Source organism: Manacus candei, unplaced genomic scaffold, assembly GCF_025592945.1.
Source record: "Manacus candei isolate 608988 ecotype Guabito, Panama unplaced genomic scaffold, ASM2559294v1 h1tg000017l, whole genome shotgun sequence".
NCBI lineage: Eukaryota > Metazoa > Chordata > Aves > Passeriformes > Pipridae > Manacus > Manacus candei.
In genome coordinates, this window is record NW_026138065.1 from 23,332,811 (window position 1) to 23,404,899 (window position 72,089).

Genomic DNA, 72,089 nt, shown 5'->3' on the forward strand with positions numbered 1-72,089 from the left:
TTAAGGATCTCATAATTCCTGTTCCAAACTTCTACATACAGATTAACACATTTGAAAATATACAGAAAATTAGTCTTGGCTTTGGTCAAAGCCCAGGTAGCAAAAAGTAGGAAATATCACTCTTGACGCATAGAAAATTTTCAGATGGAAGAAACATAAAATACGGGTGCCTGTTCACCTTTCAAATAGTTGATGCAGTTCTACAGTATTTTCTGCTATTTCTGGCTCAAAAAGAAAGCACACATTAGAATCGGACTTATTTTTAATATATTTAAAATGGAAAAAGTAAAAAAAAAACCAAGAAAAAGAAAAATGCAACCATTCAAAAAGAAAAAGACAATCAAATGCTATTACAATAGGAATCAGACAGAAGCTCTGATCTCCTTGTCCATGTTATTAACACATGTCCCAGTCTAAGTGTTGTCTTATTCCCTTTGCTTCAGTGCTATTTATGTGGCAAGAATCTTGTACAGCATGAAATAAGGTAACAACCAACGTCCCAGTGAAGTTATAACTTAATGATAAAGCAAGAAACAAAAAGCTGAATGAAAATTTTCACTTACATATGTATATTTTCTCGAGTGTTTTCCTCACAGAAATCACTTGAGTCAAACCTCTCTTCCTCAGATGTCCTTTGTGAAATTTCAGGGTGGTGCTCTGTAATTTCAGCCCAGTCCCTTATTTAACACAACGAGATTTTTGTTCTGTTATGTATGTGCTCTGACATACATTTATGTTCACAAGAAATATGAAGCCTTTCCCTAAACCCTAGGGAAGACACAAACTGAAAAATAAGGGATGGATTGCAACATTCCTGAATGAGAATCCAGACTGTTAACTCAGGCCTACACATCACATGCAATGCATACATTAGCAAATAAAGGAGACAAAAGGAATTTGCAGAAACAACATGCTACAGTGCTGTTTTATTCAGGAGTTTCCCCTTCTAAGACTTAACCTTGAAAAAAAATAAAAATTAAGAAATAATAATTATCTGCAATAGTTTTAACAGTATTACCTTATCCCCTTGTCTGCAAAGTGTAGAACAATATGAGGTCTTTTTTCTCAATGTATCAGAGATGAGAAGATGCAGCAAAGCACCTCTACTGCTGCTAAGCAATCTGGATAATTTCTCTGAGTAACCAGCAGGGACTGAGTCAAGCCTCAGCTACCTGAAAACCTTCCTCCCAGGTCAGCTTTCTGAGAATTAAAGTGCAGAACAAGGAAAAGAGACAAGATTCGGGATGGGCACTGTGAAGCTTGAAAGAGAAATTTCTGTCAGGATAAGCAGGCAATGGAAAAGCTGGCCTCCCAAAACCATGACAAAGCCATCATATCTGCAAGTGACACAATTGCAGTGAGTCCACACACCAGAAGAGCCTCTGGGTTAACTGCGATGGGCAAGTGCCAAGGGCAAATGGGACCCAGGACTCATGCCAACAAGCCCAACAAGATGGTTGCTAAGAACTGAGGAGTCATGCGGGGAAGGGGTACTTTGGCATTTTTGGTGCCTTTAAGATGGTGTCATTTACATGCTAATAGGTAACAGGACAGAATCTTTCATTCTCAATGATCCAGAGTCTCAGGTCACCTTCCAAGGTGATCACTGAAACTTATATCCATTTAACACTACTTACAGAGTAACCAGTTGCTGTATACATTACGAGTTATCACTAAATCTAAACTCTGTGTGAACTGTGGAAGTGAGATGTGCCAGACTCTGAAAAGGATTAATCCAGTTCATTACACAAATGCCTATCCATCATGTTTACCAATAACATGTACGAAAAATATCAAGTACCTTGCCTGAGCTGAGATTTTTTTCCTTTCAGACATGCCTTAGTGTTTGTTTTGTTTCTGAAGCTGTAGTAGCCAAGAAAATCCCGACAATGGTCAACTATCATTGCTGTGTAGCTGAACTGAGGATTAAAAACACATTTAGCCAAAAGCAGATGGTTTAAGGATGTTTCCCAGCTGAAATATTTTTCAGGTATAAAACTCTGCTATAGAACTTCACACACAGAAGGACTGTGCATCACTCACTAGGAAAAATCCCATCATCAAGAAGATTCCTTGGAGATGACTGAAAACCACATAGATAGCCTGACCAATTACTCAGCTCTAGCTACTAGTAAAAATCTATTTAAGAGGAAGATGTGTTTTGGGGACCTTTGCACTGGACGATACACCCTCGGTTGGGGTTCTTGAGTGTGAGACTCTTGGAATCATTGGTTATCTGAAAAATCATAGATACTGACCAAGACTCCAACTGTGACCCCTTAGGGAGACTGGGAGAAACAAATGCTGTGGAAGTGGGTGCTCCATCCCAGAGTACACCTTAGCCTCCTGGAATTAGTGGGATTTTTTCACCAGGGAAGGTTATACATTTTTGACAACAGAAGCCAGCTCAGCTTCAAAAGCCATGGCTAGCTAGCACTGAGTAGGGCACTATTTACCTACAGTCAGCTAAGAAGTTTCTTGAGTTCACAGGTTTGTAAAGCACTGTAAATGACAGTCTTTGCTTCAAAATGTAGGCTAAAGTTGATCACAGAAAAATAAGGATGCCTTGTTTTGATGTACATAGGCAGCAAACATTTTCCGACTCTTGAGTCCAGTTTAATACATATCCTTGCAAGAAAATTATTAGGTTGTTAAGTGTGAGTCAAATGTCACTTACATTATGAATAGTGCATGTCTGCGTGATGAAGAAATGCTGACTACATATGAGTTCAACCTCTTAACTAAATTTTTAGCCAAAACTTCTAGAAGTTACTTAATATGTGTCAACAACATAAACTGTAAACAAAATTAAAGAGGGAAATTTGGTCCCTGAAATACACCCTTTTAGGTCCCAGAGATTATTAAATCAGAAAGTTAGATCTATGATTAATCTATTTTGAATTAAAGTAGTTTGTTTTTGGCCAAGTACATGTGACAATGTAGAACAATGTAATAAACAAAGTTGTAGGGTTCCAGGCAACACGGCAAAGGTATGATAAAGGGTTCACTGCTGTTCTTCAACTCCTATCCAGAAACAATGAATCCTAAAAAGATTTATTTTGGAAGCACTGTGTGAGATATTTAACAAAATGGAAAGCTAAATGAGGTAAAATTACAAGGTTGGTACGAGACAAGATGAAAAATGCCTTCTTTTATCCAGTTCCTTATAAATGTCCATAAATCTTGTTAATTTACCTTTAGAAATTCAAAAATGCCCTTGATGTGCCACAGTACTTTGTCGCTATGACAGTGTACAGACTGGGAAACAAGACACTTTTCTGTAAGCACCCTTCTGAAAGCACACCCATGCTTCTCTTCCAAATTCTCATCCAGGACAATATCTCATTGCAAAGAGCTGTCATGATCTTCCTGCTGTCCTTCGTTTTTCAAAAGAAAATGCAAAGAAAATTTCACATAAGATGACAAGTCTGCTTTACGATAACTCTGCTAGAGAACTACTAGTAAGGACTTTTGCAAGCACTTAGTTCCCAAAAATATTATTCTGATCATCTGGCTCACCATCAGAAAGGGCTAAACCAAACCTGATTGCAATTCATATGTTGTCATTATTTTGGTAACATGAACATTTTGTTGCAATATGACCCTCTTCTATGCACATCAAACCATCAACTTGTTTGGGTTGCTTTTAGTCTAAGCATTTCACTAAAATTCATACAACCCATATTACATCTTCTGAATAATCTGCTGTTTTAATGGCATATACAAAACTCCCAATCTCATATATGCTTAAAGTGATAAAGGAAAATGTGACAATTAATGTCACCAGGATAATCGAAAGTGAAAGAACTTTAGCCTGCCAACATTACCTTATCAGGAACCTTACACTTCTTTATACTTTTAATATAAGTTTGCTGTCTTTCCTTCCTATTCTTATAGCTTACAGCCAAAATTCTGGGATGGCAGCATCAGGAGCTACACTGTAAAGCATATTTGAGGACAGAAATCCATTATAAATGTGTTTGAACTTTGTAAGTAACCAATAATCTAAAACATAGAACACTTTCAGACAAAGAAAAGCTATTTGTTATTCATATTTACCACTCCAAAGTAAAGTGAAAAAGTAACCTATTCTCCATATGAAAATGCAGTGACAAATCTTATGTGCAAAGATTGTATCAGCATAATCTTTGAAGATCCTGTATGAGACAAAGAATAATCACTAATAAGCAAGTGTTCAATACTTAATGTTACCTTTTGGTGCTGTTTTAAAATGAAATTTTAATTGAATTTTTTTGTATCAGATATACTCAACACAAACAGAATGGAAAAGCAAACCCAGTGGTGTTAAGGTAATCATTTTCTTGAGTGCCACAATCCATATGCTTCAGTAATCAGCATTTCTAACTTTCATCCTTGAGTGGAACACTGAAGTACTTCACAAATATATAAAGTATCCATATATTACCAACAGTCAGGTATGTCCACAATATCATTTGCATTGACGTGTCACCTGTCAGTGCCCATCAAAGCCAGACATCATACAAGGCACTATTGAAAGGAGAGAGAAAAATCTAGCAGGAAGAGAACAATGCAGCAAAGATGAGAGAAGCAGTATGAGAATCTGCTTTTAAGAAATCACTGAATGTCTGCAGTTAAAGAAGGTCAATCTATACCATCCTCTGCTACTACAACTTCATACTGGAGCCTGATGTCTAGAAAGGGAGATAGACAGTTCTTTTTTTAAACTAAGTGACTTTTCTTAGGGGAAAAGCAGTGACTTCTGTATTCCACTATATTAATTTTTTGTCTCTGACAAAATAAGGTATATTGATGATGAAAAAATTCTGTGGGCATTTATATTGTGAATCAGAATGGTAGAGTACACTTTGAGACAATTCACAGAGCCCTGCAGTCCTTTAAGAAACTAATCTTGAGCTTAAAGCCCTTATTATCTCTTGCATAAGTTACCTGTTCCATAGAACTGGAATTATTCCATAGACTTATGCCCTGTAATTGCCATGAGTCATATGCAAATTTTGCTCACAGAGAGCCCAAATGCTCTTTAGCTTCTGTTGTACTCTCCAGCCTTCTTTAATGTGAAAGCATCATGATCTATTATGTTTCTAAGACAAGGCAAACATCTTTGCACTATCTGAATATGACCATCTGAATATGGCTGCTCCATCCCTGAAATGGTTATTTTAGGTCATTGAGCAGAACTGATCTGGATCATATTATTCAGAGCTCATGCAGACTTTCTCCTTGAGGTCCCTCCCGATTTACATCTGATCCAGGAAGATCCTGATATTTGAAAGCATAATGCAAAGTGAGCATCTGACACAGGATCTTCAAAGAACTCATAAAGGCAATACAACTCACCAATTTAACATTGGCTACAAGGTAGTTCTGTTACTTTAGGATATCTGCTTCCATATATCATACTCGACCTGCTCAAAACATGGACACAGGGATTATCAGTCAATTTGCATTTCTGCTATGTTGTCCTAAATCATGTGGGGATGTCTAGAATGGTTTGAGAATGTCATCCAAATATCCCATTCCAGGAAACATGGAATAATTTTGTAAGTATCATAATGCAAAATGAATGTAGTTTTACTAGTCATCCCCTTCTATTTGGCTTTCTTGAGGGTGCATTTGGAGTACTCTGTCTAATTTTGTCCCTTACTCCATTCAAGAAAGATACTGACAAACTGGAATCAGTGCAATGGAGAGACACCAAAATGTTTAGCCTGGAGCTAAACAGAAGTAAAAGGAGAAACTGAGAGGGTCAGAAGAAAAAGAGGCTAAGGATGGAATTTAACTCCTGCCTGCTACTCCTTGTGAAAGGGTGATCATAGAAGAGTCAGAGCCAGACTCCTCTCAAGGAACACAGCAAAAGGAAAAGAGGTAACAGTTGCTGGTCATAGGAAATAAAATTGTCCCTGAACATTAGGGAAATAAAAATCACAGAGAAGGTGGCACAGCACTGGAAGAGTCCACAGGTGTAAAATTAGACACCTTCACTACTATGAAAGGAGCCCAGTCACAGTTCACCAGAAGAGATCCTGATCTGCAGGGTCTGATTTTCTCAGAGGGAGTAAATATCAGCTGTTTCTACTGAAGTCTGTAATACATGTCAACCTTTATTACTATGAGGAAATTAAAGGTAGGTCACTAATGATTCAAGGACCAGATTTTTAAAACTCCTTTATGTAAGGTACTGGACATTGAAGACAACTGCAGACACATCTATCTGTTTAGGTACCCTAAAATTGTTACTAAAACACCATGGAAAATCAGGCCTCCATTGTTATATGTGTCTTTTGTTAGTTAGGTCAGATTTCTTTTGCTATCCCACAGTGCTGTATATGGTACTGTGTTTATTTTCCAGGTCAAGTAGTTTCATGCACTGGAAATTTAACTTTGAAGAAATAATATGAGAAAAAAAAAAGATAATCTTAAATCTACCAAGTTTAAAGGGAAGAGAAAAAAAGTTCAGTTCACATGATTAACTGTCATAAGCACAGTACATACCATCAGAGGTGCCAAAGCCTGACTTGAAAGGTTTTAAATGTTTCAAGCTGTGCAAGCATGCGTTTCTTCAAACAGGCAGAACTGATTATGATGATCACAGGCAAAACCTTAGTTAAACAGAGGATGTGCAATTTTTGTAAATCGTTATACAGCGATTACTAACTATTGAAATAAATGGCTTGTGTGTTTATTAGTATTAGTCTTTTTTCTCTCCTCTGTATCCCTGTGAAGAATAAGAAATGTTGCAGGTGATAAAGACAATTTTCATCATCAATACAGGACAGGCAATGAGTCTGGAGAAAATCAAACTTGACCAAGTGGTTTTCTTTAGATTTCAAAAAGTTTAGTAAACTTTCGGATAGTTTTAAATTCTGAATAACTTTTTTCCAACAGGTAAGGTCAAAATGCCACAAAAATGCTATTTTTTCATTTTTGTTCACCTCTTTATTACCTAAAATACATACATTCTGGTCATACCAAGAAGATGAATGAACATCTGTTCTTTAACGTGTCAGGAGCTGTACACACTCCTGTACACTCAGTATTCTAGATAAATGAAGGTAAAGAAGCACAGAAATGTTGAAAATACGGATAAGGGCATGCAATCCATATTATATTTTACTGTTAGTGTTCTTAACTCTAAACAAAACGTTACTCAGCTGAGGTACATATATGTTTTAACAATTTATTTAAACTGGCACAGCCCATTGTTTGGACACTCCTAAATCTTATTTAACTTGCACAAGATACTGAATTGACAAAAAGGTATGAAGCAAGATAAGAGTTTAAACAGAGCTTTGTAAGGGGTCAGTTTTGTCTGTTCAAAACTTAAGCTGAACTGGCATCGCTTTAAGACTGTAAAGTATTACTCAAGCCACTTATACCTTCAGAACAGCTAAATGCTCATAGCCCACCTCCAAAACAGCATCTTCACCAACCACCAGCAGATCAGAGAGATGGAAGCATCTGGAGGCAGAAAAGGAAAACATCTGAAGATGGAAAACCTCTTTACCTAGAAGATGATGAGAGTTTAGATCTTCAGTTTAGGTGAAGGTTAGTTCTCTTCCTCACTGGCAGTCTCCATCACATTATATGGCCAAAGGAAATAGTAGTTCCCAGGAACAGAAGGTCTGCATGGGCAGATCAGGTTGCAAACTGTCTTAAAACATGTGCTTGGTGTGTTATGTCAGAGACAGAAAATTTAGGAACAATATTGTGAACTTGAACGTATGAAAACAACAAAGAATCACTTTAACTTACTTTCCACAGAGAGACAGATTTTTGTTGTATTGTGTTATCATTTGCTCTCCCAGCTATGAGAAAGAGGACTAATATTTAATAACTGGTGTCCATTTTTTTAATTTTTAATGCTGCAGCCAAATTACAATGCAGCACTCAGCTTGTGATTCACAGAACCATCCCATGTTAGGCCGGTCTACGCTTAGGTCTACTGAAATAAGGAGGTGTTCAAACTCTATGCTCATTAAGATATGTTTAGTGCTTTCCTGAGGCAATTCCTGACCAGTTGTGTTAGAGCACCTTGAATAAGTTGGAATTATTGTTCTATTTCTTTCGGAATATGAGAAAATTTGATTTGTTCAGGGTGACAAAACAGCCTGATTCCAGTGCCTGGCTCTTAGTCATAGTTTCTCCTTTCTTCCATTTGATGATTTATTACATGAAATAGGTTCTGTAACCAGCAATTAATTTTTTTTTCTGTAGACTGAGCATCTCATAATAAACTGATCCATCAGTTTGCCAGTATCTGACCTCCTCTCCAAATACAGAGGCATACACTTCCATCTATCTATACTTAGCTCTTTCTCATACACGTAGTCTTTAACATATGTATCAATTTCTGCATGTGTTAGTCAGAAGAATAATATACAACCTACAGTATATTGAAGTTGTCATTATACAGTATTCTTAGATTTGTAATGGAAAAAGCCAGATCCAAAGGGTAATCTAAGAGGTTGATTAATACCAGAAAAGGAATAAATAAGATTGGAAACAGTGGATGCTTGAAAATCTTACTTGCTTTTACCTAGGGTCACTAACTTAATTTTCTCCTACCGTCCATGTGGTTTTTGTTTTTTAATTTCCAGGAATTCCTGACTGTTTATTCTATAGTGAACCAATGGGATTTTGAGGCCATGGTATGTTGTGGGAAATGTCTCAGTAGTATGTGTTCTTTGTTAAAAGTTGCTGAGAAGCTGTGTTGCTGTAATTGAACAAACACTAACTATCTCACTTTTAAAAGGGAGCATAATCTGCACATCAATTAAAGACAAATGTCTGCTTAATGATTAAGACACTGCTGTGTGTCATCCTCCCAGTATTCAGCAGTGTTCCATAAGTGCCCCGAAATCTAATTGCCAGTGTTAAGAAAAAATCTTCAAATAGATTTGTGAAGGTAGATGGCTAATTTATATACAATTTTAATAAGAACAATGTTTTTCTAATAAAATCTTGTTTGATTTATCCAACTTGTACAGCACGAAAAAGGAAAACAAGGAGCGGGCTATGTGCACACATATACGAGGTTCTGATTCCACAAAGTGCTCCATTGCCTGCCTGAAGCCTGTCCAGCAATGCACTCCCTCCCTCCCATCCCAGCACCAGGGCTGCCTGGATAAGGGTTCGGAGCTGGGACTTCAGCTTTGCACCTGGTAAGATGATGGCCACCCTACTCAGTTTTCCCCTTGCCACATCCCTCCCTGCTTCTAACAAAATCATAATGTTAGATATAGATGAAAACATGAAAGAAATAACAGAGCTGCTGCCAGTTGGTAGATGTCTGTCCCTGATCTAGGTCCAACCTCACTTGTCCTTCCTTGCCTCCTCCCATTGCTAATATTCCTCCCAGTGCTTCACAGATGTTTTCTTATCGTGCTACTGAGTGGTAATTTTTAAGTGGTTTCTCAGAGCAGATGTTCTACAGTCACGTGCTGTTTAGCCTTCTGTTGACGTGACTTCTCTTATAAAAGAAGCGTTACTGCCACATTGTTTAAAAAAAAAAAAAAAAGAAAAGGCAAAATAAACCCCAGAACTTCAAATAAACAACAAAATCATTGGGGTTTTTAAAGACCTGCTGATAATCTGATAATATTGCAAGAGAACTTTGATCAGCCTGCAGTTATTATTGTATATTTCACGAAGCAGCTCCTTCAAAATGTCTTTTGCTCAGAAAGCTCTAGTTCCTATGCAGTTGCGGGACAATTCATTTAACATTTAGCAATAAAGGGCACATCAGAAACAAAATGTGGCACATATACGTTTGGACATACACTATTTCACAACTATATTTTGAATATTTGCCTTAAACAAACAAAATAAAAAGTTCCAAAATAAAATATGCATCATTTAATTTTATGCCAGCAGGTGAATCCATCCACACAGTGAATTCTGACTCTGCTCCTTCCACAAAGTTCATATACTGGGACATGTTCTTCTACTTACTTGGTTTTAGCATCTTTCTATTCCACTTTTTATACTGTATTTCCTTCCAGTTACTATTGCAGATATATTACTTGGTGCAGTTTTGCTCAGGTTTTCACAGGGTGTTTGGAAGTGCTGCACTTACACCCAGTTAGTTCTCAGGTCAACACTCAAAAATTAGCAAGGGAGAACTCACTGCAGTGAAGTATCATTGGAGGCTGACTTTCAAAGCAGCTAGCAGTCATGTGGCAACAAAACTAGGTTGGAGGCACTATCTGGGTGGAGAAAAAACCCAAATATCATACAAGTTTGGGAACTACAACCAGTGGCCAGATTTCCCCCAATGAGTATAACACTGAAATTTTTCCATGAATTAAAACTTGGTTCCACAGGAGCTGTGCCAGTTAAAAGCAGCTGAAAAGCTAGCCCACAGCCCACAGCTTTTAGTTTTGACCAAACTGCACTACATGCCCTTGATGTGGAAGTACAGTCTTGAAGAATGAGCACAAGAGCAGAAAATGTTGACTCAAGCCACCTCATGCCTCTGCTCCAGTTGGCCTTTTTATACAACCAGTTCATTAAAGAATACTTCAAGTGACTGATTCATCCTCTTTTATGCCAGTGAAATTGTTGAATCTAAACCAGCATAAAACTGGAGCCACGCAGAGCTCAATTAAGCCCAAGGATTTTGAAAGGGTTGATTAGCTAATGCTTTTACAATTCCTGTTAATATAAAGCACCAAATGTGTTCCTCTTGCAGAGACTTTTTTGACTTGCAGAGACTTTTCTGACATTCAGAAATTTGGGATGTGGGGCTGGGGGAATGTGGCAGTGTGACAAGGGCAAGTAATCAGGGAATGGGTTTTGAGATAGTCTATCCACCAGGTAGCCTTCTGTAACTCTCTCAGACTTCAGCTCTTGAAGAGCACCTTCAGTTCTGCACTCATCAGTTTAGGAAAAACAAATCCAAGATTTTCTGTTTACAGTTTCTCCCTCCTTAGCTCAACATCACTCCTTTCTCACTGTCCTACATACCACCAAAACATCTGGGGTGGTGGCCCATGCCAGAACTCACACCAAGCTGTCCAATTACTCCGATATCCCCAGGGACTGGACAAATGCCTTGTATCAGATGTCTCTCCATCCTTCTAATAGTCTTGCTACACTAAAAAAAAAAAAAATCCACCCCAAAACACAATATTGGGATATAAGCAGCTTGGAAGCTGAGGTAAGGCAAGAAAGAAAATAAAGGTCTAAACATAGTTGCCTGCGTGCATGCATGTGCATATTCACTCTCACACACACATACACACACAATATAACATTCTCCCAAAACACATATGATGACCGAGAAATTTCAAGGGTAAGCATAGAACATTACCAAACAGCATAAGAGAAATAAAGTAGCTGACTTTGAAAAGAGTGGAAAGTACTTTTGATTGGACTTAGACTAACTGTGGGAAAGCTACTAGGGGAAAAGTGGGAAATGTTTAAGCAACTGTTGGAAAGAGTGCAGTTGAAATTCTTCCCACTTCAATCTAAACAGGGAAAAGTGCAACATAGACCATTGTGGTTAGGTAAGGAATGAAATGCAAAGAGTTTTACAAGCAAAAAGCTGAAAGCTTTTAAAAAAGATAAACAAATCTGGTGCAGAGGATTTGGAGGCACTGTATGTAAAAATAAGCAGAAGTAAGTTAAAGGATCAAATTAAAGGAGCAAATGGAATTACTGAATGCTAAACTACATAAATATTTCAACTGACAACAATGGGCTCTTTAGACATACTCACATTAAAGAAAAAGGAAAATATAATAGTGGTCTCCTAAAAATGTACAAAAAATGAGAAACAGGGACAAAGGAAATGGTCTAATAATAGCAGAGAAAAAGAAGGGAAAAAACAAGAATTATATTACTGTTCCTGATTCAGAGCCTAGTCCTACAGGATTTGAAATGCACTTCTTTACTTTTTTATGAGCATAGATATTCATCAGGTAGAGGACAAGACAGAAAAGGCAAAATAAAGCATGCCAATTTTTCCACCTTTTCTCTCAATCGGACCACGGGGCTGGTTCAAGCTCCTGTGCTTGTAAGAGAAGGCATTAAATTCCTGCAGATTTCACCTGGCCACAGTGAAACTAAAGGTATTTGTGAATCACTGGGACTCAGCTCTTTTCTGATCACTTATTAAATTCAGCCCAACTTGATGCCAGGTAGCAGGGCACTATACAGCCATTACAACATGATCTAACACCCTGCACTCCAGAGAAATCCCAAGGTAGCTCAGCAACATTTAGGTAACTCTCTACTTATTTTGTTTACACTTTGTGACCATGAAAGGAAAAAATGAACCTAAGGAATAAGACAATATTAAATAGAATTATAACATGAAGAGCTATGGATGATAGTCAGATAGTCAGTGACCTACAATTTTTGGACCTAGAAGACTTTCTTGCTTTACATGACTCTCTTCTGTCATATGGACATTCAAAGCAAAGCACACAGAGGACTTACAGAGGTAGTGGGCTATGAAGGCTATGCCCCCCTTTTCATCAATATATGCTCATATATGTTTATATATGTTATATATATCTATATTACATACCACCTCCCTAAGATCCTGCTTTATGGTGAACTCGCCACCGCCTGCCACAAGAGAGGAGCCCCGAACAAAAGATTCAAGGACTCCCTGAAGCAACATCTCAGCCTTGGCTATATTGATCAGCATAACTGGTCTACTCTGGCCTCCAATCGGGAGGTCTGGAGACACACCATCTATAATGCTGCTGATGCCTTTGAGAATGCACATGGGATCACTCTCGAGGAGAAAAGACAACGCAGAAAGAATCGTGTCTTGCAGAATATACCACCTAAGGAGTCTTTCTGCTGTGCCTTTTGCAATCGGATATGTCTGTCTTGTATTGGCCTTTTTAGCCACCAGTGTGCTTGTAACAAGTGTGGATAGAGCCTTTCCCAAATCTTTGTTTGTGAAGCCCAGCCATGATGATGATACATATATATATATTAAATATATATCTGATGGAGAGACACTGCACTGCAGTGGATAAACTAGTATTTTTCTTTCAAGCTTTCTTTCCCCATCTGGCTCCACATCTGTTATATGTTAAGCATATTTTCAGTGACGATGAAAAACATTTAGGATGACCTAATAGATGTGTACAAAATAATGAAGGAAGTGATAATGATGCACATGGTAAAACATCCTCCCATCCAAGAGGCCCAGTAGCCATGAAATGTGGTAGAAGCATTTTAAACACAAACATGAATAAAATCCGGTAAGAACCTCGTTCTCAAAGATAAACAAACACCTGGATTAAGTAGTGGCACTGGACAATAAAAACAAATTGCAACAGTGTTTTAAGTATTTTTGTATTATAAATAAAAATATAAATGCCTGGAAAGCAGGAATGAGATAAATGCAACAAGAAAATAAAAAGAAGATACTTGAACACATCCATGAGCAATCTCCATGAAAAAGTAACTGTTCATTATTATTAGAGATGTCACTACTATATTCATTCTTCTGACACCAAAAGTATATGAAGCCAAAGCCAGACACTTAGAGTGGAATTAAGTACATACATGGTTTGCAAGAACAAGTCCTGATTTCTTATTATGAGTTACCACTGCTGAAGATGTTGGTACTGACATATTATGCTTGACCACTCTTGAAGGATGTTAAACTTTCAGAAGTAAGACTATTGTCACCAAGAATATTTCCTGCTTTCAAAAACTGACCTGACCTCTCAAAACTAATTTGCTCTATTTAAAGTTAGCCCTGAACCCCAGATCCAAAACATAAAAGAATGGTTCTGTCCCTAATTTTGAAACTTAGCCCCTTCTCTGCACCTGGTTCTCAATTGCTTTATTGGAGCCACATTGGTTTACACTTGCTGACTGTGTTTCTCTAAAGACGAGCTGAAAAAGTACATATACCCTGGTCCCAAAACACATACATTTTGACACAGCCTTTGAAGGTAGTGTTAAATCCTTAATATCACTAAAATATGGAAGTACCTTTGATTTTCTTTTTTTTTTTTTTAAACAGCTCTTCTCTCTCTCAGTTCTGTAATTTTTGCCCTGAGGCGCAATGTTCACATGTTCAGATACTGCCCAAACATGCTGGACGACAGCCCTCTGTTTACACACAGGTCCATTCTCGGTCCAAGCTTTTGTTCTCAGTCTTCAGAAGATGTTTTCATGTTGTTTTCAACAGACTGTGTCTCGGGGCAAGAAGCAACATGGTTTCATGATTGCTCTGCTTGGAAGGCTGCTGATTACCGCCCACTATGGATGTGGGGGGTTGTGATGCGCTTTGGCCCAAGTGTGCTACAGCTCTCTCCCTGTGTCCAACAGCCAAACCAGCAGAAGATGATGATGGCTGTCACTCCCCATTGCCCTCTGCCAGCTTGGAAACCATCCACTGAGAAGCTGCATCTCATTACTGCCGCTGGACAGCGCTGAGCCGCGTTTGCATTCGGTGATTAATTCAATGAATTTGGCATGCAGAAAAGAAATGTCTCAAAATTGCATTATTCCGGTGAAAACACCTGGATACCCTTAGGAAACAAATATAACAACACTAGTATTGAGAAAATATAATCACTAGGAATTTTAAAAGGGGGAAATAATTTGCAGTCACAGCTTTTATGGATCAGAACCAGGTTGGTAAAACAGATCCCTTTGTAGTGTTATCAAATGCTCTGGTACATGGTGACATGCAAACCGCAGGTTTCCTGTTCCACTAAAATATTAGGACAGGGCTTCATTTACTAAAGGCTTTATTTTAATATTAAAAACGTTGACAGGTATTCTCTATGCTACTATGAAGCAAAACCGTACCAAAAACAACTATACTTTTATGTTCCATAAATTAGACCAAAATCTACAATTTTGGCTCATAGTCCATTATGCCTCTTTCCTCCTCTCTACTTCAGCTTTTTAACAAGAGAAGAAATCAGATAATTTAAGCATCACTCGGTTTTCTTGCTTCTCCCTGAATAAAATATAGTAAAATTCAAAGTTTTTGTAAATCTACACATCCCATCCTCATGTATCAAAAGGCTGAAAGGTACTGGCAAAACTTGGAAACTAGGGTGTCTAAAACAGTAACTCTCCCATATCATTATTGCAAAGGTTCTAATATTAAACACTTCAGATGATTCAAAAGTGTAATAGTGGCCCAGATTTTTGGAGCCTTTCTAAAGCTGAAGTTCGGAATTATAAAGGGTCATACAATCAGCAAAAAAAATTTGCCTAACAGTCCCATTTACATTTTCAAATAGTTACCATATGGAATGGCAGGGACCAGGACAGAGAGGAGTAGAAGAGAATTTCACCCCAAAATCTATCCAACAGAATTTCACTTGTTGTTTCAATTAAAAGGAAAAACACATAACAGTTGCATGCACTCTGAGATCCCTACTATGTATCTCTCAGTTACCAATTTGAGGACAATACAATCTAATTTCAGCATTCTCAGCTGATTAAATCAGTATGAGAGAGGCAAGTGTTTCCAGTACTTTTCTGTGGAAACCTCTTGTAGCCCATTCTATTTAAAAAAAAAAAAGTGAGATTACATTTAAATATTTAATTTCTGTATTCAGTCAGTAGAGTTAAGTTCACATATGACCTCATGGAATAAAAGTAAGCAAAAGGGATGATTTCAGAAAGGTATTTATTTTCCATGCTTGTATAGCTCGACTGCTATGAAATCCTATCTTCTCAAGTTCACTGCCTATAATAGCACTTTAAATGAGATATAAAAGGATAATTCATTCTCATTCTGCAGCTTTCACCCAACTGGTAAAATCCTTTCAGTACATACAATTCCATATTTACTTTTCTGAAGTCTTTTTTTCAATTCACTGCTTTGATGAGAAGAGCATCTTCTTCACGTCAAAAGTCTCTAGACCGTTTCTCTACTCATAAATTAATTAGGACCAATGATAAAAATACAAGGGTTCAAAACCCACAGTGTTTCTTTATTAGAAGTACAAGAACAATTTGCACTCACAGTCACTGTGTTAAGTGTACATATAAAATGCACCAGGATCTGAGTTGCACCAATCTTGTCTACACAATTGTACCTCTGTGTATAGATGATAAATGCTTTACCATCTTATGCACCTCAGGACTTTCTCATTCTTTGTATTGGAATAGCAAAACATGTGAGATAAAAGTCACATCATGATTAGTAACCTAAGCTATACTCAAATCCTTACACATTCAAAACAATATTTAAGCACATATAAATTAGTATTTGCTTGTTCAAGATCTTACTGCAATTTTGGATTAGACTCTTCATAAAATACTGATTTTGTTCATTATAAAACAAGACCATGACAGAAATTTCTTACCTGATTCTGTACTGAATTTTTGCTTAACTTAAAATTTGACAGCAGCCACTTTTGCTTTCACAATATTTCTAATAAATAGATACACTCCTTTAAAAAACTTCACCTCAAGTTCATCTTGGTCCTCTTCTTAAAAAAAAAAAAAGGCATATTTTTTCTTCCTGACCTCTTTCCTAGAAAAGACATATAGATTGTGTGCAGAGTTTATTATGAGATGGATCAAGGTAATTGAGGTATAATTTTCTCAGCTATTTCTGTCATCATTTTTAAAGGCAGAGATGATTATGTTTCGTTCTCACCCATCTGGGAAAGCACACTGTGTTCTCATGTAATTTGAACATTTCAGCAAGGATGTGAGACCATCTTTTTGGATGTAGCTAATAACTCTGTCATTAGGCCATCCTCTCTTGAGACATCATTTTTCTCATTAATAATTGTCAACACTATCTCTTTTTCAGAAAAAAAACAACCACACCTAAGTCTTCTCTTCCTCTCTGGCACAACACCAGCCAATATTAAGTTAAAAATGTGGCTACAGTTCTGAGGCTCCTTAAAGATTCACTTGCTCCTTATGAAAATCTTCATAGACTTTTCTACAGCACAATTTTTTTTTTCTTTTTAAGAATGATTGTTGAGCATTTATGTGATAACAAGCTTATTTTTTAAGATCACCTCAAAATTTAACTCCAAGTCCCGTATTTTTGCTGGAGTGCCTGTACACAAAATCCTCTTCTCATTTATGCCAATCTTCCAGTGCCATAATTTAGGTGAATTACTTTTAATTGCATCTAACCTTTCAGAAAACAAGATCCTGTCTGTCCGCTATGCTAGTTTTCATTCCACCTTTTTTTTTTTCCCTGTGTGCTATTCCATTCTGGGTAACTGTGATATCAGTTACCACAAGAAACATTCCTGTTCTGAAATACATTTTTTGTATCCAATATTAGATAATTCTTCAAATCTGTAATGAGAACACACTGTTTCACTGTGACCCCTTACATTTCAGTCTGCTTTAACCATCAGTTTTCTACCCTGTATTTCTACATGAATTTTGCATCAGTCACCTCCAGTCATTAATGCTTGAAAAGTTAAGACTTCAAGTCAAAGTTTTTGCCTTTGTTTACCATTAAGGTAAAACCAAGACACCAAATAGGTTAACACATGCACAAGTGTATATTATTGTGTATATAGTTTCCATTAGTGGTTTGAACCCTGACTTTGTTGTTTTTCTAGAACTGGCAGAGATAAAATACTCTTACTGGATTTAAACCCAGTGATTTCCAAGTATGTTCATAACATAAGCATATCTAAGCTTCAGTGTCCACACCATATCTAAGCATCTGTGTCCACATTAAACTTTCTTGTTTATATATATATATACAGAATGTTTGATGTACCTTGCACATCAAATCCAGTCATTTTATAAACATAAGCAAATATAGCTGCTTGCTCTGCATTTGACTTAGAGTAATAATATTAATAAATATATACTGTTCCAGCTTACTCTTTCACAAGTTTTTTTTCCTCTACCACCAAAAATAAGGCATTTGAGCTGGATTTTTTAATCAAAATAATTACAAAACTGAAGAATAAAATAAAATTAAGTAGTAAGCTTTGAAAATTTGGATCATAATGGTGGTTTTTAGTCAAGCAGGGCATTTTTCAGGACTGTCAAAATCTCTTTGAATACGAACCACAAATTATTCAGTATCTATCTGGAAAGTTCAAAGAACTTCGATATTTTACCCAAGAGTTTGCCTGTTCTGACTGGCAGCAAAGTAAATATGATGGGTGGTCTGTTTAAGGCACCTGTCCAAGCTCAATCACATTACATTTTCATAGTATCAACATTTGAAAACAGCATAGCTGTTGCATCAACAAAAGTGCATGGGAATATCTCCAAAGCAGATGGCAACTAGCACATCACAAAAACATGTAGATTCCTGAGCCAACTTATATAGCAAAACAGTATCTACCACAGAGAAAAGGGAAGTATAATTAGCATATTCAAATACTCAGAACTTCCCAATTTGACATGGTTGAGGCTAAGTACAATGAAAAGTAATTGTTCTCCCATAACACTGGCTTTAATTTGGACAGGACCTACTTACAGCAGGATTTATTCAACTGAGTAATTCCTTTTGAATCTGAAAGGATATACAATTAATTTGAAAATATTGGCTAAATTTTGCACGATGGAAAACACAGAAATCCAGACAAGGAACTTCTTTACAAGAACACTTCAGTATTTCTTTTAAACCAATATGATTGCAATGTCATGTATATATCAAATTTTATTGTAATTCACAGATATCTAACACAGTTAAAGACAGTCCACAGTTAAAGACAACAGTGAACAATCTGCACCCATATAACACAGATTTGTTATTTGTCCAGATTTGTTCCCAGTCTGCATGCCTAGCTCTCTTTGCAATTGTTTCTGATACCACTGATTATGTTATGCAAACATAACCTACAATGTTTCCCACTGTCTGAAAATCTAATTATTTAATTTTCTACATAATTCTCTCTATGTTAATTGTCTCAGAATGGAGTCATCCAGTAATCCACAGGTGGCCAATTTTGCAGCTTTCACATGTGTGAGAATTCATTTAGATAAGTAACAGAAAACCTGCTCTACAGCTCAGCTTAGAGCAAATCCAACACTCAGTGGATAACCTTTCTACAGTGACCTGTTCATATTTTTCATACTATAATTCCATAGTTCCTCTACTGCAGGAAACAAAACAAATCCTTATTATTGCTAGCTTGATGGTGCTGATTTTAAAAATGTAGGTATAACTCCGATATGACAGAACTGGGTCTTTACTATTTTGTGGTCACTGTCATCACACTCCAACTATGAGAGTTTACAGATCCAAACTAGGACCCAATTAGACTTCTGAGTGACATAATTTTCAGTGGCCTGCTAATAATGCTTTGGCCATGACCTGGAATCCAACAATACAAAAACCAAAGTAGAAACTTAGAATGCACTTAATCTCACCTAACTTGAGATGTCCAGATGAATACAGCTGAGCTCATGGCCATCAGCATCCTCTACAGATCATTGAGAGGACTCATTGCCTCTACTGACTTCAGAAAAAGGCCAATGTTACAGACTCAGAAAAAGATATCTGTGTCCTTGAAGTCCAGCTAAACAAAACAGTTAGGACTGACCATAGATTTTACCCTCAGCACACAAAAAAATAGTACACCCAGAACTTGTTATCAGGGGTTACAGAACTACTCTTTTGAAACATATTTAATTTTACAAAAATAGTTAAAACATAACAAATGTATATATGATAGTCACTCTGCACACTGCTCTTATATTCAAGCATAAAGTCATATGTAGGAAGAGTGTACTGATGCATATTGCATGTCTTTCTACCACCTCCAATCTATGATGAAAATGACACACCACAGTGTTTTATTCTAAGGCATCATAAATGTTACCTTAAAAACTTGGAGTACTGTATTGCACTGTTCATCTTACCTTAATATTAATATTATATACGTGTTTATGTATAGACAAGTTTCATACTGTTTTGGAAGAATTTGGTGTAGGGACACTAAAGTAATTTAAAATACAGTGCATTAAATTTAAAGAATTGAATTAATGCACTGTCTGAAAATGGAACTATATTTCTTTAGGACACCCTCTGATTTCCAGTTTTCCAAAGGTCTTGGATCCTGTCAAATAGTCACAATATTGTACTGGAAATGTGAACAAAATATTAATTTTCCCAAATGAAATGCTTTAAATTCAGGCCAATATAAACCTTTCAGAATTATCCCTCTATAAGTTTCACCCCAGGGTGTGGTGTTGCACAGCTGAGGAGCTGAGCTAATAAGTGTTGAAAAAAGGAAAACACTGCTTTATGGCATCATGTAAATCAGCACACAAAAAAAAAAAAATGCTTGCTCCTACACCCCAGTCTTGACAAATAAATGCCAAAATGTGGAAGCCATAGAAACAAAGTCCAATTGGTATGAAAGTAAGAAGAAAACAACAAATAGTTCTGTCAGGGAGTTCTGTATTACACATTTCTAGTGTCAATATAAATTTGACCTGCTCAGGCTCAGAAGAGGTAAATTAACCAAAACCAACGTGAATACAGATAATTATCACTTGCAGATTAAAAAAGGTGGCTTCTGCCATTTCCATGTTGCAGTGGCATTACACGACTGTGAGTCCAAAAAACTCCTTGGTTGCATTCAAGTTACCTTTGGGTCAACCAGAGAATTACTCTAGACTGACAGTAATGTGACCAATACCAGATTTTAGCATTAGGAAAGCAAATTTACATTTTGTTGTGACTGTATTAAGTCTTGCCAATATATTTATATGAGCAAAGCCTTCTTTCAGACTTCCAATTTATACTGGCAAAAGTACTCCACATTGGCACAAATACTTTGGTTGGATAGAATGCATTTCTATGGAGAAAACGAGAGAGCTTGTTAGCACAGCTATGTTATTTGAGAGTGTGATGTATTTAATATGCTCAATTCACATATACATGAAGTCAGAATGGGGTAGCACAGCTCTGGTCACCCTCATTTATGAATTCCAGTGCTGTAATCTCACTAGAATGCTCCTATTAATTTCAAGAATTTCTATTTCATAAATCAGAACTTAAAAAAACCAGTAAAAATTGTAAGAGTTTTAAAATATGAATCTTGGGAGTTTTTTCATGCATGTCTGGATTTTAAGGTTTCTGTTTTCATAGACTTTTTTCTCCATTCATAGTGCTTTATGTCCTCTTAAAGCAACAAGAACCTGAGATTTGTATTCAGTAACATATATGCAAGAACACTGGTCCTCGAGAGAAATACCAAAAACCACAATAAAATCACGAGGTGTAACAAACTTACCAGATAAACATATTAAATCAATGAGAGATCTTTCATTCCCAGTCCAAAAATTTTACTGAACACTCTAATAATATTGTGGTCCCGGTACCAACATATTCCCACAAACCTCCACTGGAGCCAAACACTTCCACAGCATTTTCATCTTCTGCAAAAGTCCTGAACTCAATCTCCCACACCCAGGTGAGTTCACTGCCCAGGAATCTTCGAAATATTGACTGGTACATAGACCAGCTCTGCTAGCAACTGTCAAACCCATGTAAAACCAGTCACACCAGTTAGCAGCTGTAGCTCTAATCACCAACATTAAATAAAAGGCAGACACCACTAGTCCACATAATAATAGAAAGCAGCTTCTCTATTTGCTGAGAATATTGTTAATATGATTTTGGTAAGCCCCAAGCATGTCTGTGAGATTCCTTGGGGAATTCTGGTTGAGGAATATCCCTCCAGGCTTCAGCAGGCTATAAGCTGAACAAGACAAGCCAAGGAGCTTGCCTGGGGATGCCTGCAGATGCGGCGGCTGAGTGGACATCCAAATGACTCAGAAATAGCGAACCTGCTGCAAAGAACAAGCAGAAGAAACACACATGCACAAGTAAGGTAGCCAAGCCTGGATTTGTTTTGGCAGGGTGTTGGCTAGGTGCAGGCTCTGATTTCTGAAGAAGGGAACTGCCTCCTGTGTCCCTGGGACAGAGCCTTCTTTAAGCAAATTGTATGGCATGAAGTAAATATCTGGCTCCTCCTAGCAAAATTATCTCACAAGACTCTAAATAATGATTTCCACTTGGGCCAAAAAGAATATGATCTGTTTATTTATTACTTGTTTACTTTGTTCTGGTAACTAGAAACATTGGGTCAAGATCCCATAGTGCCAGACAGTATTCAGATGCAGAACGCAACTTGCTTTTCTCTGGTGGACTGATTTCCCTTACCCAACTGCACAGTAAATCATAGCTGAGATGCACAATATTCTGCATACAGCCTAGCCAGGGGGCTTTTTTTTTTTTTTTTTCTCATAAGGAACAAGACAAAACAGTACCAAAACATACTTCTTGCTGGATAGGAAAACAACTTTTCAAAGCTACATATTTTGAACATTGATCATTTGCTAAAGACTCAATTTTTTTGTTAAATTAAAAAGTATGAATGGAAACACACTTTTGGTTGGCTTGGTAAGGATAGGAGTAGTTTAGCATGATAAATGGACAACTGGGTTCTGTGCCTGAATGTGGCACTTCCTACCTCTCCTGTGGCAGTTGTGCAGAGCTCTTTACAAGAACTTTTTACAATAAACTATGCCAAGATGTACTCTGAAAGGGGGGACCTAAAATAACCCCATGTCAAGTAAATTCTATGTCAAAGCACTGCCACTGAGTTCCAATGAGTGAAACCACCTGAAAATTAGAGAAGAGTTTTTAATTTTTATCAGACCACAGGAGCTGGCATGATGGTCTTAAAAATAGGGGACAGACCCTTGAGCCTGTAAAACACTGGGAGAAAGGTAGGAGATGGAAGACAACTACAAAAGAGTCAAAGAAATTCAAGACTTAATTTTAAAGCCGTAATAATGAAGAAAACAAGTATGGTATAGCTTCACTCAATTATGTGATGATAATGTCATCATGCTGAGGAAGAAATAAAGGGGGGGGTGGAAAATTTCAAATACTCAGTATTTTTATCCCCACATCCATATCAAAATCCCTACTTCTGTCAAAATCACCTAAATATATAATAATATAATCAATTAGAAATCAGATATACTTCTTTGTAATCATCAATGAAGTACCTGTGGATTAACTCACCTACTATAAAAAAGAACAGTAAGTGTACAATACCTACAACCTATTTTTCAGTATGGGGTGCAAGAGCCTTAGTTCTGCATATACAGTTGTAGCAGCATTTCTGGATGTTATATATGTACACATGCTGAACATAAAAATCACTTTGCAACATACTGCTTTCAGCTAGAGTCAATTTTTAAGTGCAAAGCCATTTTAAATGGGAAAAAGTATCAAAATGGTTGAAAGTAAATTAAAGTCTTCTCAGGTTTTTTTCTGAATAGAGGAAGTGTGAAAGAACAGAACCCAGTCAGCAAGCACTTTGAGCAAGGGCCTATCCCAAGGAACAAAACACAGCACACACTTAACATTTACTTTCTTTAGAAAACTTAAATATCGCCACTTATTTACATTTCAATATTTATTTCACATTTAAGTCAATTTAGGTCATTTATTTCATTAAGCTCAGGAAAAAAAAATAAAAAGAGAAGCAATTACAACAGAATATGTTTTTAAGGGTGTGGAATCACATTTTATTAATGTTGTGAAATCTAATAAATTCCTTTTGAAGATGTTACATGTCAGCAGTGAAAGACTTGTAAAACACCATAAGCATGAGAACTTAAGCACATGTTAGTTTAACAAAATTTGCAAGGTATTTCCATATTGCCCATAATTTTCTACAGTTATTAACATACTGGCAATTCATTCAGAATAGTCCTTTCAGTTAATAAGGCTAGGTTTTAGCAGCAGCCATGGTTTTCATGGATTACAACTCTTTGCTTCATAGGCTTCACAGATCTGGCCCAGGAAAACGGTTATAACGTTTTTCTAGTTCTAACTCCAAGTATGTTTCCTCCTTCCCCTACTTATTTAGGTAGAAGGCAAAACTGGCAGGGAAGGGGACTCTTATTCCTCTAACAACAGAAAACTCCTAGAAACAATAGAATGATCTACTGGCCATTTCTGAGCACTTGATTCAGACCTATCATAGTACTAAGGGGTTTTTTGCCATGGGTTTTTTTTTCTGTTTGTTTTGTTGGTTTTTGGTGTTTTTTTAAAATGTAATTAAAATTCATTAATCATTAAATGTCATTTAATGTCATTAACATTCAATATAATTAATATACTTCAAAAACGTCCCAAGAAAATATTTTCCTTGGGTATAAATAACGAGTAAATTTGTTGGCATCTGAATAGTATTACAGCTCTTTTCTGTTTATGTTTTTTGAGAGCTCCTATTCTCTCACAAGTTTCTATGCAGTTGTCTATTTTGTCTTTAGCTTTTTTGAAATTTTAGTGTTTCTCCTGAAGCCAGCCCCAGAGTCCTCTCCACTCGGGAAAAGACAAAGTTAGCCCTCTGTTTTCTGACAGAAAAAAAAAAAAAGAATAATCTTATGCCTTGACTGTTTCTCTTTTCAAAAACCCAACACACAAAATCCTCCAAACCTTGAGTACTACTTTTGCATGGTGTGATATTTTATCCTTTGGCATCAAGCTTTATGTGTTGGCACAAAGAAATCTTGTACCTCCAATCTTGTAACTCGGAGGCAGGGAATGATAATCCACAAGCTTTAAAAAAGCTTGATCATGGTTTGTTGCCATAACTGTGCAGAAGAGTTTGTCCAAAGCCACACATCACTGATGTACCTTTGTTCAGTAACTCTTCATATATAACAGCCCTCAAAAATTACGATGCCATGAAAGATGGCAAGATAAAATATTATAAATAAGCATAATTAAAGGAGTGAATATGTCCAACAATAATAACTAAACTTTCCTTCTAAGCTAATTAAAAATAAAAACATAGCCTTAAAATCTCAAATATCACAATTATTTTTGTATACTGCAAGTCAAAGGAAAAGTAAGGTGTGTCTCAGCTGCTAAGCACTGGCAATAGTAATTTGTTCATGGTAGTACTACTTTGCTGAAATTTTGTGTTCTTTATTTGGGAAACTGACACTGTAGAAAATTTTAGATATATCTTTCATCCCTTCCCACCATGCAATTCATTCATTTCCTCAACTATCAGACTATTTTTCCTTCTCTTTACTTCTTGGCCCCACTGCAGAATGCTTTTAGATATATTAAAAACACAGCTGCATACATTCTAAAGGAGCATCACAACATGCCATTTGTCAGTCTATGTTTAGCCAGTGCCCTAGGATTTCATGGCCTAAATATATAGGAAAATAGTAGTCAGGACAGTAATTTGAAAAGAAATACAAGCACAGCATGCTCCTCATACTGCACACACACTGATGTTTCATCTACTTAACCCATAGGCCATTCTGAAGGTAATAACATGCTACCTCAAGAGGCTAAGGTTTCATTACATTTTTAAGAACTAACAGGTGCGGCTCTACGGCTTGCCAAAATACTTTGTGATGAACTGCAAAACTAATCTGTAAACTTGCTGCTCACCCCTGGGTCGCACTGCACCTGGCTAGTGAAATGGCAATAGTGGAGTTTATGACTGGTCATCCTTGTTCCACTGCCGCAGACCTCAAAGTACTAAGGCAGGTGGTTAATCTGCACAGCACTAGGGAAAAAAAAAATAAAAATTGTGATTTTGAGCCTGCATGAGTTACGTAAGAGTGCAAAAGTAAGCTCCTGCTCCTCATCCTCTTCTACCAGCTCAGTAGAAACCAGCAAGAGCATCAGAATAGTTGTGCTAAAACATGGATTAGACAAGGTCAGACTTTCGAATGTCTACCAGACTTTTTTTCATAGCGGTCCTTGTAAACCCTTCCCTTTCTGAAGTGCCCCCAAGGAGACCGCAGAGCCCCGGGCCTCCTGCCTCCCCTCCGCCCTCCTGCCAGCCAGGCCTTTGCCCTTGTAGGGGCAACCCTGGCGAGGCCGCAGAACCTACACCCGACACCTCCCCAGCACGCCTGACAACAGGGAAGGGGCGGCCCCCTCTTTACTGCTGGAGCCCCAGCTTGTCTGCCACAAGGCACTGCTAAATATTCGGTGTTTACTATAAATAACGGAGCACGGCATTGAAAGCGAAACTCGTTTTGGTTCGCTGCCAGAAGGGCCGTGGGCTCCTGAGGAGAGGGGCGGAGACAGGGCGGCGGGAGGCCCGGAACCGGCAGGGCCGGCCCGGAGGAGGAGCGGGGAGGAGAGCGCTGGGATGGCGGCTCCCGCCGCGCTGCAGAGGAGCGTGGTGTCCCCCGCGGGCAGGCACACCGCCTCCCTCATCTTCCTGCACGGCTCAGGTGGCTGCTTTCCCCTCTTCCTTGCCCCGCGGCTGGGGCAGGGGGCAGGGTGCTGCCCGGCGGGGCGCTCCCGGGAGCGGGGCTGGGGTGTCCCTCCCGGGGCTGCGGGAAGGGGGCGGCGGGACGGGGTGGCCGCCAGGCTCGGGGGAGGGGTGTGAGGTGTCGCTGTCCCTGCAGCGCTGGCCGGGAAGGAGGAGGCGGCTGTGGGCACAGAGCGGCGTGTCTGTGCCCGGAGGGCTGTGCCGCAGGGACGGCGCCGGCACACACCGCCCTGGCCTCCTGTGCCATGAGAACACACGCGTTCTGGATCATGTAGTCACAGAACGTGCCGGGTCTGGGGGGTCGCTCATCAGCATCATAGGGTCCAACTTCTGCACAGGATACCCCAAGAATCACACCATGTACTTGAGAGCATTGTCCAGTCAGAGCATTCCTGAAGTCAGGCTTGGTGCTGTGCCCACTTCCCTGGGGAGCCTGTTTCAGTGCCCAACCACCCTCTGGGTGAAAAACCTTTTCCTGATATCCGACCTAAACCTACCCCGATTCAGTCCCACGCTGTTTCCCCGAGTCCCGTTGCTCTCTTAATTGCCCCACTCAGAGGGTAGCCACTGGCAAAGGATGATTTTCACAGTTAAAGTGGCTCTTGGTGGTTTTGGATCGGGTTGAGAGTATTGTTGTCACCTGTTAAAAACCCGTGTTGATAGACTGACTTCTCTCTGTTAGAAGGGTCCTGGCCATATCCAGACAGGCTATGTGGCCACCACTTAGAGAGGGGAGAGTTACCTGCATCAATGACCAGTCTGAGGGCAGGAGGGGAGTGTGCGTTTTGTTGGTTTTTTTCCTTAAAAGTTATTTCTAACCTGCTGAATAGCAACACACGAGTTTTAAAAAAACCCAAACACAGTAATCATAGATCTTTATTAGATCAAGGCCTTGGGAATCCATTCTCTTGAGCTGCCCATGTGCATATGGCAATGTGTTCAAATCTTTCAGTGTCTTTCTCTTAGTTTCGCTTTTTGCTGATGCTTCTGTTTAGTTTAACAAAGCTGTATGTGCTTATTAAATTAGTTTTGTTTTTATAACCTAGTTTAATTTTGCTTTTTTAAAATTCTGTGAGTAAAAGAATGAAAGTGAAAGAGTTTATAAGATGTGTTCAGCCCCCTTGTTAACACTAATGCTTTAATACTTGAGGAAATAATTTTCTCTAATGTTGGAGGAGTAAGGGAAGATTATGGTTAGAGGTTGATTCCACATGTGGTTAAAGTACTCTACAATTTTTCATTTTTTTATATGATTTTGTTCATCATGTTTGCAATGGGGAAGTACTAGGGTGCTTTTATTTGGTTTTTAGCAGTTCCGCAGAATAGAATTTAAAACAGAAGTGCTATTGCTGTGGGCTGGCCTCTAAACCTGAATTGTAAACCTTCTGTACAGCACTTGTGATGGAAAGTGGCAGTCAAGTGGCATGAATCCATTTTGTTCATAATGCTTACTCTAGACAAATTATAATAAGTGCAGAATAATATAGAAAAGTGTTAGAAAATTCCCAGTACTGTACATCCAATTTAGGTAGAGGATCCATTTGATAGTTTTGCAGGGAAGGCAAATGAATATAACAAATACTTAATAATTTTTTAGGCTTAGGATTGCAAATTTGTATGTTGTAACAGGCACAGAATCATAGGCTGGGAAAGACCTTTAAGATGATCAGTTCCAACCATTGATCAAATGCTGCCAAGTCCACCACTAAACCATGTCCTTAATTGCCACATCTACACATCTTTTAAGTACCTTCAGGGATGGTGATTCAATTACTTCCCTGGGCAGCCTGTTTCAGTGCTTGAAAGCCCTTTTGGTGATGAAATTTTTCTTAATATCCAACCTAAATGTTACATTTTGTTCAACTTTGCGGAGAAAGAAAATTTGGAAGTTCAAGCTATATGTGAAAGGAAAATAATTCATATTTTACTTGAGGAGGGGAAAAAGATAATACTGTTGCCATCAGTCAAAGCAGAATCATCCATTGTTTGCTTCTTTTTGTAGTGTTCAGAAAAACATATGGCGCTGAAATGTAACAATAGCTTGAAAGACAAACCTTTCAGAAGGTTGTTGGCTTTTGTTTGATGTCACAGTCTTCTCTCTTTCTCCCTCCCATGCAAATTCTATTCTTAGCAAATCAAAATGCATTATCTGTGCATGCAAGTGCTTGCTGCATTTGGGGAGTATTTGGGCCATGATGACTCCTCATACACAGAAAATTTAACAGAAGTTAAATTTTCTCTTACTGAGCTTTTTGTGAACTTTAATGGACAAACTAGCTTCCTTAACTTTAAATGTTTCTGGAGATCTTTGCAAAGTTTAAGTGTGAATAAATAGTAAAATGCTATATTCTACATCGTTAGGGCATTTGTAAAGACCTAATGAAGTCCTAATTCTGTAAGCATTCAGATACTTGCTTAGGTTGACTTACCTGAGGGTGGGTCCTGTGCAAGTATTTGCAGAGCCTAGACCTTGGCTTTCTAACTAAAAAAAGAGGAGTGTATAGGGGGGAAAAAAAAGTTTATTCAAAACATATCCCAAAGATATGTTACTTGTGAGGTGGCAAGAACCATGAGGAAACCTTTGTACATCAAGAGTGTCTGTGAAGAAACAGAGGTGTGTTTGGACTTAGACCATACTACTTGCATAAGCAAAGTGCTTGTGGGAGTGTGTCCTGAAGCATGAAGGATGTAACTGTGATTTCACTGTTTGACTTCCCACAGAATAACTTTTGTAATGGAATTAGCTTTGCAACCCTGTTGTTTATTTGTCACATGGACCATTTAGGACAACAGAGAACAGTTCTAGTTATGCCAGTTGTGCTTGAACAGGAAAAAAAAAATGCTGGCTTTGAATCCTTCATACCTTCTGTTTTAATTCTGAAGATGTGTGTGTGTGTGAAGATGTGTGTGTGTGTGTGTGTGTGTGTGTGTGTGTAAATAAGCATCACTGAATTTTGTTTGAGTGATAAAGAGCAAATTTTCTCCATTGAGGACTTTGTAACATTGTAACAATGAACTGGTATATTTATGCAACAGTGTTCAGATGAGCCCATGTAAGGTGGCAGTAAACCTGGCTTAAAGGCAGTGATGTTTTTTCCTCATGGTTTGAGAAAAATGATGTTTTTGAAAAGAATAGGGTGAGTTCTCAAGTCAAGCCAGGCACCTTGAGATAAAGTAGTAGAAAGTACTGTTAACTCGGATTAGCAGTTTGAGTGGATAATATGTGGGAACCTCAGCTTCAGACAAGACTGAAGACCTGTGGCATGAGTGGCAGTAGTGAAATTCCAGTTTGCTGAACCCCCACCCCATTTTTTAGGTTGAAAGTATTGCCTGCTATAAACTATATTCCTTGACAGACTGGTTTTCTCAAGCTTGATGTATTGTTTAACACTGGAGACTCGTGTGTGTGTGCTCGTCAGAGGGGTGGCAGTGGAGTTATGGTGGAAGATAACAGCGATGCAAAGACAAGTTTGAGAAACTGTCTGGTCTGTACATGTATACTTGTTTGAAATGAGCATGTGCTGTCTGCAGAAGAGTTCATCCTGCTTATCTGTTCATAGCACTTCAGTCTGTAGAAGTTTTGGCCATAGTTTGGGTAGCTAAGATTAGGAAAAAAACATGTTGAGAGTCAGATCTTAAGTAGTTTTCAAACAGAACCATGGGATTATAGTTTCTTTAAGAGCCTGCTAGATACTTTAACCTGAACTCATCTCTTGAGTGCTTTTACAAAACACGTTTTTCCCTTAAAGTCCATGTGCAATATTAGCATAATTAAGTGTGGAGATCCTTTTCACTACTCTTGAGTAGGTTTTAAAGTGGGTTAATATTAAATTCTCTAGTATAAGTAATCTTTTGTAAGGGGAGCAGCAGGTATTTTATTTCACTTTTTAAAAATATTCATCAAGATTTTTTGTTTATCACTTATCAGTAAACAAGGCAAGTAACAGGTAGAATCTTGTGTCTACCTGGGAGATCCTTAAGCCATAGGATTTAGGGAAGTATTTATTAAACTTATGCTGTGGTACCTCTCAAGTAGTCTTTTTTAGAAAATTTTGAGTCCATTTTCATTGGAAAGGGGACTAAGATTCTAGAAAGTTCTTTTTTAGCATTTTGATGTATTGACTTTGTGATTTGAAATTAGGTCAATCTGGAATAAATGTATTTGACATTGTATAATTTTCTTGTGAAATGCACAGAATAATTCTTCTTGTCACCTTCTGTGTGATACAGGTGATACTGGCCAAGGAGCAAGAGCATGGATAAAACAAATTTTGAATCAAGACATGGCTTTCCAGCATATAAAAGTAATTTACCCAACGGCTCCTGCCAGGTATCATTTAATATATTATTACTGTAGGATTAAATTACTCTGTTCCTCTACTGTAAAATACGCTTCTGAATATTGGTACAGACTATTGTAACACTTCCTTCTTCTCTCTCGTATGTTTGTTGGCAAAACTGGAGCTCAACGGTGCATTGTTGTCCAGCAACTGCGATTTTAGTGGTTAAGTCTCTAAATGGATAAGACTTTACAAAAGTCACAGCCTCTAGTTGAAACTCAGGTGTTGTCCTCATAATATCTTTCCATCTCTTTGATATAGACAATGATGTTCCGATGTGTGTTGTAGTGCCCTTGTAGAGCTATGTTCTGAATCCTAATCCTCCTGTATTAACTCCCATATATTAACCCTTAAAATATTCTGTTGTATTTAATGCCAGGTTGACCGGTCTATTTGATTAGTAGGATTTGACAGATCTTCAACAGCTGGAGAAAGGACTCGGAATTTGAAAACACACATTGCTTCTCATATGAATCCTCATCCAACATTTTCAAAGAGAATTGGGTTCAACATTTACTTTAAGCAAGAATCTTGTTGTTAAATGACACTGTGTGTTCGGTGGTAGACTGGAAATACAGATAAAAAAATTTACCTACAGGAATTTGAAAGTTTATGAGGTCAAACCAAAAGGCTAAAAGTTGGGCACCTACCTCCATATTTAGCCATCCAAAGATAATATTAAATATATAATACATAATTATAATATTATATATGTAACATATATTAAATGTATAATATTAAATTTCAGAGTTGCTTAATTTTTCATAATATAAATTCATTTTTAAGGTGTCTGTGACTCTAAGTTAGGAAAATGTTTCCTTAAAGGGTAATAGGGCTTGAGTTTCTTTCTGAATTTGTGCATAAGTGTGGATGAATGCTGAACGGAAAAGGAAATTGTGACAGTCTACACAGACCTTCAAGGTACAGAGGTTTGAAAATTAGAAAAAAATTCTTGGAGGGTATGAACAAGTATAATAGCAGATTTTGTCTGGCAGTCGCTAATACGTGAAAAAACCCCCCTTTCCTTGACCATGTATTTTTTATGGTCCACTTAGGCAGGAAAAAGCAATTGAGAGATTGCAATGTGAATGTACTCACTGTGTTACAGAAAAATCAAGACCGTGAGTGGAAGTCTTTGAAGCAGTGTGTTTTGGTTTGGTAGGAAGTGAACACGATTTTCTGTAAATAATGTACTCATTACTTCATTGATGGCAGGCTAAAGTGATGCCAGAGTTATAAGTGGCACATCACACATGCTGATGGGCTCCATACCTTCCCTATCAACACAGCAGGTACTGGAGAAATGTAGGAGATTTTGCTTTTCTGTGAAATGATTTTTCTTTGCATGTTACATGCAGCCAGGGCACCTCAGATCACATCTGTTAGGCCACTGCTTTGCTTTTCTGTCCCACAGCACTTCTGAGGTCAATCCTTTTCTCATTTTTTCTGGTTTCTTTGGGTAACTATGGATGTAAACTATGTATAAATGATTAACCAGCAAGATCTTCTGACTCAAGGGAATTTGTTTTTATCTGAAGACTTTTGATTTCAGGACTTTGGTAAACAGATGGGAAGAAAGGCACTGTTTTAATTAAAAGATGTGAATAAACAGTTTATTTCACTCTCTTTTTCTTTTTTAAGTTGAGGTAACTCTTGTTCCTGTCTACAGCAGATGGAAGTCACATGTGAGTTGATTCAGAAGCATCTTTTAGCAAAACTGTAAAAAGGTGTATGTTCAACAAATATAAAACACACTGTGACTGGCAATATGAAGTACACTTGTGCACAGCCTTCTGTTGCTGATAGGCAACATTATGTGACACAGTGAAATAAAGCAGGTGCTCTTAAGTACAGTAATGTTTGCCACTGTTTGCAGCAATGCTGAAGTGAAGTTTGTGATGATACATGTTACTGTTTGAAAACAGAAATAACAGGAGCCCTTACAGTGTTCAAGAACAAATCACACTATGCTTTTTGAAATGGTTTTGTATTAGATGCTCTCCATTCTCTCAGAGAAAATAAAAGCAAGGCCTAGAATATCCAAGCCTGAATGGCAGACATTAAAATAATTATATCTGCATTAGGAGCTTGAATATATGTGGTGATTTCATGTGTGTGTATATATTTATATGTTTTGATAAGAATTCAAAATGTTTCTGCCACCAATGGGGGAATTCAGAATCCTTGATAATGAGACCTATAGCCAGACGGTTGTGGGCTTGCAGATATGCTGAAGAAGATTTTGATCCAAGTTCTTTGATCATGTAGAGAAAGAAGGATGTGCTGGCCAAAAGTTAAGCTGATGTGAGAGCCTCTGTGGGTCTCTATAAATTGCCACTGTGCTATCAGGTTATAGGGGCAAAGTGCAAACCTTGGCTGCAGGGTCTTCAAAGAAAAGCTTGAAGTTTGGCAAGACCGGATTAGGATTGCTTGGCTAATGTGCTTCTCTGGCAAAATCCTGTTAATGTGGATGTACTTCATGCTCTATAAACTCTTGTCTTTCCCAGCATAACTTTGCACATACACATTGAGCGTTCTCTGTCAGTTTTGCCAGTAAAAGCAGGTTTGATGATATAACCGCAAAGCTTGGGGCTTTGGCAGGATAAACTGCAGGTCAGGAATACCTCTTCACATTTCTGATGGATATTATTCTACTGCTAGATCTGTAGATATGATCTTACACATTCTTGACCTCTATTAGACAGAGTTTTGAAAAGCAGTGGAATTCACATTTTTCAACAAAACATTGAATTCTTTTTTTTCTTTGTGGAGGATCGATGGGGTTTATATTTATGTTTTATTTAGATTTTATCCCCGGCACTGAAACATGCATATTTTTGATTTGTACAGCATCAGAGATTCAGACATATTTTGATTCAAGACTCAGTGTATTTGAAAGTTATTTTGGAAAACCAGTCCAACATATAATCGAGAAGAATTCTGAAATACGTCCTTTGGCTTCACTAGCATTGATGTCGGCAAACACTAGAGAGGATTATAGGTAAAAGCAATAGAACATTACAGGACTACATTTTATAAAACTGTTTTTAACTGTTGTCTATAGATCTCAGTAAAAAGTCACACATTTTTTAAGAAGGCATTTACTTTAATCATTTTTATAATGTGCAGGGTCTGTATAGAGAATGATCGCTGGATATGCCCTGGACAGGTAAAGTGTTTGCAGCATTTTGTCTCACTCATCCCCCGTCACTTTGGAAACTGCAATGAGTCTCATATTTGTTTGCTTCCTGAGCAAAAATAGAAGAATGTAGATAGTGAATTTTACTATTAAAGAAGAAAGTCCTGCAAAAATACTAAGTAAAATGCATATGGTAAAAAGCATACTTAGATAAAAATGGGAAAAATATGTGGATTTGAAGCCTCAGTGTGATGTAATGAGAGTGATGACACCTGAATTTTGAATATGTTTGTAAATTAAATGCATGTACCTGGGGCATGCAAATTTTGCTTTACAAATTAAAAATTTTATACACTGCTTTGAGGTTCTGGTTTTTTTTCTCTTTAAAGTAGTCTACTGGGATACTTAAAAATTAGTAGAGAACTTGTTTTAACTGTTTGATTTAGCTTTCTTTCAAGATCAGTGCTTCTGTACATAGATTAAACTTGTTAAACACAACAGAATTCTATATTTTCTCCATCGTAATGCTAATATACATCTTTAAAAAAACCAAACTCCAGTTGTAGCCCTAGCAGCTGATGCAATCCCTAAAGCCACGTCTACACTAATAGTTTTAAAGGAAAGGGTTTCCTTTTTCCTTTTTATTTGGGTCAGGGTGGCTACAACTGAAATACTGTTTCAGCTGCTACAACTGTGACTTAAACGTTAGGTTTCTATTGAGTTTCTAAATCAGAACTGAATACCACCCAATTTAACCTTTTTTTTTTTTAATAGAAAGTGATAGTTTAAATTGGCATTGCAGGAGCTAACGTGGTAAATTTAAAACCATTTAGGCTCCACTTGTTTTAATACATATACCTTACCTTCTTTAATTCCCTGAAAAAATCTAGGCCAAAGATTCTTTGTGTTGTCTTGCATTCCGTTCTGACAGTCCTTCTCTTTTGCAAGTCAGAAAATAAACTATAAATACTACTTTGCCTATTTTATGGATCTTTTTGACATTCACTCAACAAACCTTTCTGTGGCACATAATTCTCTGTGCAGAGCTTGTTGTCTGGTTGGGTTTTTTCCCCCCAATTTGTTCTAACTTCCCATATCTTTATGTGGCTGATAAGGACTACTCAGCATTATATGGCATAGTACTCCATCCTTTCACCTAAGTTCACATCTTTGCTCAGCTCATGGTGGAAATGAGTTTCATCTCATCACAGTCCCCATTTGGCTGTATCGCAAAACCACCAGACAGTTTGGCACCATTCAGCTCCATTGGCAGTCTCTGCCTGTGAGAGGCCTAGGACTGGAAAAGCAGCAGGGGTGTACTGCAGGTCGGACTTGAGATGGATTGGCGGAGCTGTGGAGGGGAGTGTGCACAGGGCCTATCATACTGTTTTTGGCTCAGGCAAATGCTATTAATCCTTGACTTTTGTAAGCCCTAACCTCATTCATAAATTTAACACAAAGAAGTCTTTTTAAAGGTGGAAACTTAAGGGAGAAATGGAAAAGGTTTGGGTTGGTGTCATGGGGTGGTTCTTTCATCTCCTTTAAGTGGAAATTTAACATGTTCTGCATAATAATGCTGGAAGCATGGTTAGATAAACTTTGTATTTTCCTTTTTATTTCTGCTCTTGAATTAGGTGAAGAAAACTTAACAAATATGTGTACATCTAATGCTTACATCAGATGCTAAATACCATGTGGAATGCAGATACTGTAGTCATGCTTGGGGAAAACAAATTAGAACATGATGGAAATAATCTTGGATTTCTAATCCCTTTAACTACATTGTGCTCTTAGGCATTCTTCCTCTTGTGTTGATTCTCTCAATGCTTTTCCTATACAGAAGAATTGGAGACAGAGGTTTTTATATCACCCTTCTAGCGAGCAGTTGTGGGTTTGTAAATTATGTGTCATTCTTGCTTTATAGTCTTTTCAAGGGTTTCTGTGCTTAACTAGTGTCATTCATCCATCCTTGGTGGTGTTTGCCACCAGCTTGTGAAAGATATCACTTTGAATCCCAGAGTGTCTTTCAGACTCCACAATGGAGAACTGATGCAGATTGGGCCCTGGTTTCCCTCTTACCACTTTCTTTCTGTGAATTTATAAAGCAGGCAATATTTGTTGGTTGCTGAGGAACTGGCAGTGTGTATGAAAAGTCTTTTATGGCCTTTTCAACCATAACATTGTTGCTGTTTTCTGATTAGTACAAATCCCCATAATTTACGCCACCCACTCGAAAAAAAACCCCCAAAACAACCAACAAAACCAATCCAGCAAACCAGTAGAAACAAAGAAACAGAGACAAACTCTTAATTTTTCCCACTGAGTTTTATGCCAGCTTCTATTGTGACTTCCTTTGTCTTAAATGATTAAGATTTGTCTCAAGTAACAAAAGCTGTCAGCGTAGTATTTCTTCAGGTAACCATTATGTACTGGTTCAGTCAGCTCTCATTTCAGGCAGTATACATCCAGAACAACTCTATCAAAAACATTTGCATGTGGTTGAGTGAACAGGCACAGCCTTTACTGAAGAACAGCCAAAATTGGTCCTCATGGAGATGACTCTTGTCTTACCTTTTGCAATTTATTTTTTTTAAAGTATAGCTCCAAGTCGAAACTGTTTGAATTTTGGACATGTCTTATGCTCTGTTTCCATACCACAAGGCTTCATTGTTAAGATATGTTAAACCTCAGTTTTAACATAAGATATACCTTGGACTAGAGATTTGATTTATACTTCTCATTTGACTAGCTGGATTCTCTGCTTTCTTCCCCATTTCTTTTCAAATTTGCTTTCTGCTTCAAGAAGACAGTGGGAATTAAAAAACAGAATTATGTACTAAATTTTCTATTGTGATGTGGTATTGAAATTCAGCAGTGAGATTATGCTATGAGAGAATTTGGGACTAGGGAGTAACCTTGCTTTCATTTGAAAAACCTGCCATCACTTTTAAGAGAGTCAAGACTTACTTCTAGAATCAGTCAATATTTTGGGTTGAAAGGGATCTTTAAAGGTCACCTAGTCAAATACCCCTGCAATGGGCAGGGACATCTTCAACTAGATCAGGTTGCTTGGAATCCCATCCAGCCTGACTTTGAATGTTTCTAGGGATGGGGCATCTGCCACCTCTCTGGGCAGCCTGTGCTGGTATTTCAGCAGCCTCATTGTAAATAAAGTCTTCCTCATATCTAGTCTAAATGTACCTCCACTTAGTTTAAAATCATTCCCATTGTTCTATCACAACACTAAGAGGATTGTTCCCATCTTGCGTATAGGCCCCTTTAAGTACTGGAAGACTTCACTAAGTTCGCTCTGGAGCCTCTCTTCTCCAGACTGAACAAATCCAACTCTCTCACCTTTCTGCATGGGAGAGATGCTCTATCCCTCTGATCATTTTTGTGGCCCTCCTCTGGACTTGCTCCAACAGATCCATATCTTTCCTGTTCTGAGGGTTCCATAACTGGATGCAGTACTCCAGGTGGAGTCTCATCAGAGCAAAGTAGAACCTACAGTGTGGCAGTGTACTCTGTAGATTTTCTTGAAGGGGTGTGCAGTCTTCCAAAAGACAACATTACAATGTCTCTGTGCCTCCCAACTGAGAGAAGATGAGTTTGGGAAGGAAGAAAAATTGAGGATTTTATTAGTTTTGATCTTTCTCTGTCCTTATTTGAATCTCAAAGCCTAACTTCACTATAAATTTCCAGTTCTGTCTGACATTTCAGGAAATTCTGTCTGGAACCCTGAAAGCCAGCACCAGTGGTCTGGGTTTTATGTGACTGCTAATGCAGGGTGATCATAGCACTGAGCGTGAGGGCAATGATAAAATTGTGCATCAGGAGAAAGAGTCGGGGGAAGAATATTTACTATTTATCAACGTGCTGTCTGCTACTCTTATATTTCTTATTTAAAGGAACTAGCACTGCTGGCTTGTCTTTTAACTTAATATCTTGGACAGGCACAGTGACTTACTGGATGATGAACAAAAACACCTGTAACTTTATGTGAATCACTTTGCTAATAGCCTCATTTTGGAGATAGAATTTACCATCGGTTTAGATCTGAATTTGAACCCCATGTAGCATCATTTGGTTGTTCTCCACTTCTTTTAATTTAGGATAATTTCAGACTAGTTAGCACATTTCTAAGTGTGATTAAGCAGGTCTAGAGTTCATGCTTCAGGAAGGTGGAAAAACATGGTGTTACTGCTGCCTACTTTATATTTTCCTCATTACTACAGAACTCACATTAGCAGAAGCTAATTGAAATTACGTGTATTGCTTTGAAACTTTGAAGTCAAATCAACAGTGAAAATTACTTCCATTTGAATACACATTTGAAAAAGACTGAAAGGATGATAAGTACTTTCAGAGATAGTATAGGATATATTTTGCTTTTAAGATGTTGAAGTATTGTGTAGGATCTTCTTGAAATCGCAGTGTCATGCAAGAGGTGTACATGTGAGAAAACAATACTAGGTCAATGGACACCCTTAAAAATAAGACCTATAAAGTAGTCAGAAAACATGATCTAGAGTGATTTGAGGATATTGGGAAGCATTAAAAAGACTCCAATCCTAATAGTGCCTGCAGTTTCTTAAATGATGTTTGATACTAGCCATGTCTCCTTTACGTCATCTTTCCTCCATACTTTTAAATGTTAAGAGATAAGTTCATATCAACTTTTCCTTCAGTTGTCTCTTAAAAATTGATACAAGTTTGGAAGCTGGATTTACCCAGAGAGGGTTCTTGATTCTTGTTTTCATATATGGATTTGAATCTTTCATGTGCTCCAGAACCAAATAAATTAAAAAAAAGAAGGCTTAGGGGACTATATTTTTTCATTACCAGTTTCAACAGCACACAGTTTTAGAGACACAGAGCTTTATTTTTAGTATAATTTTTAGGAGAGGATAAAGAAAGTGAGGCACAGAGGGACTAATGTTATGAGTTGCGATTAAACTTAAGAAAGCAAAAAAATCCAAACTTAAAGTACACAATTTGTTCTGTCACTGTCCTTAACTGACCACGTTGATCTTATCAGATGGAGTTTTCACTCACTCTGTATTTCTTTTCTTTTGCATATTTCAATCCAGCTTCTCGTGTCACTGTAACATAGGGATTTTTTTTTTTTTGTGGTTTAATTGTATGAAAAAATTTGGTGCTGTATTCTTGGAGCTATACAGATGGTTCCATGCCAAACATATTTGTTTACCGTGGTAATGTCTGAGTTGTAGTGTGCCAACTAATAAAGGGATTATTTAAGGAACAAGGTGAATGACTAAAACAGATGTGCCAGTTGGGTGAACCATTAAAAGAATCTTACTTCTCAGCTTTATGTAAAGGTTATTTTTAATGCATTTCTGAGAAATCAAGAGTGGTTGCAAGGATGTTTTTGAGGCAGCTGAAAGTCACTTGCCTGTTTGCTTGGGAGTCTTTTCCTGTGGGCTTAAAGCACATTAGTCTTTCAACTATCTTACTGAAGAATTTACAAAGACAGCAGGTAGAAGTCCTGAATTTCGTCTTCTCATAAAGTATAACAATCTCGTAGTGCAATTTGTCCTGTTTATAAATGGCATGATTTTGTCTTTTAGTTGTGGGGAAACCTGCTTTAATATTCTTGTAATGTAAAAGTAAATAGCTGTAATGCAATACATATATATATCTTTGTTTCATGGAAATCTTGGGTCAGTCTGCTGTAATAATACCAAAACCTTTCACATCTTTTCTCACAAAAGTATTAGGTACTCTGACTTTACCAGAAAATGAAGCCCTTTGGCTGCTAAGCATTTAACCAGGATTGATGTACAAGTGTTTTAGAGAGAACCATGAATCAAATACTGTTTGCCCAGGCATTTAGTCTACTGTACATCACATTGACCAAGTGACTTCCAGAAACTCGAGTAATTCAGTTCTTCATAGGTTTGACTGAAATGTCTTCTGCTTATAGAAATTGACTTTTGTGAATTAGAGATTTGTAATCTTGTTTCTTAGATGTTGAAAAATTCATTTGGCAAGAATCCTGGAGACAAGATTCTAAAGAGAATAAAAAAAAAAAGGCAAAAGCATTTGAATAATATTTTTTAAACTTAGCCTTAGCTTGCTGGGTGTACAAAATATTTCCACTGAATTTCCTTTAATTTAGGTGCTTAAGTATATGGTTTGTTTTGAATTAAGCAAATGAGGGGTTATTTAAGGCACACTCTGTACTAAACTTGACCACATATTGTATGCCATTTTGAATAACAGTACATTTCAGATACTTGGTCCCAAAGCTCTGCTCAGAAAGATGAAACTGTAGTGTATCTGTTTGTTGCCTCTTTCAATATATATGTCTTACCAACTTTAAAGTCATGGACTTTTTTTTCATGTTCATTGCAACAGGCAGAAGAAAATTTATGTTCTCTCATGTTTTACTTTTAAGACTGAATAATGAAATATCTTGAACTCTCATCTTCATGGCAGTACTGCTTTAGAAATAGCTGGTTACTATGTGAAGCCTCTCTGGTATTAATAAAGGCAGAATTTGTTCCTTCATTAAGAATAATTGAAATAATGCCGTTCTCTTTTTAGGTTAGTTGCATTTTGGTTCAATGCTAGTACTGAAAAACATCCAGGGAGAGCACAGAAGTGAACTTTAGCATTTTCAGTGTGTTCCCATCCAGACATTTATCAAAGGCTGTCTATTTGTGGATGACAATTGTAATCTGATCTGAGCTTAAGTAAAATGAAGAATTTGCCCCCTGATTAAACATAGCAAATAAGGATTTCTAGTGGCTTTGTTTGAGGTGAAGGATCAATCTCCTAGCAGTATGTTTTGCAATATATTGTAGAGCCATTGCAAGGCAATTAGATCACCTTCCTTGGGATTTCAGGGCTCTATTAATAATTTTTATTTAAAAACAGAAAAGGCTGCTTTGTATTGTAGGTTTCTTGATTATCTGAGGTTTGGGCAGCATGTTGAAGCACTTAAAAATACTAATCTGACAACACAGTATTATGGTGCGGAATATCATGTCTCTTGTTCGTGATTGTGTACCAGTCCAGTGAACACATGGCATTTCTTTCAGTAATTTTTATAAGGTACCTGCCACATTAAAATGAGGATGGCTGTGTTTATTTAACAAAAAGAAAAATTGGCAGAATACCTAGAGGTTCATAATACCCATCTCCTGTCGATTTTGTCAAGAGTTAGACAGTTTAATTCCATAAAGTTAGTTCCTGCAAAGCTGACTTTTTTAGCTGTTACTTCAGTTTGTTGTATTCCAGTGTGGATTTCAACCCTAGCTTTGTTTAGGATTAAGAAGCTCTCGGCAGGCCTGAGATTTAAAATTTTTGGCTGACCTGACCAACCTTAACATTGAACTGACTGAAAATTGCTTTTTACGTAGCTTCCAAATGTTGACTTCATTCTTGAAGGACCGTGATTTGAATGCAGTGAAAGGCAATGTAACTGGATGTAAATTGCATTAGCCCTAAAGGAAGTTTATTCTCTTCTTTGCTGGAAAGATACTGAATTGTTTTTATTTGTCATGTATGCTGAAGGCTTTTGATCTTATGCTTGGTTAATCATTTCTTTTCTTCCCTTCTACCACTCCAGGCCATACACACCTCTGAAGGGAGCCTTTTCCACTGTGTGGTTTGACAGGTATAAGATTTCTAATGACTGTCCTGAACACATTGAAACTATTGATTCCATGTGCCGGCAGCTTACAGACTTGATCAATGATGAGATTAAGAATGGCATTGCAAAGAACAGGATACTGATAGGTAAGAGAGATTTATTTATAATGTGTTACTTTAATGGGTTTTTTTAATTGTTAAGATATCATCTACTTTGATTCACTTTAAAAAGTACATATTTTTACTATTTTCTTTTAGCCCTTTTCAAGGATGGAAAAGTATACTTTCCCAATATGAATTGCATTTTGGCGAGTGGAGATGTAGCATGTAAATAATCAGGAGCTTTTCCTTACTGCTCTAATAATTTTGTGTTAAATTAATTAATGGGGAAAAAATGTGCATGTTACATATCACTAAAGGTTAACACTTGATAACAAGTGAAGTATTAGCTGTCATAGTTCATATATGTCCATCTTTGTTTGTCTTAATTTCCACAATTTTCCAGTAACTTTCACAGTATTGAGAAATAGATAGTGGGATATTGAGTCATAGGAGCTGAGGGTGATGAAGTAGCCTATGTCAGAGGGGGAATGAGAATTCACAAGTCCTTGGCTCCCTGTCCCATCTCTAGACCACAAACTATTTCAGGTTGGGGAAAAAACTCTTAATGTGGGAACTTATAAATTTATGGCCAGCTGAGTCATGCCATCAAAATCATGTGTGGTGGAACCACTACCATTCAGCCTACATGTTTTCTTGGTGCAGCCCCATGTTACTCTTTGAAGGCCTGTGCTTACTTTCCCTTTCTGGCTCATTGCCCTGGCTGCAGAATGCATTGTTTTGGATGGCTGTCAGCACAGCCTCTTTGATCTGTCTTTCCCATGTTATACCTGATAACTTGGAAGCAGCGGAAGAAGTGCAGGTGCATTGCTGTACACTGAGCTGGCAGATTTTCTGTGTACAGATGCAGTGCAGTGTGCTACTGGGCTTTTCTCTTTTTTCTGTAGCCTTCAAAATTAGAAATAGAGAGACTGTATGAAAGTTGTTCTTCAAGTCATAAGCAGAGTAAGGAAGTTGGTATGCACTGATTGTTTCAGTCCGTAGATTCTTTGGAAGTCCCCGTCTCTGTGTGTTTGCATTCCTCATATATAAATCAGAAATAATTATACTTGTTTTGTCAAACACTTGGGAGCTTTGTTTCCTCACCTGACAGAGACTACATGCAAACATCCTCACAGTTGAGTCCAATATTTGTGCAAGAAGCAAAATAAGACAGTCCTGAATTAGCTTTGTCCAAAGTACAGAAGGAGACCCATGTGGTTGGGTAAGAAACTTGCTAGAGGAAAATTAATTCTGTCACTTATGACTGTACAAGATTAAGTGTTCTTCCATAAGAACTTTGTGCCTTTTCTTCACTGGTATTAATGTGTAATGCAATGGACAGTGAAGCTTAGAGGTCCTGTAAGGTCTCTATGCATAAAGGTGACATTAATCATCTTAATATGTGCAAATAATTGTCCATCTTCTGGCATTGTTTCTTACAGGAAATTAGGAGTTATGTAAGGGCACTGTGCAGCTTTATAATATTCAGCCTGGAGAAGTCTCCAGAGAGACCTTATAGCACCTTCCAGTACCTAAAGGGGCCTAAAAGAAAGCTGGGGAGGGACTTTTTACCAGGGCATGTAATGATCATCATGACTGGGCTTCGCGAACAAAGATTTAGGAAGGCTCTATCCACATGTGTTGCAAGCACGCTGGTGGCTAATGAGGCCAATACAAGATAGACATATCCGATTGCAAAAGGCACAGCAGAAAGACTCAGGTTGTAGCATGTAATGATAGGACAAGGGGGAATAGCTTTAAACTGAAATAGGGTAGGTTTAGATTAGAAATTAGAAAGAAGTTCTTACTGTAGGGGGAGGTGAGACACTGGAACAGGTTAACAGAAAAGTTGTAGATGCTCCATCCCTGGAAGTGTTGAAGACCAGGTTGGATGGGGCCCTGAGCAACCTGCTCTAGTGGAAGGTGACCCTGCCCATGACAGGGGGTTTGGAAACATGATCTTTAAGGTCCCTTCCCAGGCCATTCTGTGATTCTATATTCTTTTGATCAAAAGAGAATATGAGGCCAAGTCAGTATGTCTGCACCAAACTGTAAGGTACACTGGAAAAACAGAAATGGGTGGCCTGAAATTTTTCTGAGTTTGGGAGATTGGTCTACAGGAGATAATAGAAAATATGGTCACTTGCTTAGAATGTCAGATAACTAAGTCCTATCAGCTCTTTTTAGATTTCTCTTTAAAAAAGTCAGGAATATCCATCTGGTGCAAGATGAGGCTTAAGGAAACAGGTGGGGAGCAGACAGTGGATTTGTGACTGCTGGTACCATGGAGTTGGAGGAGGCAGCCTTTGTAAGGTGAAGGGAAAATAAGATGTTTATAGCAGAGAAAACCATGATGAAATTTTGGTATGAATTCACAGTGCATTCAGTGCTGTTGAGTCATGTTGGAGATATGGAAAATAGAGACAAAATAGTTGAGAGAAGAGACTGGAGAACTTTGGAGTCTGTGAAGAGCAGCAGGGGCCATTTCTGGTAGGTCACAGAAACCAAAGAGCAGAGCAGTTGCATGAAGGTAGTTACAGGGAATGAAATGTTTGTTAAAGGGTTAAGGAGAACTGGGTTGGGTGAGCTGTTTTGTAATAAGTGGGAGTTTTAATGAGTGGAAAGAAAACAAAATGAGTATGAGGAGGGTAACAAGATTGAAGGTTATGGTTTTATATGGAATAGCAGACTAGAAATTACAGGCTGAGGATGAGTGTCAGATATTGTTAGATGAGGGTGAGCGAGGTGTTAGGCAAGCAGGAAGGTGGGTAGCTGCTGACAGCTCAGAGGTGTGGGATAAGAAGGCAAGATCTGAGGGAGCACTGTGCAAAGGTGAGCGAGTGGGAAGATAGGGGAAGCAGGAGTGGGCTCTCAAACAGTGGAAAATGAGAAGCCCAGCACCTGGTGTTCTGGAGGATGATTCTCCTTGAGCAATTCAGACTTTCCACAAGGCTCAAGATTGTGGGACAGTAAGATCATTTGCTCTGAAAGAAATTATAGCCTGCGTTGTTTGTTTTGATAGCACAGTTAGCTCTGAAATCCACATGTGGCTGCTTGTAGGGCAGAATTCTAAAGCTGAGGATGTAGTCCAGGTTGTGCAGTGCCACTTCTCTCTTTCTTTATGAAGAAAAATGTTGGTGCAACCTTGTTTTTAACAGCTGCTGGATGAATCTACCTATAAAGATTTAAATTACTTAATTTACTGGATGTAAATGAAGTCTTACTATTAAAACATCCATATCAATTTTCTGTAACAACCAGCACACAGTAGTACAAGGCTCATATACCCATTCCTATTCCGTGACTATTTCATGAGTTGCTTTCCTATTAATCCAACTCTTTTAAAGGAAGCAGACTTCTGATTAAGGTTTGTTTCCCTTGACCTTAGAGGAGGAAGGAAGGGAGACTAACAGCAATATGTAATTATTCAAAAAATAATTATATCATCCCCAGAATTTGATAATGGTAGTCACCTTTTAGCCAAACATTCTTGTTGAGTTACTCTTACTGGTCTTCCTGGCTAAAGCACTTCTTGCAAATAATCCTGTAAGTAGGCTTATATTGACTTTGGAGATAAAAGAGCATTATAAATTTAGTCAAATTCTGACAGTTGGAGCTTTGATAGTATCCCTTCTTAAAAACTTGATGTATTTCTTTTTTATAAATGCCTGAATTCATTGCTAAATTAGCCAAACAAGCAAATAACCACAGTTTGAAATGTGAAACAATAATTACTTTTTCTATTTAAAACTGAGTTGGTTTTTCAGGTGGTGGTTTTGCTTTGTTTTGTTTTCTTGTGTTTGGTTGTTTTGTTGTTGTTGTTTTTTTAACTGCTTCCATGGTGATAATGCACTGTAAAATAACTCCACGTAGGTGGAAAATGTCAAAGATTTCAACAATCTTATTCAAGATTATGTTAGAAGCTCTTGAAAGAAATGGCCACCTCCTTTTTGGAGCATTTAGATAGGGCTCATTTTAGTCAACTACTTCAGTGAAAAGCAGTATTTTTGTTCTTTTTTTCTTCTTAATTTAGCACTACTTTCCTACTTTTACAGGTCACTTCTTTTGTAGCTCAGAAGTGCTGATCCAAGCGTGTTGGTCTCTGCCACCTGTAGTCATTTGTGTAAGCAGCCAGTGCAAATAAACTCTCCATAACAGTCCTGTAGGTTTGACTGTATGCCAAAAAACACATGCATGATTCCTGACCCCTTGTACTGTAACAATAACACAAGACACACAACCACTTTTTGTTTATTGCTAGACTTCTTACATAGCTACTGAACCATGGTGGAAGTAACATGAAAGCTCTGTGCCTCTTGTAAATATTAGCATTTCCATCTCTCTCAGTGTGTGTGAGAATGGGATAGGGAAGAAATATCTTTGCTTTGACATCGCAGAGAAAGAGGATTCTGTAAATATATTAGGATAAAAAACCAAGAGTAAATTGTTAAAGTGTTGAGCAAACTACTTCACCTACAATCTTGACATTTTAATGTCTTTGGCTTCTAAGCCTTTTGCTGTCACTCACCCTACCTTCTGTCTTCTGTCTTCATTAGGAAAACATTGTCTTTCATTTAGAGGTACTTACTGCTTCATTCTCACCGAGTAAATTCACAGGTTTATATTGCCTTTGTCACTGCCATTCAAATGAGATTTCTCTTTCTGTACCTCCCCTTGCGTGGCTTTGTGGTTTATCTAAATTATGCCTGAGATACTGGGCTCAAAGCAGTACTATTAGTCCATCTGCCCCGTATTACCTGCAACATTTCATTAATTTTCAGTGAAACAGTGTAAATTTGCATTGCATTAATACTTCAGGTAAAATGTTTGCTTCTCTTGTGTTTTTTTTGTACCTCAGCTGGCCATTTATTTTTCTTTGGAGCTCTGCTACTCTAGCTTGTGCATCAGGAAGTAAAAAGAGACACTAACAAATGGATGTTTCTGTTTCCTTCATAAGTCGTTCAGTAGGAGGTACAAATGCTAATTTTAACCAGAGAGTAGGATCCACCACTGGTCACTTTGTTTCCCAGCATTTGGTGGTGTCCATATTAATGTATCTAAAAACGAGGGACTCTGAAAGGTGGCCCATACTCAGTTTTGTTCTGTATTGTGAATGACAGGCTTAGCAAATGTTAGTGAAGATTAGGAGTAAATAATCAGTAAATCACAGGAGTAAATCACAGCAACAAACCCAAAAATAATTCAATCTTGGTATCGTCATCACATATCAGATAATGACTTTGATGAGAAAATAATTATAAAGTGAATCAAATTCTGATCTTTTCAACCTTAATAGAAACTGTCGAAGACATGTACTTACTCTTCTTTAATGAAAGCCTGAATTCTGTGCAAAATTAAATGGATGAATGGGCTTTTATAATGCTTGGGAGTCATGTGTAGACATGCCACAGGGTACAGATTAACCTGTATTTTCTTCACAGTCATGCCTACAGAATCATAGAAGAGTAAGGCTTAACAACATTCACTAATCCATGATTATGTGTCAGTGCAGGTTCAGCTCTATTTAGGCGAATCCTTACCATTGCCTCTCTGACTTCTTCTGAAAGATCTCCACTAATGAAAGGTTCACATCTCTAAGACAATCTGCTTCAGTGCTTCAATATTCTTTGCTTTAGAGAGCTATTTTCTAGTTTCCTTTCTGTGATTCAACTGGAAATCATAGATACTGTGAGCATAAAGAATAGGTTATTCTCTTCCTTTTTCCCATGTTGCACGGTTGTGCTGAATGTAAAAATGATAGGTAAGTGTTGCAGCAGGGCTGTGCTGTCATCCTCTCTAGAAATAGCCAAGGAAACACATTAGGTAAATGAAGCAAGGCGTAGATTGGGTAGTGTAAGACCTTAATAAAAGTCGATTTGAGACTTTTCATGGATTTTATTTTCCTTCCAGTCCTAAAAATTATGATTCCTTAGGTACACGTTGGGTTTCCCGCTATTACCCGTAACAGTTGAAAATAAAACTGTAACTGGTTCTGGTTTTTCTGCAAGTTGATACGTTAGAAACTATTGTACACTTGTTTTTACAAGAAGGTAGTAAAACTTGTACCACTTAAATATGCATTTCAAAATGTGTTTTGGCTGGTCAGAAAGTTGGGGAGCAAACTGTGTCATGTTCCTAACAAGAGCAAGTGGCTGAACCAGTCAAGGGAAGTTGCCTTTGTTCTAGTAAAGACTTTCAGTCGCTGAGTAACAAACAGAATAAAAAGGCTATCAGAGGTGGAAACCATCCATTGCAGTTCTGCTAGTGTGAAAGGTTAGTGTTTGGTGAAGTTGCTTGAATAGATTTAAAGGAGACAATCACTGCTGTGAGTAAATTCACTTGAGACAAAGTACATGCTTAAGCACTTAACACAGGAACAGTGTTCAGGGAGTTCTGTGGAGAAGAGAATTTGCTGTTCTACTGGCATTTTTACTCTTTGCTGATATTCATTTATGAACACTGTTAAATGTATATAATACTTTCATTCATTGATGAAAAGGGAGGGTCAAACCAGAAAGTCAGGTTCTTTGCAGATGATGTGTAGAACAAGGTTTTGCTGTTACCATTAATAGAAGGTAAATCGCAGGAAGTCCCCAGTGAGAACAGAAAGTAAACTGAAATGTAACTTTAGGGAGAAATTCCTGATAACAAACTAATTGAAGTAACTCTAAGTTGAAATACTAGGAAAGGAGAAATTGAGAATGAAAAATGCTGTGAGAATGGAAAGAAAATGAGGCAAGAGTATGTAATGTATTGTGATGGTAACAGAACAGACCAAGACGATTTCTAACTGTGCTGGTGTAGCCTTATACAACAGAAGAGTGTTTGTCTTGTGCTGTGCTGGCACAGACACTGTATGCCACTTTGTTACCAAAGCTGTACTGACAATTCTGAAGAAATACAGGGAAGATGAAGAACAACTACTAGAGAGAAACTAGTGAAGAAATACTATTTAAAATAAACAAGCCATACCACACCCCTGCACCCAAGTCCTAATTCTTATCTCATGGAAGTCTGGAGTTTAGCTTCTCCTCCTCCTTTTTTGTTTCTGTGCTGTAATGAAGCACTTTCTAACTTTGCTACTCAAGTTCATATGAGAAGAGCTCCATGTCTGTCTCTGCAAAGAGCAGAAGATCTGTATTCAATGCAGATGGCAAAATTTGTGCACTAGAGGTGATTAATAACTAATTTTTTTTCCCATGACTGTGGTTTCTAGTGTGGAAAAAAACTTTGAGCACATTTAAAAATTTTAATTGGAGAGAGCAAAATAGGGATGTTGTTTGTTGTTCCCTAGTTCCATAATCATTATAACAAATTGTTTAAAGCATTTTACAGACAGATCTATGTGATTCATGAAGCAATCAGCAATGTCAAACCTGTGTGTGTTGGAGAGGTGTTTTTTCTGTAAAGAGGAATGAAAACCTAAAGAACTTTCTGAACTTGGGAATAGATTGTTGCAGGCACCAAAGTGGAGCATGGGGGAGAAGGCAGAGTTTTGAGCATTCTCTTATGTATACAGGACAGGAGAGACAAAATAAAGAAACCTTTATGCTAGATACTTGTTAGTCATTTTCTGAGATACAAAACCAAACATTGTAAGGCCAAATACAAAGAAATTAATAAAGCTCAAGTTTGACAGTGGGTAAATATTTGGTTTCCTGAACCCCATATAATGTTCAAGTATCATCATGGACCAGATTATCATTTCAGACAAATACAAATGAGGAGCAAATTAATACAAATCAAGATCTTTAGCAGAAGTGAGCTGAAGGTTTTCTTAAAAGGCTCCTAAGGCCATTTGCAAGCTCTGGAAAGAATGTTTTATCACTGAAAAATGGCAACTGTGATGAGGGTTTCTATTCTATTCAAACAGGAATCAGTTACATATGAGAAATTCAGTCTTCATTCACTCTGTTCCATCATAGTATGACTGTAACATAGTTGCAGATAATATCCCAACAAAGACTTTTTGCAAAGGAGTTTTGGTTCAATGAGTATTGCAGCGAAGTTTCCTTCTGATTGAAATTCTCTAATTTTGGAAGTGTGACGATTGTGCGATTTCAGCAGATCTTTCTCAACTAGAGAAGCAAGTTGCAAGCAGCTTTCTCCTTATTGCAAAGTGATGTTACCTAAAAATCAGCACTACACTGAAGCACATTTGAGGTCATAAATGCGTATTTGAGTCAATTTTCTCTGCAACAGAGTTTTATTTAATTTTGTCTGTTTTATATGTGCTCACCTTTTAGCCTGCACATATTTGTAAGGCAGGGAAGTTAAAACAAATGCTTTCCTGAACTGATATGCTGAACATTGTAGAGCTAACACTGTTCAACTGTTTTGAAGCATTAATCACAGTTCTCATTAAAATAGATATAAGGGGAAAATTGAAAGTGAACATACTTTTTAAATTTAAAACCTATGGGCAAACTATGAACTTCTGTGCACAGCCTCTGTATGTCTTGGAAGTAGATTGGTCTCAAGTGAAGAGCTTGTGATGTTCTATCCATCTAAGGATGAAATGTTGCATGTTGTTTTGATTTTGTCTAACACTCATGACATGCTAAGTAGGGTTTATGTATTCTTTATGCTGAGATAATTTGTTTACATGTACTTTTCTTTTTACTTTCTGTTTTGATTACATTCTGACTGTCACTTCATACATTTGTTTTGTGTAATATCTGTACCTGCCTCGTATTTTTCTTTAACCCAAAATTTGAATTCTTGTAGAAGTTTTTGACGGACCATGTGTTATGTCAAACATACACTTATACTGAAATGCTTCTTGTAATTGAAAAAAATTGTCTGCAGCTACAAATGCTCATTCAAATTGTTGGTTTTGAAGCATGTAACATACGGCATTTACCTGGAGATTGTTGTGATACCAAGTGATAAACTTCAGGTTTTCCCATGCAAACCAAATTCAAAGAACTAGTCCTTTGTATTGCATTTTGTCATAGTAGTATGATCTACATAAAAGAACCATTACCTAATGTACTTCTAAACAGAAGGTGACTGCATTGTCAAAGACTGCTGGTGAGTAATTGCAGACAGTGTGCCAGACTGTGACTAACTGGGTACAAAATTTTAAGATTAAATCATTTAAAAACTAGTAATGAGTTTTCAATGCAGCTTTTCTTCCTGTAATCTAAAATGCTTAAAATGGACTTAATTTTAAATGTTAACAAAGTATTATCTGTATTTATTTGTAAGCAAATGCAAAATGGTCTTAGAATATAAGTGCTCCTTTTTGGGTTTGGGGATGACAGCATTGTTCAGATTGATCAAAAGGAAATGAAGTAAATGGTCAGATTCCACATAAGAAAATAAAGGAAATGTCACTCTAGCCATTATCTGGATACAGTCAATATAATAGCCTGTGTACTGTGTCCTTTTGAAGTAATGTGATAGTCTAGATTTTTTTGCTAATGAATAAGCATTTGTCATGTAAAAATCATCCCTGAGGAAGTATCTCATGTAAGGAATTAGTGCAGTTGAAGAGACATATGGATTACAGAAGGCCATTAATTCAGAGGTCCTGTTAGAGCTCAGGTGGAGTACATTGCATTTTTTCCCTATTCATTATATATCCCAAGGTGTAACAACAAAACTATCCTCAATGCTAGTCTATTGTGAATGTTCATCGATTATGTGCAATAGTGACAGAGAGCTTTCCTGTGTGAATGCTGCTAGCCTAGGGGAAAAATAAGTTGAATAAAATAAGTGATGAAAATTACCTGTTCACAGTTTTGCTTTGTTAATGTCAGAGTATATATGACCACAGTATTCAACTACCCGGCACAAATGACTTCTAAAATAATGGCATTTTAGCTGGGGTTTGGGGCTTTTTTCTCTTTCAGTAATGAAACTTCAGCAGTACTTCAACTATCCAATTGCATTGACTTAAGCCTCAGGCTGTGCCAGGGAAGGTTCAGGTTGGACATCAGGAGGAATTTCTTCATAGGAAGGGTTGTTAAACATTGGAATGGACTGCCCAGGGAGGCGGTGGAGTCACCATCTCTGGAGGTGTTCATGAAATGACTGGATGTGGCACTTGGTACCATGGTCTATTTGACAACACGATGATCAGTCAAAGGTTTCATTAGAGGGTCTTAATGATTCTGTGATTCTAAGATCATTGTAACCTTTATGTTACTCAAGATGTTTTTTGATTGCATTATGTATAAAAGAAACAAGTCTGAAGATAAAAATAAATTGAGTGCTGGGTTACAAAGACTTATAGAAAAATCCAGTCTTTCTTTTGTTGCATCCTATAGGAGGCTTTTCGATGGGAGGTGGAATGGCAATGCATGTAGCATATAGGTTTCATCAGGATCTGGCAGGAGTCTTTGCACTGTCTAGTTTTCTTAATAAAGACTCTGCTGTTTATAAGGTGAGTATGTGGTAGACATTATAGAAAAACTGCTTAGCTAAATGGAAAACATGGTAATTAAAATTGAATATATCATGTTTATTCATCGGAGGCAATTGATTCATATTCTAAACTTATGCCATTTCCTGGAAATAGATAAGCAGACTATTGGGGAAGTGAGGCTTTAAAGCTGTCCGTGCATGATGTTGTATTGCTTTTTTTACATAGACAGTACAATTATTAGAAGTGTAGAAGGAGATTAACAAATGAATTTCTTTGCTAGTTTTCCTTAGTTGTTAAAGAGTCTGTGTAAGCAAAACTGTGCTTTGAAAATTTGTGATGAATTATAATACTCATGGGCTCCATCTGCTGTCATGAATTTTTTCTCTTTTTCTTCTTTGGAGAGGGGTATAGACCTTAAAGTAAACCTTATCATTTGTCAAGAGTTAGCATATTGGAATTTAAAGGCATTTTTTTCCATTATTTCCTTGTTTACTTTTGTAGAGATAGTACAGTATGACCACTAAAATGCAGATTAATAAATGCAATGCTATGTAAGTTGTCACAATGTAATTGTAACTATTCTTTTAAATTTTTTAGCAATATGTCTGACGGTATCTCCTTTCCATCTAGGCTTTGAAAAGAAATGTAAGTGTTCTTCCAGAATTATTTCAGTGTCATGGAACTGCTGATGAACTAGTTCTCTACTCATGGGGTGAAGAGACCAACAAGATGTTAAAGTCACTGGGGGTATCAACATCACTTCATACCTTTCCAAATCTCAATCATGAGTTAAACAGAACTGAAATAGAAAAACTAAAATCCTGGATTGAAAAGAAATTACCTGTTGAAGCAGCAAAGGCAAATGAATAAAAGAAGATCCAGCCTCGTGTAATTCTTGATTTTTGTGGGTTTAAGATCACATGTGGAAGGTATATGGGTGTCCCATATCCATTATGTAAGCACAGCTTCAAGGTAGACACTCTTATTGTCTGTAAAGTTCACCTAAGTGGTAAAATGATGGCACAGACTATTAAAACTGATTTTATTATATGGGTTCCTTTTTGTATTCTCTTGTCTGGTTTTTAAATACACATCCACATCAGTCTACAGAAAATAATGACCAATATTATTAAAACCATTCCAAAATAATGAAAACAGTGTTTGGGAAGCATTCCCTCCCAGATTTTTTTTGGGGGGAAGGGTGGAAGGGACTCCAGGGGTTGTTCTAAGGTGGGAAAATACACAGTGGTATGGTTGTTTATAATGGCATTACAGCAGAAAAAGACCAGTTATTAAAATAATGCATATGTTCAAGTTAGTTCAGGGAGAGGAACAGTGGGATTCTCAGCATATGGCAATGAACCTGCCTTAAAGCAGACTCAAAAAAAAATGATGTTTATGTTATATTTTAAAAAAAGTCCTAAGTAGCTGTGTCTAGCTATACCACAGGCCCTTGTTATTACCCTTTCTCATTGTTTTGTTACTCAGAGATCTAGCTTTGTTTGAGTTTCTTGAGCCCTGTGTGGTTTACAGTGTAGGTTTAAAAAAAAGAAGTGCCATCATGATTGTTAAGATCTGTTCAGTTTTTGAAGAAATCATTCTTTGGGCACTGTTCCTGTAGAAACTTATTTTTGCCAAGAGTTTTCTTTTGGCCTGCAAGATCACATTTTAAATAAAAAGATGAGGATACTTGACTCCTTTGTGAATATTTAAAAGTTGTAAATAATGATTGTGATATAAAGAAAACTTGTATCCCGTTATTTTAATAGTGGATGATTCATCTCTGTGTCAGTTTGATAAATTAACTCAGAGTATAAATATCTATTCTTATGTAATTGTAATGCTTTTTTTTTTTATTTCTTCCCCCTCTGCCCCATTTTCTACTCCCCAAATTCGGTAATTTTTTTAGCATGAGAAGGTATTCAGCCTTTTGCCAAAGCCAATAGATCCAAGTCTCTTGCTTAATCTTTTCCTTTTCCTTTTTCTGAGGAGTGGATCTAGGACACTGTTGTTTGCTCTGTCACAGCAGATTGCTGCCAGTACTGACTATGACTCCAGAAGTATCAGCCAGCTCCGGAGGACTGAGAGTTTTATTCGAATCCTCGTGCACTGAGACCTAAGCCAGCTTTTACCTATCTTGAAGAATAAGCAAAGGGAAAAAAAATGTCACTGTTCAAGTACAAGGCATGTAATTGGCAGTAGCAAGTAACAACTTCCTGCTGCTAAAAATATTTTGCTTTATTTCATTTTCCTAGCATTAGCAAGTCAGCAGTCTGTTCTGAAAAACAGCATTTTAAATGGCACATGAAAACTCAGCTATTTGAAACAGTAAGTGAACAGCAGTTTTTCCTGGTGCCTTAGGCTTCCTAATTACTACAAATTAAATTGAAACAGGTGTGTCCAGAGGCAGCTGAGCTAACATTGCCTTGGCCCAACTCTAATTACAATCCTTGACAAGTGAAGTAGTAGCATTTTAGCAATAATACATCATTTTGAGTTTTGTCCCATTTTCTGCTCTTCCTGCAGTTTCTATCAAGAGGCTATTTGAGTCACTAATGCAAGGTGGTAATTCATTTTGGTGACAAGTGCATTCAGATGGGAAAGCGGCAGGCTTCTGGCAAGGTGGCTTTTAAAAAGGTCAAAGAACAACGTAAAACAGTTGAAAGAAGATTGTCGAGGGAATAGAAATTATTACCAAGGCCAGCTCCTTTGATTGTTTTTGAGGTGTCAATAATTGCAAATACAGTGGATGCAGAGTTTGGCTTAGTTCCCTTGATATAGGCTGAGAAACAATTACAAATGTCTGCATTTCATGACATCCTTAGAAAATAATAAATCCCCAGTTTGCTTTCTTCCATCTTCCTTAGTTTGTGAGTGAAATGCCAACTAATCAGGAGATGTATTGTGGCATAAGACTGTAAATCTGTTGGGTATATGTTGTAATGGAGTCTCAAATCTCAGAGTTTTTGAGGTCACTTTGAGGATGTTGGAAAACTCAATAGTTTTCCTTCAGTCTGCAGGTAGCTAAGGTGAGGACACTGTGACTCGCCGATCCCATTTGCTGAGGATGGTGTGGCTCTGTGTCCCAGATGGTGCCCAGCTCATATTGGACAAACAGATTGAAGTTTAGCCCAAAAAAATTTGGACTGCTGGTTGGTATTGAGAAGCAGCCAGAGGCAATATTAGTCCTTGAAGACAGTGGGCCTGCTGTTAGATCTCTAGTCAAATGAAAACTTTAGTAGTCAAAATTAGCTGAGCTTCTTGACAGCATGTTTCAGAAGTAATTCAGATAGGGGTTTTTTTTGACCTGACCCTTTTTACCACACTTTTAAAAAAATCATTTTTAATTTGATACTGGAAACAGGGCAGGGGTTTATTTGCTGAAAGGATATCTCAGCAATGCTTATGGCACTACAGCTCCAGAACCTGCCTGTTGATTTCTGGGTGGAGTTTGAAGTGCTTCATAGAATCTTTAAGGATCGAAAAGAGTTCCTTTTTAACTGGTTGCATGTTGTTGGGTCAGAGTTTCTGTAGCAGGTACCAGAGCCCTGAACTGGTGTGTCTTATCAACTGAATCTTGATTCAGATGAAGGGAATGAAAAAGAACACAACCGTTTTCATTCACCCCTAATGTTTCACTCCTGATCATACAAAAATTTACAGAGAAAGATGCCATCTTCTCTTAGGACGAGCAAACTCAAGGTGCTCTCCTTTTTCTGTTTTTTCCCCTTTGTACATGAGCTTTCTCCTGTTTCTGTTCATGTTTAAATATATAGTCCTGAACAGCATTTTGAGGAATAAATTGCAAAATTTTAGTGCCAAGAATGGATCTGTATCACTTGAGTTACTGAAGATATAAGAACATAACTTAGGAAGAAGATGGCTCTGTGCTGCTCCAGAAGAAGTAGGAGCACTTAGTTGGAGTACTGGTTTATGTTCCTATTGTAACTCTTTTGAGGTCTTTTTTCCTTCCTTTCAAATTGAGATAAGAGTTTGGCTTTTAAGTACAAACTTTTATTACTGTTTAAAAATATAACTGGAATAACTGATTGAGTAAATCCATACAAGTTGATATTATTATCTTGGGACTTGATACTGTTTTGGTGAAACACACAATTCAGTAAGCAAAAGAAAACTAGTTTAATATAAACTTTAACTCTCTTGGGCTCAGTTACTGTGTTCCATACTGCTTCAGAAACAAAGCAGTAGTCTTAGTCTTTGGACTTTTTTTTTCTTTCTACTTTTCTGACGCTACACATTTGTATTTCAGATGTTTGAAATTTGTGACTAGATCATTACTGTGAACTTGGGTGCCTTCTGAGTAATTAATGTGTTCATACAGATGTATAGAGCCAGAAGACAAATGTGACTAAGGCAGAAATTGGCTGATCAATGTGGGAAGCCAGAAGTCATTGGTAATGTAATTTTGACATTAAAGTAAGAAGTTCTCTACTTATATTAATCTCTTCTCATGTTAGATCTTTCACTGCCTTTTTAGTAAATCATCTTTAAAGTCATTTAACAAGTCTCTACAGATGAAGTGAGCCAAGTGGGTGAATGTAACTTGTATTTATAAAGATGAGATCCAGATGGCAAAACACGGAAGCAGGAACCTAGTGAACGATGTTAGAATGAAACTTGTTAAGATGGAGGAAAGTGGATATGAATTTACTTTCCAGTTGACACATATGCTAGGACAGCTGAGAAGATTTTTTGGGAGATCTTAGAAGAAAAACCTGTTCTGTGAGTTTTCCAGCTTGAGTCACCCTTCATTTGTGATACAGCTTGAAGGTGCTCTAGAGAAAGGAAATAACACAATTACCGATTTATGTGGTTTCCTAGATTTGTTTATTTTCTAAATCCTCTTCTGTTGTGGGAACCTGATATCAGTACTCAGAAGAAAGAGAAGCTGGCAGTTCTATTTTCAATCCAAGTTGTCTGTTCAAATGTTTCTCTATACACTGCAATGGGACTTAGCAACATCCTGTTCATGTTCATATCAACTGATCAGTAGCACCCAGCTTATGGGAGACAAGTGCTTTTCCTGTACAGAGCTGTGAGTGAAAATATTTTTCTTTACAAATGAGAGCCAGAAGGAAAAGGCAGTGGTTTCCCCACTCCCATTCTGTCTTTCAGCGGCTAGTGTTAGCTAAAGATGTGAAACCTCTGCCCGTCTGAGCACGTTCACCTGCGTGCCAGGACTGAAAATGTTATATGGTCAATTTATCTAATACCTTTTATTTATCTAATACCTGTATCATTATTCAGTAAACCAGGGGATTCCAGATTTTGCTTTGCTTAGGTCAGTGCCTGCAAAATAATTATGCTTGTTCTCCATCTCTCTCTTATGGAGGGTTTAACTGTTGCAGTTGAAGTAGAGAAGACAGTATCCCACATCAGTGTGCTAATTACTGATTTCCGTAATTTCCTGGGAGTGTGGGATGCTGACCTGCACCCTCTCAGGCAGAGGTGGGAAATGAGCTTGTTTCCTGTGCCTTGGGTGAGCATTGTGTTTACTGAACAGTTAGATTAAAAAAAAAATAAATTTAGAAGAGCCAATGGTGTGGATCTAGTAAGGCCTCTTATTCCCCAGGGCACAGTGTTAAGCCTGACTACCTTAGCTAACCTGCTGTCATTGAGGTAGGTTTTGTAAGTTTGAAGTACAGAAATTCCATCCTTTTGTTAAGCACGTGAGGGCTGTAGACCCTGCTTTAGTGAGGAGGCATCTGAAATCTTTTGTGGGTTCACTGTGTGAATCTATAGGAGCCCTTAAAAATGCAAGTAGAAGTTGGTTTCTCCTTATTAAGTGCTATAGAACAGTTGTGTAATGAGTGCTAGATGTTATTCTTGGATCATTAATTTCTAGTGACAAGGAAGTTAGATTCCTGAGAACAAAGCCAATGAGACTTTGTAACCTGGGCCTTAATACATAGTGGAGATTGTCTAAATAGACCACAGATTCACCACTTCAAAGGGCCAGTATTTTGTGGTCAGAGGATATTTTGCCCAAGGTTCTTGAAAGTAGTTATTGTTTTAAGTTAAATTACATGAAGGAGCAATAATCTAAAGTCTGCAGCTCCAAATAAAAGCATAGAAGAATTAATTGTTTGCTTGTGCTGTCTTGGTGTAATTAAAGGTGTTTGTCAGAATGTATACTGGTAGACATCAAGTACATCAGATCATAGTTCAAATTGAAGCCATCAAGATGTTATTGTCATGTATACAGTAGAAAAACTATAAAAATATGAATTCTGCTGCTTCTTGGCCTCTAAAATATGCATAACTAAATGAGACTGCAAGGATTACCTGCTGTCATAGTTGATCTTAGTGTAAAAAATCCTTTTTGGATCATGTTTGAGCCAAATAATGATATTCCAGCATGTGAACAACCTCTGGTGCCTTAGAGCCTATGGTTCCCACTGATGGATCTATGTAGAAAGTCTGGCTTCAAAGATGGAGTTTGTTTTGTTTGAGTGTGGAGGATTTGGGGTAAAGTTCTTAATGTAGCCAAGGTCTTGTGAGGGGCAGCCAAAATAATTATGAACCTTAGTCACAGTAGTATGCCAAAAATGCAAAGGCAGTGATTTAATACTTCCAGAGTAATAAGAATGGTTGAATGCTCAACCATCCTTCCCTTCCATAGCTGTGTTGCTAATCTCTATCCCACTTAAGGTATGCTTATATATCTGAGGAAGGTCTCTCTTTTGTGTTTACTTTTTTATGAGGTGTAAGTTGGAATAATTTGCAGGTTAATGTGATACAGGATTCAGGCAACAAACTTAATGTTACTTAAAACAGAGCTCTTCCTTCTCTTTGCACTGCAGAAATAATAATGGCTGACTGATGACATTCTGGGCAAGAAATATTGCATTTCCATCACTAGGATTTTTCCAAATATGCAATAATTTAAATCAGGTTTATTCATTGGCTCATTTTGACTTAAGCCTTGATCCTACACTTTTCAGAGAAAAAAAAAGTGGTTTTCAGTGTTTCCACTGAACAGGTTACACTCTAAATCTGTTAAATATATGCCCAGTGAGGAGCTGGGGTCTCAGAAATGGGATGAACCCTTTCTTTGGTTTACAACAGAGTATTTTCCAAGTAGGAGTTACAGATACCTGTCTGGCTGCCACTTTTCCTTTCCCACTGGTTTAGGAAGGGAGAGGAAATTTGTCTTGAAGTAGGTACCATCTCCTTTTGGACAGTCAGCCTGTGGAGAAATGTTTGATCCCATAACATATCCTATCAGATCTACACTTACAACCATACAGATACTGGAAGAGATTTTTGTACTGTGGCCACCTGCAGCATTTAAAAAGGTGATGCGGAGTGCCATGTTCTAATTTAAAATAATTTCCTAAGAAATTAACTAGATTGCAAATGAAGGATAGTGCTGCCAGTATTTACAATAATATATTGACATGTTTTTTTGGAAACAATGTGGCCTGTGCTTCTGTTTGTATTTAGAATTTAGCATTACTCATAACCAGAAGTCAGAACTGTCCTGGTGAAAAGAATGGACATTAATATTAAAAGTGCCAAGGCTGATTTTGTATATTGAAAGCTGACAAAAAAGACAATTTGCAGAGGTTTTGGTAAGTGCATCATTAAATCATCCTTGGCTCCTTCTCAATTTTTTTTTTTTTAAACAATGCTTCTCTAAGCAAAAATATAAACATGTGAAACACTAAAGGTGACTTTCTTGGAAGAACTGGATTTTTTCCTCACTAAGGAAATATATTTTTTCTGAAGATGTCCAATTGATTAATGCCAGACCTCATGGAATTACTGAGTGAAATCCTCAAGATGTTCTAGAGTTTTTATAGCACAACTTGTCAGTGTTTTTGTGTATATGAAAATATTTGGCAGCTTTGTTGACCAGATAGGCAATGGTATGTGAATTTCATATTTTATATAAAGGCCCTTGGTTTCATATCTGAAAGTTAGGGGTTTAACTTTCAGCTGAGACAGCAGTTAAGTGATTGCCTTCATAATTTCTGTAATGTCATGAGAAGGGAGAGCCTTGTGTTGTGCTCCACTCCACCAACACTGAATATTTGGTTTTCCTAAAGGCAGTACCGGATACAGCAAGCTGTCAGACCTGGAATTGCCTGTAGTCCTGCTGGCCTCTGTGGCTCTGCCCATGGCCTGTGAGAGGACTTAGGTCGGCTCTTCCAGTGTTACAAGCAAGTTCTGTCTTTGTAGTGGAACCCCCTTACTCTGTTTGGCATGAGCAACACTGAGAAACATACGTATTCTATAAATTCCCTTCTTGAAGTACTACCAGTACTTTGGTTAAGCCGCTGTAAAACTACTGGTATGCATTTGTTCATAGTTTGGAAAATACTGTTTTCATTACAGTAAACCAATATAAACATCAGCAATATTCCTATCAAACAAATTAGTTCTCATATGAAATGTATGGTAAGTAAATTTGTTGTGTAGCTGAATACAATGTTATTTAATGGAACTTGATTTGGTGCCAAGAAAACATATGGATCTTTAAATGCATTTCCCTTGGGGCTGTGTTGAAACCATCCACCAATAACATGGGCCGAATTCCCTTCCAGACTTGCAGGCCAGCTGCCCTTATTGTACGAGGTTTTGAAATGTGACCAGTGGTTCAACAATTTCTGGTTTGTTAGGTTTGGGGTTTTTTTTAAATTTGCTTCACTAAAATTTTTTTTCTCGACCCCCCTCTCCCCCACGCACCCTGTTTCTTTCAGCCTGAAAAAGAGTTTTATTTTGTCTTCGAAATCCATAAAGGTTCTTGGTTCCTTTGAGGATTTTTTTCTCCATTTCTCTTCTAGTTCTTTCCTTTTTATCAAGCAAAATTGATAAAAGGGCAAGAGGGGACATAAATGGAAGACAGAGAAATGCAGGTAAATATTCTTGTCTCTGTCTTTTTACAGTATTAAAATTATTATTGTAGGAATATATATTTCTGAAAAAAATATTTTTTCAGAAAACACGGAATTTTTAATTTATTTTTTTTATTAAATTCCTGTTCTCTGACAGGAAACCATATTGACAAAGCTACTTCAGCCATCATATTTTTAACAACAGAACTCTAATAGGCTGCCACAATAGGTTACATCACACTTGCAGCAGAAAAGAATAGATCCTTGCCTACCAAATGCTTCTGTGCATACTTGCATTGATTGCTCTATGTAGTAGTATTTGAAATCAATGTCATTCTCTTCTTTGAAACGTACAAAAGTGTCAGAGCTTAATAGTGTTCCTCCGTAGCACTCAGTGTATTAAGGTAGGCTTTAAAAATTACTGTGCTTTATTTACCTCAAGTCATTTAAATTTAATACACTGCAGTTTCTTTAAAATCTTCCCCTTGAACTTAATCAAATCTTGAAGTGGTGCTAAAACGGATGGGCCTCATTTTAATTTGTCAGATTTCCTCCAGTGCTACAACCATGAGTGATTTGTGTTATAACGATTTACTTACACATCTGCATGTGCTAATGTCTCTTGTAGTCAAAATTGTGTTTTGGCTTACTGAGACAATTAAATAGCATAAACTGTGTTCCTAGATTTGTGCCCAACATCATATTCAAAGCTTTGAACACGTTTAGCTTCTGGCTGGCTGGCCAAACCTGGTAAGGTTACCTGGCGGTGGCACACAGAACTTTCAGGCGTTCAAAAACAGCTTAACATCCAGCTCCAGGCTCTGGATTGAGACCACCATGGAGAGACTTGGCTTTAGGAGAGCGGCAGGAAAATAAAATGTTCTTTCAATAAATAATTAGGAGGACCTGTTAATGCTATACAGAGTAGAGCAGAGTTGTCTGTGCCAGTTCCTTCTGTGAGTTGGTGTAGCTCACTGACCCTGTGCCAGTTGAGGATCTGCTCCTCCTGGATAGTACGTCAAGTAGGAGAGGATGTCAAAGAGGTAATTCAGTAGTATGATTTTGTATTATTTTCTTTTAATTCTCAAGAAAATATAGGTGAAATGGCTGACAGCTGGAGAGGGGGCACTTGTGTTGGAATTAATACAGCCACCACTGGAAAGCTGAAAGATGTTCTTACTCCCTCAAAAACAAAATTAGGGACTAATTTTAGATCCACTGATGTAATGGGAACATTTTGACCCACCATTATTGTCCTAATCATAGTTGTAAGTCTGGTAAATTAAAAGGTCTGTGTTTCTTGCTTTCTGCACACAAATTCCATTTCATAATAACTTTTTGCATTATTTCAGGGAGGTTGCAGGGCTCTGAAGGTGATTAAAGTTACTCAGTCATCATCAGCATGACTTGTAATCCACCCAAAGGTTTCTTATAGCAGTATTGCTTATTATTTTCTTATTTCTTCTGAAAATTCCTTAGTTGAAGGTGAGATGCAGTCTAGGGAACCTTAAGTGTTAGAGTAGAAAGTTATAACTTTGTGAAGCTACTACAATCTACTGTCTATTTTATTAAAATCTTGGTGAGAAGGGGATAATGAGGAGTGGAAGCAGTCTGGGGGGATTGAGTCATGTGTGTTGTCTTCCTGTGGTGCAGCGTGGAGCAGTGGCTGTATTGTAGCAGTGTGCTCTGTGGGGCACTGTCCAGAAAAGGACCCACAACAGCGAAATCTGTGCAGTGCTGTGACTTCACTGTGTAAATCCAAGCTCTGTCACCATGCTTGCTGACACAAAGACTTTGTGTACTGTTTTTAGTAGGTAAGTGCACCAAATCTGTCTACCACCTTATACTTAGGCCCGTGTTTTTGCAAGAAAACTTTGGCTTGTGTCTCGGACCATCTCTAGTGGCATTTGACTCTTGATCTGTTTCAGGGCAAACCCAAACTTTCAGTATAGTCTGCACTGTCAAAGATCACTTAAGCTGATTTGTTCAGCTGCTCACCTTAGGCTCTGTTTGGTCTTATCTGGGGAGAGATACCTAGTCCCTTCCCAAGGTGTTTTCAGGTTGGACCCCAGCTCTCTCCGTATCCACTTGGTGTGAGCAGTGGTTTGGACTCAGAGTAGAACTGCAGAAGGGGTAGGAGCCGAATATTCATGTAGTTTCTTCTGCCTGTAGGGGTGTGTTTGGTACATGAATGACAAGGGTATCACATGTCTGGTCAGCATCAGAGTAATGTGAGCCTGTCAGCATGCTGTGGGTTGGTTGGCTGCAAGTTGGTTATGATCTTGCCTGTTTAGTCAGTGATAAGCTGGGCTTTACCCGCACAAGCCAGATGCAGAGACAAAACATGTAGGTCTCGAGTGTGTTTAGATCTGGTGTTGCAACTTGAGAACTGAGGTGTACTGAGAGATGTGATGCCGTAACAGCATGCATGGATAAGAAACAGGGTCCCAGAGGATCTGACCTCCTAGGAAGAAAAATGACGTGCACTACTGTTTTGTTTTGTGAGTTGGTTTGATTTTTTTATTTTTATTTTTTTTTAGGATCAAAAGCAATGAATAATATGGGGAGCCAGAGTAGTGTTTGAAGTTGGCAGTCAATACTTGGGAAGCAGATATCCGAGATACCAGGCATGATGCGATTCAGTGAGACATGGATGGAGAGGGTGAGGGAGGACAGCAGAGACAGTGAAAGATCCTGGGGGCCATAAGCACTTTTCAGAGGAGATGTAATACTTACAGGGACCAAAGGGGGAGTGGAAAATGTCAGAAACCTTTGAGAGGGCTAGAAGGTTAGGATCTGTTCCCCAGCCACCGCTTGGAGATAAGCTTCTCTTTAGGAAAGGATCAGCAATATTAAAAATTTACGTGATGTGCATGAAGTAAAATGCTTTGTCAACTGAACCCTCAGCCAAATTTTAAACATGGTCAGAAGGTTTTCAAAGCTTCATAATCTTTTAAATTATAAATCAGTATTTTTACACTGTGTTAAAGTTATTATAAACTCCCAGCCTCTGTGATAAGCTACCAGAAAAAGGACTGGAAGTCAGTTATTTCTTTCTAATAATCTCAAAAGAAACTCCTAATTCTTTTCCAAAAGGCTGAAAAACTTGATTCCCAAATTCTCTTCAAACTGATGTAGATAACTGTTGCTTTGGTTATATGGGGTGTAATTCTTTGGGTAAAGGTTAGAAGACTGCTAGTTAAAAGACAGCTAAAAGTATGTTAGGTTAGCAAAGTGAAACGAAAGACGTGCTGTAATAAAGAGAATCCACTCAGTCTAGTTTTTCTGTCCCAAATAAAGTGTGGAGAGTAAATCAACTGCATGATGGAATAAATGCAGAACTAAAAACTCTAGTGGTTTTGTTGCAAATTTCATGATTTTATGATATATTTCATAAAGCTGTAACTCACTTGAAGTCATGATCCTGTGAGAATTTTTACTTACGACATTTCAAGTGTTTAGTCTGAATAGCAGGAAAATTGAAAATGTGCTCTAAAAACTCTGGAAATCCAAAGCAAAGGAAAAAAATTAAAATATCATTAGTAAAAAAGGTAATGGGAGGATTTTTTAAGCTGGTCATACAACTTTGGGGTATATATCTGAGTACTATATTTGAGTAACCTGTATTTGAGTGCTACATTTCACCACCAACTTCAAAGTGATTATCCAGCCTCGAGAGGAATATTTGTTAAGTAATATGACCAGGTCAGTATAAGGGTGATTCCACTGCATGACTTCACTGCCATTTGAATTTACAGACATGTAATTTAAAACTTCATTCTTGCAGATAAATCCTTTTTTTCTTACTCTTTTTGAAGTGAACCTTAAAAACATCTGATCACTATCCTCCTTACAAATTTTTTTTCCTACTTGGGAAACTTATCTCTTTATATTCAGTTCTTAGATGACATCTAAGTTCTTCAGCCTTTCCTTATGTCATGTTTTGTAGGTCTGTATAATTTTTATTGTTCAATATTGAAATTGGTTAGAGTCCTCTGGATGAGGCCTTGCTATTGCAAAGTTGCACAGAATAACTACTGCCCATCTCTTAGGAATGTTGTTCACATTATTAATGCAAACCAAAAAAAGAACTTTGCCTTCTTGCAGTGTAATGATACTGAATTGCATGTGGAATTATATGCTATAATTTCAGATCCCCCAATTTAATCTATATTTTGTAATAGTATAAGAAGTGGCAAAAAAATTACCTTTTTTTAACTGAGCTGGCTCAAAAATAAGCAAATTCAATTTAACTCTCTCCTTCAAAAAAAAGATGGGGGGCAAGGAGGAGTATAATTTTTTTTGGGCGGAGAGCTTTTATTTCTAGTTTCATCCCAAAGCAAATTTTTATGGCTGAGTTATAAACCCCTGAAAATTGCGGTTCATAATGGAAACATTGGCAGACCCTGAACGGCACTGCTGTAAAGTAGTATGAAGCTTTAAGTTTTTCCACTTTTAGACCTGGAATAAAACTAAATTACAACACTTTCCATACAGGCATTTGATTTTCCCCCCAGTAATTTCTGCTGGATCTGTCCAGTGTTTCCTGACTTCCTGTGTTGCCATTGGACTTTTTCCTATTGACTATGCAATTGGTTTCATTCAATCAGTAGATTTACCAATGGAGATGCTCAAACAACGTGTTGTTTACTGGGGTAGAGAGTGTTAGGAAATTTAATGCTGTCTTGAGGAAACTTATGCTGAAGATTTATGGAAGAAATTTACAGCAAATGGGTTTGGAATAAGTGTTATGGGACTCACAAAACATGTGAAATGATAAAGGTTCTTACAATATTGTTCTGCAGAATAGAAATGTTCTTTCAGACTCCATCCAAACCCGTTGACCAAGTGGATGTAAAAGCACTCTAAGACGGGAATATCAGGATTGTTTTTCTTTCCCAAGGCAGGAGAAATAGAGCAGCAATGTGATTTCTCATAGCATTGCAATATGCTAGAGTATTCCAAAAGGAGCAATTTTATCTGAAAGTGGATATGAAAGCAAAAGGGGGAATGGAAGTCAGCAAGTGGACAGGGCTTTTTTCTGGAATTATTCCTGGAGTCATTTCTCATACTGACGCAGGCTGCAGGAAACCGAAGATCAGCATGTGGGTTATTTATAGCCATTTGCAAATGATCTGTTTAGCTACTTCAGTCCTTAGGGCAAGAGTTGCAACGCCACTCGTTTGGCCCCACAGTACTCCTCTTACAAATTATGGAACCAGGGTGTACGCCAATAATATATCCTTGCTTTTCTGGTTTAGGTCCCTCTTCAAAGATGAAACTTTTTGTTTATTGTTATTGCAATTACTGCATCCCAATGGATCTGTGGTGATTTCTGGCATGAACAACTCAGGGCTATGATATATTCCTAGCTGATTTGTATTTAGCTGTCTTGTCCAGGCAGTTTTACCTTCAGCCTTATGACAGCTCCCCAGGCTGTTGGGGCAGCTGGGACTTTCGCAGGTGGATGTTCTCACTGTTTCTGGAGCTCTCCGTGGGCGGCAGGTAAATTGCTTTGGACTGTAATGGGAATGATTCTAACACAAGATATGAGACAGGTGTTCTGAAAATTAGCTTTAAGGTCATAGATAAAGACTGTTCTGAAAGGATCCATATCAGGAGATAAACACTCTTGCCCAGAGGTGGCTGAAGATTGTACCTGTCTTTTGCCAGAATTTACAATACCTGTAGCTCTTCTGGATGGAAGCGCATGACAGCTCCATGATCTGATGCAGGGAAAGTTAGTTCTTTAGCCTTCGCTGAGGAGCTGAACTATCCCAGTCGACTTTGTAGGTGAATTCCAGGAGCTGTATCTGAAAATCTGTGTAATGCTGAACCTCCAATCAAGATGGGGATAAACTGGAATAAGCTCAGAGGAGAGCTATTTACTATGGTTAGAAAGCTAGAGCTTTCTAGAGAGATCTAGAGAGATCCTAGGAGCTACTGATGGAACGGGGTTTGCTTAGTTAAGGGTGGTTGAGGGGATCCAGTTGCTGTCTTCCATTATCCAAGGGAGTTTTTGGAGATGGTGTCAGACTCTCTGAAGGACACCATGGCAAACAGACAAGAAGTAATGACACAAGTTGTAACAAAGGAAATTGTGTTTGGATGTGAGAAATGTATTCTTCAGCATGAAGAATGGCTAAACACCATGAAAAATCCCTCCTTGGGGGTCTTCAAATCTCAACTGGACTGGACCTCGCTTTGAAGCTGGCACTACTCTGAGGAAGGTGGAGCAGATCACCTCCTTAGGTCCCTTCCAATCTGTTTTCTTCTGTGAATCTGAATTCATTTTACCAGAGGTAGCATCAATATGGAAGAAAAGAAATAGCAGAATTGCGGATTTGAGAAGCAGACATATATCTATATGACCAAACAAGAAAAATGGTTTCCAACTATTTACTTTTAGTGGTTTAGTTTTCCTTTGGAAAATAAAATCAGGAATAATCTAGAGTCTGAAGGTGGGAAATTACAGTTAAATCAGAAGAACGTAATACTTATAGCTCCTGTTTTTCAGAAGTAAAACATATTTTAAAAGAGTATGTTTCCATTGCAAAGCAGATAATGATTGTAATGTTTCTTAATATGCATTGAAAACTACCAAGGCCACATTCTCCATTCTTTTGTGCATGTGTATGTATATTAAATATATATAAACTTTGATTTATACATTTTCTGTCACTTAAAGTACGTAATTTTGCATTTTACAAATTGTGACCATGGAGTTGTCCAATGGGATATTTGGGAAAATGACACTCTCAAAAAATCATGTAGCATTATGAGAAGCTAAGGTGGTTTACTACTGACTTTTTTTGCTTGCTTCAGCTGAAGGACAATTGTGGAGGGCAAGAAATGCGGACTTTTGCTAATACTTCCTCTCTGTAGCAATCAGAGTCTTGTCATTTTGCATTAGATTTACTCTAAAGCTTACCAAATAGAACATCTGCCCTGTAAAACAGTCTAACTTGACCAGATGAATAAACAGCCAGAGACACAGTAATTGTTGTTCCATGGTGCTCATTGTGGAGCCTCTGTTGTATGGGAAGCCAGAAGGCATATTTGGGATCAGAAGCCAGGTCTCCTATACTCTGGACTAGTCCAGCTCAATTTCCTCTGGCCTGCTCAGTGTATTTGTTGTTAATATAAGAATCAAAATCAACCAAAAGCAGATAACCTTGTGTTACAGGATCCTGATGGTTTTTAAACACTGCTAAGGGCACTTTGCAAGATCAGCTTTTGATTTGTAGCTGTTTACATTTGGAAGAGACTGAGAGATGCTAATGTCCCTTCTGGCATTTGTAGCTATTTTGTTTTCTGAAGATTTGTGGGTTTCACATGGCATAAGATCAAGCAATAACAGAGCTGTGACAGGCAGGATTGCTGTTGAGGTACAGAATGAGTCTTTCGGCTCCAAACACGTTGCTTACTTTGCTAGTCAGTGTCTGCTCTCTCCAGTGACTCCTTTTGCATAAGGGTCATCACTTCAGATGTAAGATTATGTAAAAAAATACTCAGTAGGGTTGCATGAAAGAAGTGGATGAAAGAAGGCTCCGAGCTGGGATTTCTTCTCTGCTCAGGTAGGCTTCTTCCTGCACCATAGATGTCCTCACAAGACAAGCAAACATAGTCTCTGTTATTAAGCCAAAAGGAGCAGATAAATCTGACAAATTTTGCTTTTCTGCTGTTTTTCTCTTCTTGGTTTATAAACGGTCACAGTGTGAACCACTTCAGTGCTTTCCACTGTTTTCTTTCACATTTTACAGTGCTTGCATGATCTCAGTGAGGGAGCGTATTTATTGTGCATGCCATTCAGTTTAGATTCAACTGCAGCACATGATTACAGCGACTTAGAGGAAAAAAACTGGAAAATAAGTCCCTGATGTAAAATTGGTAACTGAGCCAAAACAGTAGTGCCAGTTATTTCAGTGCCTCACATAGTGATTTACGAATTCACTGCAAACACATTTAACGATTTACTGGGACAACTGCGCATATTAACCAGATTTCTCAAAACCTTAGATGCAAACTTCTTTTGATGATAATTTTTCCTTTTAATATTTTACAGAGAAGCATTAGAAGGTGACAGTAGTGAAAGCTTATGTTTGCATCATACTTTTCTGTGCCACCCATGAGTTTATTTCTTCAGTCTCCACTGTATTATTTTATTTGGGAAAATATATGCAATGTCTCATGGAAGAATGAATGCCTACAGGATTGATCTGAATCCTATAAATATTTAGTAAGCTGATTCAGAACCCATTTTTTTCATACACACGTATTGCACATACATGTACCTACTGCCTATGTGGCACTTTTAGGCTGCCAAAGAGTGTGAGAAGTAATTTGTAACTGGTATCACTGATTGTCTTTCAGCCTTTGCCTACTCTTCTCTAATCTGCACAGATTAAATCTGCAGGATTCACAAGAAAGAACATAGCTGAATGGAGGATGGAGGATTGCAAGGACACAAATAAGTAAATTTTATTTTAGGCAGGCATTTGCTTAGCTTTATAATAGTTTGTATCACAAGCCTTTTGTCCAAGAATGGTACTTTCAAATAGTGCTTGTCTTCATGATAACTACAGAAGCTGTGTCAAACCTTTCAATCCATGTATGAGACACCAAGTACCTTTTCACAGAAGAATGTTACAGCTGCTGTCTTCCTAGTAAACCTGCATCAAGAAATGACTAAATGCCACCTACGGAAAGTTTTAAAGGTAAATGGAGTTAGTGAAAGTTACTTCTTTATGTTCAGTTTAGAGGCTGAGAGATGCAATAGCTCAGATTTTCTTTGATCCAATAAAATGCCATTCCACAGCCTTATCTATATCCTGGTAAGGTAAAGCAGAACAAAGTGCCAGCACATAATAGACAGTAACAGCTCTCTAAGGGAGGTAAGAGGAGGTTGGAACTAAAGACTTGGTTTTCACACAATGTAAAAGCTTGATCTTGTTCACCCCTTCTGGCTGGTTATCTGCAAATAAGCTCAATACTGTTATACACATTTTGGGAGATAGTCTTATTTTTCTGTAAATGTTTAGTGCACTTTGGTTGGTAACGACCTTTACCCTCACTGCATACACACTGCATGTGTCTCAGGCTCAAGTATCTAAATCCTGTTGCATATCTATTTTTAAAAGCTATATTTTTTTACGGCTTACATACAGAGTCTCCAATGCACATTTATGTGCTACAATGAGGTCATTTTTCTGGATAATTGGGAAAGTCAAGTAATTGCTTGCAAAAGTAAACATTTCTTTTAACGTCCATGAAGCAAGTCTTAGAGCTGTTTGATACCTACGCTTCTGAAATTAAACAGTGCTTTACGTCAATATGAAATCCATCTTGAGCTATCCTATGATGTCATCTGGCAATAGCAGGGCACGTGCAGGCTACTTCAATACCCTTCATTCATGATGGGGATCCTCATTGTGATTTCACTTTTCCTTTAGACAGAAAAAGGCAACATATAAAATAGGCTATTCATATGGTTTGTGTATATATGTAGCATATCTGTTGTCAGCTTAAGACACCAGTGGGACAGACAAGCAGAGTTTTCTCTCCATCTTCTATTACCCTTATGCTCTCAAAAGCATGACCCTGTGGCTTTAAAGTAATTTGCCTGGTGGCATACTCACATGGCAGCAAGATACTTTGAAATAAACCCATTTGTTGCATTTATTCAGGACCAAATAGAACAAACTTGGTCTGTGTCTAAACTTCCTTATTTTATGTGGTTTAGGGTCATAAATTCCCATTTCAGCTCTGGTGGAAATTGAAGCTTCTCTGCTGATATGCCCAGCTTGCTCTGGGACATTTTAATATTTTCTTCTGTAGAACTTACCATAAAATCTTCTTAGTTCATCAGTCTTGGGATAGGCCTTAACTATAAGAGCAAGATTTGTCCTTCCATGTCAGAAATGTTGATTCTGGGATTGCTGCTTCAAATGTAGCATCGCAATCTAATCACTTCTCTGCTTCCACTTATTCTGTAGTTTTTACTGTCTTATGTCATTTGCTAAACTCTTAGATTCATCAGACTAGACTTGTATTTTTGTTATCTCACAGTTTGGTGAAACAAACTCTGACTGGAATGTCAGTTAGTTATTTCTACTGTGGTTATTTCCAGTAATCAGTGGTATGTATTCAAGTCACTGAGATAGGAGTGAATTTAGGTGGCATAAAGCTAAATGCCAGTTTGATAAGAGAATGACAAAGATTATGATCTAAAGATGAAAAGAAAGGAATGTATCTTAAATTTTGTTGCAGTAAAGATGGGTGCACTACACAGGAAGAAGAGAAATAATATAGTCATAGAGGCTGAGATTCTGAATAATAGGCAGTGGCATCCTCAGCTACAATATGAAGGCTGAAAACAAATAAAACTGGAGGCCTTTGACAGACTGGAAAAATAAGAAATCCAGGATGATTTACTGCAAAGGCCAATAAAGAGAAACCAGGGTAGCTGAGCTTGAGTAGTCATTCCTGACAACAGGGAGGAAAAAAGCAAGAAAAGAAACAGAAAACAAGTACTGGAAGTGGCTCCTAAGCAGAAGTCACCTGATAACCTCAGCCCTCTGATAGGTGGTTAGGTATCCTGTAACATTTCAGAGGATACTTACATGTTCATCAGCTTCTTGATCTCTTTGACTAGTTCTGAATACTTCTTAGGTTAATATTCATAAGATTTTGCTTAATTTGGATTCTTCTTGAAAAACCTGGATGTGATAGGCAGTTGGTATGCTTGATGCTGCTTCTATTACTTTCTCCAAGGGAATCATAATGTCAGGAATCAGAACTTCCCAGAATTTTCAGTCTGTGTGGATCTCTCTACTGGTAGTAGAAATCAGTCACTTTCCTTTTGTTTTATCTTGTCTTGGCTAAATAAACTTGTGTTGCCCTTGGAACCAGCTGATTGTACATACTGCTTTCCATTTCCTGAATTGGTTGAATCTTTGAAATAGACTAGTTTCCTCAAAATCATTAATCAATTTTGCCACTTTGCCTTACCATAGTTCTGTAACTATTTGGTATGATGCAGAAGAATGTTTCTAGCTTATTGCTTCACCAAATGAGTGCCTAATACCCTCAGAAAACTGTGAAACTGTGGTCAGCTTCTTCTTGCAGTGGCACCACTGGTATTAACATGAAATAGAAAAGGGCAGTATAGAAAATAAAAATATGATTGCTAAGGGCTGTTTTTGAAACAGGTTAACACACCAGTACTGCAAGTTACCAAATAGCATCTTAAGGATAAGTTGAACAAAAAATATTTCAAATAACAGAGTCAGAGAACATCACCACAAACACAATACAATTTTTTGGAGAGCTGTAGAAAAGCAGAGAGTATAGTTCCGCAATTTTCCGAAAGGGAGATATGTGGTCTTTGTGACCTCTGGGGTGAATTAATAAAGAACAATTAAGATTGATTCT

General features: G+C 37.6%; 1 protein-coding gene across 2 annotated transcripts; it reads left to right on the forward strand.

The window, feature by feature from the left end:
* Window positions 1–25,930: 25,930 nt before the first annotated feature.
* Window positions 25,931–52,852, forward strand: LYPLAL1 (lysophospholipase like 1). 2 transcript variants are annotated; one of them, XM_051783000.1, is made up of 5 exons: window positions 25,931–26,184; window positions 30,456–30,555; window positions 41,299–41,468; window positions 51,698–51,813; window positions 52,426–52,852. In XM_051783000.1, exons 1-5 carry the CDS (start codon window positions 26,100–26,102, stop codon window positions 52,663–52,665), a joined length of 711 nt encoding a protein of 236 aa, XP_051638960.1. In that variant the 5' UTR covers window positions 25,931–26,099; the 3' UTR covers window positions 52,666–52,852. The 2 variants fall into 2 exon arrangements, with proteins under 2 accessions (XP_051638960.1, XP_051638959.1); XM_051782999.1 differs by lacking the exons at window positions 25,931–26,184; window positions 30,456–30,555 and adding an exon at window positions 32,412–33,566.
* Window positions 52,853–72,089: the final 19,237 nt, after the last annotated feature.

What these genes read in the sequence shown, in the direction of transcription:
- LYPLAL1 (XM_051782999.1), top strand. Translation starts at nt 33,343, where the DNA reads ATGGGGTTTATATTTATGTTTTATTTAGATTTTATCCCCGGCACTGAA. An exon ending in AAAGAACAGGATACTGATAG is followed by an intron (nt 41,469 to 51,697) that starts GTAAGAGAGATT and finishes TGCATCCTATAG; the next exon opens with GAGGCTTTTCGATGGGAGGT. An exon ending in AAGACTCTGCTGTTTATAAG is followed by an intron (nt 51,814 to 52,425) that starts GTGAGTATGTGG and finishes CTTTCCATCTAG; the next exon opens with GCTTTGAAAAGAAATGTAAG.